A 72,089-nucleotide genomic window follows, 5' to 3' on the forward strand; every position below is an offset into this window, starting at 1 on the left:
ATATTAGTCAGTTATTTCTTTTATTTCTGAAGTTTTAATCAAGACTGTCTTTGAAGAATTTGTTTATCATAGAATTCCAGAATGTAGCATTTTGCATATAGTCTCACAGGAGATGTTCTTGGTGCATTATTAATTACCATTAGTAACCCTTTCCCTTTTATTCAAGTCATAATGAATGAACTATGACCTTTCATTCCTGAATCATGTTTCTTAATCAAGCTCCTTGTTTTAGAAGGATTGTCCTTTGAATTCCTCAAGAACTACTATAAGTTAACTGATATGAAACGAAGACCCTTATTTGATATTTTCATTGTAACTGTAGACAATTTTTTTTAAAGTTTCAATGGCAGGCATTTCAGAAACCGGCTAGATCTCACCATAAATAAACAACTTATTTATTTCCTAGCTATTAACTTTGCTACTACTTGAAAGCAAAAGCTGTCCTTTCTCTCCTGTGGTGTTGTAATCCACAGATGTGCTTACAGTACAGCAGCAATAACCATATACTGGCCTCAGAGTTCTGCTAAACATGATATGTTATCACTGGAAAAAAATGCTCAGTTCACATATTATATACAAAAATCAGGATTGGAGGAATTTGTTAATTTATTAGCGACATGTAGTTAATTAGCAATCAATGAGCTATTATATTCAGGATTCAGAAATACAAGTAAAACAGATGCATACAAAATGCTAATAACCCAAATATGCATATCATGCATACAAAATGTTTATTATAAACATGTACAAAACCAACCTCCTAAAGCAACCCCCTCCAAAAGCTCTCATCACAGACACATGAATGCAGTTACATGCACACATCTGTCTAAGTTTGAAATACAGATGTCTGCCAAGGGAGGTAGGAACCTCTTTTGAAATAGAGGATATAACCCCCTTCCTTCTGAATTATTATAACTTTGAAACTAAGGGGGTTTCAGGCAAAGATATGGGAAAAGGAATAGCAGTTATTTACTAGCATGTATATGGATAATAAGGCAAACAAACAATAAAAATGGCAGCAACAACAAGCAAAACCAGAAACCCAGTAACAGCCTTCTCTCCACTGCAGGCACTTTCTCCTTTGGTGTAGTTACTATTGCAGCCGGCAGGGGCGCTGGTGGCTCCTGGCAAGCAGGAGGGTGCAATTATTCCCCTGCAGCTGCAGGGGGCACTCTGGTGTGACTTCGGTCATCTCTCTGCACATGGAGGATGGTGGGCACAGCAGGTGGAAGGCATGGAAAAGGAGCTTCCATTACAAACCCCCAGGGGCAGTGGCTTGTGGATGCCAGCCAGTCAGGGAGAGGGAAACGGCAATCGTTTCTCACAGTGGCTTGTGAAAATTTTTAAGGAGTTGTAGGAATGTGATAAACTTGTTAGCATAAATAATCTACATGTGGTGTTTTTCCACCTTGTTTTCCTGTTCTTCTCAAGGACGGTGTGTGAGAAAGATGTTTTTTATTAACTAGCCAATCAAGTTGAATGTATCTTATCAGTCTATAAAAACCGAAGTATCTTTTGTAATAAGCCCTTCTTTTTTCCTCTTGCATTTGGGTCGTTCATCTGTTCTTGTGTCGTTCTTGACTCAAGCATGACAGTGGGTCTCAGTGCCCCTCTGAATAGCAAAAGCAGCTGTAGCAGGGATCTTGGAAGCAGCAAGCTGGAACAGCAGGGATGACCAAAATCTCGGAGTGGTAGACAAGGTGTATCCAAAAACTCCACAGCTGTAGCTGGAACTGCAGGACGTTCTGGTAGGCAGGGGGTGCAGAGCTACAGTGAAGCTAAAACCCAGAGCAGTGGCAAAGAAACAGTGGGGGCTGGGCAGCAGCAGCCCAGCTCCTGAACACGGCAGGGAGAGTCTCCCTGGGAGGAGGAAAGGGCTCAGGATCCCGGGGTTTTCCCTGAGGCACACAAGCAGATGGTGAAAGTCCTTTTTTGGTGGTGACACGCAGAATAGAGACTCCACAACCAGTGGGTTTGCGAAGTAGGTATGTTTATTCAGCACTGGGCGCACGGGGGATCGCTACACCACAAACATGAGCACCAAACAGAGCAGACGCTCTGTTTATATACACTTAAGATCATACATATTTACAAAAGTTTCAACATTGCCTATACATATTCATGACCTATCCCCGCCTACTCTTGCTTCATATGTTAATCAGTCTTTCATTATTCTGGGCTTGTTCACTATCTTCTGGTAGTCTTGGGCAGGGATCGATGGATGAAATAAGTAGTCATCCTCACCATGTCCTCTGGATGAACCTGGTCCTTGCACAGGCTCTCTTGGTGTTTGGTTGTCCTTCAAGGCTTTTGGCCACAGTGCAAACTAAAGATCTAGTTTTTACCGGTTTTTAAAGTACTAGTTCCTGCTTTATCAGTCTTAATTAATAGGTGAAATCCTATTGTTGTATAGCAAAGGATTATCTGTTCTTAACACACTTGATTACACAGCAAATTATAGTTCCATAAGTTTAGTTATAGGTTCCCTATATCACTGTGTTTCATCTTCTGGTAGCAGTCCTTGATGCATCTTCACTGTGGTACCAGATCAGAGCGGGCAGTGATCTCCAGTCTACTGAAGAGGATGCAACTCCCCCATCACTCTGAGGATCCCTTCTCTTCTGAGCTGGGCCTTTTCCCCAGCTCGCTGGTAGGAGGTTGTAGGGTATCTCTTAATCTCTGAAGCAGACACTGGTTTTCAGGGTGCCTGCAGTGTTGCATAGCTCAGGAGGTCAGGGTTTACAGGTAGGTGGGTAATACTAGTCTCAGCATACCAGACAAAGCAGGTGCTGCTTATGTTTCTCCAGGCTGAGATGGTGTCATGAAAGGGCATAAATTACTTCAGCTGCCTCATCATATGCTTGTTAATTATTAAATGACTGGATTTGAAAGTGTATTCCTGTCTGAAAACTGTGGAAATTATGTTTACAACTCACTGAGAATGAAAAACCTAGCATGAGGAGCAGGTATAGTCAGGTGGTACTTTTGAGCAAGAAGCACAACATGGTAACTGGGCAGGAGGGAATAGAGGTTTTTTTCAACTTATAGGCCTGGTCTGTAAAGTTCTTCTCACAGATTCAGGCCTATAGTCTGCACATGTTGGAATATTGTACTAATTCAGAACATAATTTCTATGTTTCTGTCACTAGCTGGGATATACTGGCTTGAATCCTCAGTGAGGATCATGAACATAAGAGCTAAACCATGAGTGTATGGGAAAAAGGGAAAGACTCACTAGTGCATGAAGAGTTTTAGGCTTATTTTTCCTGGATTTGTCCAAACTTACTTCTCACTCCTATGGTAAATGTCTGGCAGTCATGGTGCTGTCAGTGAGGGAGTCCCTAATTACAGGCACCAACACTCAAATGTAGCTTGCCAATTTGGGGGGGGGGGGGGGGGGGTGAGAGGCTGAAAAGCTTAAGCATGTTGGGCTGAATCCATGTGCCTCCTTAGCAGGAGAAGGGAGCTTTTGACACTACAGTATTGATTTGTGAAAGGAATGAGGGACTTGTCTTAACAAACAAACTGTGGATCTGCTGGTAAATAAAGCTAGATACTGAGAGATAAAAGAAACAATGGGAAGGAGTCCACTGATTGATAAATGGAATGAGAGATTTGTCTTTACAAACAAACTGTAGGTCTGCTGATAAATAAAATTGAATAATGAGAGACAAAAGAAACAATGGGAAGAACCATAAATTACATAAGGAATTCCATTAATTGACACAAGGAAAAGACAAGGGGGGGTTATACATTAGAAGGGGGTCTTAGGTATTAGGCATTTCGGGGAGTCTGTACCTCTCAAGTACCTCAGCCAATGGGGGAAGAGAGAGGGACATGTGGTCGGGAAATTAGGATAAAAAGGAGGCTGTGTCATCCAAAAATTTGAGAGACCCCAGGGGAATTGCCCCATGGCCTCTCCCTTTATTCAAATAAAGTAACAGGACTCCTTGGTCTTGTTTTTGGACATAAACCTCTGGTGTTTGTGGATTAATTTCCCCGACAATTTGGAAACTGTGAGGGCTTGCTTCTGCTGTTCAGATAGTGAAATAAAATTTTAGAATAAATGAGATTGCATAAAGAGACACCCAACTACTCTCACCACAATCTTCTTAAGAAAATTGGTTTGCAAGGCTCTGACATTTGACTTCTTACCTCAAAAGGTAAAGCTGGTGATAAGAGTTGATTGCAATTCTCTAGGAGGTAATCCCTGTTGATTTGGGATGGCAGGAAAACAGGTGCTTGAAAGATCAAGAAATAAGCTAAAAGGCTTTGCAGAGGTTTACACTGTATATACATGTACTCAGTATACTAAAACCATTTTTATTACTCCAGTATTGCATGGCTAATAATTAGTTACATCAAAACAAGATAAGACTAGATGGGGTCAGTATTGCCATCCGCTCTAATCACAGAGGAGCAAAGTGAGCTCTCTTTGGTTTATGAATCCTGAGGTTCAAAATATTCCCCAAAATGTGCTTTAAAGTGTTATAGATGAGTAATGTGATGATTGACTCTCAAAATTAAAGGGTTAATATTATGTATATGTTAAGAGAAGTTTTGTAGATGTATAGTTATGTTTCCACTCCCCCTTGCATTGTTACCACGGGATGGCCTTAGTAGTTGGGGCATTTGGGAGGGTCGGCCTGTTACTATGGCAGCACCTGACCTCCAATCAAGACGTAAGAAAGTGATCTTCACCACTGGATGGCAAAAAATGAGTCGACTGACAAGACTTTGGGAGGGCTAGAGGTATAAAAGGTGGCGCATCCATTTTGTAGATGAGCACATGGCGGTTGAGTCCTTTGCTCTCAGCACTGTAATTTTTCTTTATTCAGTCTTCTGTTGTATTTTTTATAAAGTTTTAATAGACCTTTAAAATTTTAAAAGAGAATTGTTTCTCACAAAAGGCAAACAAGGTTAAATGTTGATATAAAAAAATTGATATATTTTACTTAACAGTAAAAGAGGCAAAGAGAAAAAAAGGGGGGAAAAAAAGAGAGAAAAAGGGGGGAGGTGTGTGATGGACAGACAGGGAGAGTGTCAGAGACAGATTAAGTAGAAAGATATTACTCCTTCATGGGTCCCAAAGACATCTCATTGCTCCCCTCCATCTGGTCTTCTTGGTGGTGAGGTGACAGCAATTGATTGAAAAGACGGGGCATCTCTTGGGTTGTATGCAAGAAGCAGCCATTTATTCTTTGTGTAGCGGGGTTTATATAGTTTTACAGCATCAGCTAAAATTTTCCACTACTAAACAATAACTACATCACTCATGTCTCTTAACTATGTTGCTTAACCACAGTTCTGCAGTTGCAGTTCTACCTGGCTACTCTAAAACAAAGTATAACATTCCTTTTTGCTTCCCCCCTCACATTCCTATTTATTGTTGCTATGGTTTCCATCCCACCAAGATTAGCACATCTATGTCATTTTCAGCCTTGCTCTCTAGCTGAAACCCCACATATATCTATACCAAAAAGTATAGAATCCAATGGATTAATATATGTTTAGGCCAGGTGGGAATGCGCAGGTGCCTCCCCTGAGGGGGGCTAGTTTTCCACTGTCTCTTTCAAGACTGGATCTGTTGCATCATTTTGCATCACATGCACTGCTGTGGTACAGGGTCTGGGGAACTGTTCAGGGGGCTTTTGATGGGCCATGACATCCCTTCAGCTGTCCCTCATGTAAATGTCTCATAGATGTGACTTGCCTGGGGTGAGGGGGTCCCTCCACAGCTGAGCTAGTCTGTGCAGCAGATAGGCATTCACTGCCTTTGACAAGAGGCTTTTTTGCTATACACCCAAAACCTCTCATCCTCCCCTCCTGGGCTGGGGGGGATTGTGTGCAAACGTGGCAACATATAAGCCTGGGGCTATATGTCTTATATGTTGCTATATGTCTTATCCATTACTTCATAGATACTTTGAACAATAGTGGCACTTTCCTTATCTACATCCCTTAGGTGGTTTAACTCACAGTTCAGGGTTTCAGTCAGGCAGCCCATTCAGGGTGGGCTTCAGTCAAGCAGCTTCATTATACAGTTTTGCTATTATAGGCAAAAGTCCTTCATAAAAATGTTTAATCCATAAACCATAACATTTCAGTCTCTGACAGTTAGTCATTATGGCCGGGTCATTACCCTCAGGGCAGGAGCCCAGCAGGGAATGCCGGCCGGCCAGGATAGTTCAGCGGGGGGCTCAGGCAACCTAGGCAAGCTAGAGTGATTTGCAGCTCTTAGTGATAATCAGCTCTTCGTGATTTCAGCTCGTAGCTTGCTAGGTGCCGCAGCAGCAGATGCAGAGGAGAGAGATATGAGAAGCGCTGTATGGGTTCCGCAGGATTCTTTTATTCGGGTCTCCGCAAAGGGTCCAGTGACAGCTCTTCTGCCGAACCAGGCAGAATTAGGGGTTTTTATACCCTACAGGGGTTTTGAAAACTGTCCAATAGTAAGGGTCAGGGGAAAGTGACCTATGGATTTTCAGGGAGATAAGCAGGGTCCGAAAGGAGGAAGAGAGGGGCTTCTAAAGCTCAGTCATGCTGACTCGGCATTTCCTAGCTCTTAGGCCTCTGATCGCCAAGGAGGCCATACAGGCCTTGTGCCTGCTACAAGTCATTATGATTTTTTTGTCTAACAACACTGATCTTTATGCTAAATAACTGGAAAAAGAGAAGTTTAGGTATTTTGGATAGGTATTTTGTTTTACACCTTGTATCAACCATCATTGAAGACACTGATTTTGCCTCTTAGTTCATGAAGAAAGGGAAGCAAAGCTCATTTAAATTACTTGGCAAATTACTGCTTTTGCTGTTTGATTTTATACCAGCTTGCACTCCTATCTATTTAAAAATAAATAAATAAATCCTTTCTTTCCCTGAAGTGCTACTGTGCCATCTATTGCAAAAGCAAAGCATGCTGGGCCTAGGAAACCACAGCATTAAATAATGCTGGCCTTTGACAGAAGTGATATGTAAGACCTTAGAAATAATACAGAGCTTTTTGAGGTCCAATATTAATGTTCATTTTCTTGAAGGAAAGGAAGAAAACAAAAGATAAAAAACATTTCAAATAGTGTAATTTAACCTGAAATGGATTGAAGAATTTGGGCAGGTTTCCTTACACAAAAGAGCGGGAATGTATTCCCTAAATGTTACCATGTAATTTGAACACTGGGTTGTACTGCTGTGAGAAACGATTGCTCTCTTTTAAAATTTTTAAACCTTAACAAAAAAAAAAAATACAACAAAAGGACTACATAAGGAAAAATTACAGTGCTGGGACCCCCTGTGACTATCAGCCAAATGCCCCCCTACAAAATGGATGCTCTGCCTTTTATACCCTTAGCCCCTTCCAAAGTTTTGTCACTCAACTCCTTCTCTGCTGTCCATTGGTGGAGATTACTTTCTTACATCTTGATTGGAGGTCAGGTGTTGTTACTCCGGTCCTCCTGGTAACAAGCTGTCCCTCCCCAAATGTCCTAACTACTAAGGCTATTAGAAGGGGGAGGGGAAAGAGGACTATAGGAGGACATATTACCATAACATTACTATACATTTTAACATCCACATAATATCTATCCCTTAATTGTGAGAGCCAATTATTACATTACTCATCTATAACATTGCTGTGTTACATTACTCTAAAGCTACATTTAAGTCCCATCTAAGATTTTGCTATACTAAAGCCATAATGTTTTAGTGTTTGAGGGAAATTACTACTTACTACTTTACAGGCATCTCTGCATATTACTTTTTTTCTCTTCTTGTTCATAGAATAATTTAGGTTGGAAAAGACCTTTAAGAGCATAGAGTCCAACCCAAACTAACACTGCCAAGTATACCAGTAAACCACATCCCCAAGTGCCACATCTAGACATCTTTTTAATACCTCTAGGGATGGTGACTTCACCACTTCCCTGGGCAGCCTGTTCCATTGCTTGACAACCCTTTCAGTGAAGAATTTTTTCCTAATATCCAATCTAAACCTCCCCTGGTGTAACTTCAGGCTGTTTCCTCTCATCCTATCATTTATTACTTGAAAAAGAGACCGACACCCACCTCATTACAACCTCCTTTCAGGTAGTTGTAGAGACTGATGTCTCCCCCGAGCCTCCTTTTCTCCAGGCTAAACAACTCTAGCTCCCTCAGCTGCTCCTCATAAGACTTGTGCTCCAGACCCTTCACCAGCTTTGTTGCCCTTCTCTGAATACACTCTAACACCTTGTCCCAGTTTGAGACAGATTTGGGAAGAAACTTCTCAAAAGGATGTCTCCTCTATAAAGGCAGATTCCAGCAGCCCCTCCCCCAACCAGTTTGGGAGAAAATCCCCTTGGAGAAAAGTGGAAAAAACTCTTTCTTTAACAAGCAGAGTGTTCATAAACATGAAAAAATGAATAATATTAAACAATAAAATCTCTTGTTGCTCCGAAGAGATTGTAGGTTCAGAGATCCAGAGTCCAAAAGTCCTTCCTGTAGGTATGGCGTCCTCCAGGCTAGGAGCTGGCAGGGTGGCATCCCAGGGGGGCTTCCCCACCAGCGTGGGCTCCCCCTGCTGGTATTCGGGACTTGAGCAGAGCTGAACAGTTCCAGAGGAAGAAGCCACAGTCCAGGAAAATTTTTGTCTTGGCTAATGAACTAGAAGCTAGCTTAAAAGCAAGGGGAAAAAAACCCCCAACTCTCTGCCTGTTGGCGCCGCAGACAACAGCCAAGATAAAGGAATCCCTGGGGAGGAAGCAAAGCTTCTGCACACACAAACTACACACTGAAAAAGCATACCACTTTTTCGCTCTTAAAGGCACAAGACATATATCTGGACAAAAAGACAGACAATGGGGATACCGGGCCATACGGTCACCCCAGGACACACCTCAATGTTCTTCTTGTAGTGATAAGCCCAAAACTGGACATTGTACTTGAGGTGTGGCCTCACCAGTGCCAACTGCAGGGAGATGATCACTGCCCTGGTCCTGCTGGGCTCACTATTGCTGATAAAAGCCAGGATGCCATTAGCCTTCTTGGCCATCTGGGCACAATGGCTCATGTTCAGCTGCAGTTGACCAGCACTCCCAGGTCCTTTTCCTCTGGGCAGTGTTCCAGCCACTCATCCCCCAACCTGTAGCACTGCAGGGGATTGTTGTGACACAATTGCAGGATCCGGCACTCGGCCTTGAACCTCAGCCCATCAATACAGCCTGCCCAGATCCCTCTGTAGAGCCTTCCTACCCTCCAGCAGATCAACACTCCTGCCCAACTTGGTGTTGTCTACAAATTTACTGAGGGTGCACTCAATCACCTTATCTAGATTGTTGTTTAGGCTGCCCCTTATGTGAGGACATGAGGCTTGACTCCATTTTCATCAGAAGGCTGATTTACTATGTTATATATTATATTAAAATGCTACATTAAAACTATACTAAAAAGAACAGAGAGAAGGAGATCAGAAGGCTACAAAGACAAGAATAGAATAGGAATCAATAACAAAAAACCTGTGACTGCTCACAGCCTTGGCACAGGTGGCTGTGATTGGTCACTGATTGAAAACAATCCACATGGACCAATGGAAGATGCACCTGTGGCCTTCCACAGCAGCAGATAGTTATTGTTTACATTTCTTTCCTGAGGCTCTCAGGTCCTCAGGACAGGAAAAATCCCAGCAGAGGAATTTTCACTAAAATATCATGGCTACATCTCACCCTTTAAAATTTATTAAATTAAAGAGAAAAAGAAATGTTTGCAATCTCTTCTACTGGGCCCTTGCAGAAGAGAGAACAAACACCACTTGAGGTTCATCTGTTGCTAATCAAAATCTCAATCAACTGCTGATGTGGAATGGTCAGGGAAATTCTTCACCTGTAAAACATTCAGGGAAATTCTTCACTTATCAAACATCAAATTCTATCATATCACTAAAACAATCTTAAAAATTATAAGAAAATGCAAAACTCATGCAAAGAAAGTTCATTGTTTCAAGTCCAAACAGCTGAGTTTCAGGACAGAGTCCATGGACTGAAGATGTTCCTCTTTGACATCTCTGGAAGTCCTTTTTGGTCCTGAAACAGGCTTGCAGAATTCTGAAACAAAGAACTGCTAAAGAAAACAAGAATTATCAAAAATCCATTGACAGTCATAAAACAATTCAAAGAGAAAATTCTGAAATGCCCTGGCCACAGCCCTTCATTGAACCACTTGGGCTGAGGCTAATTTTTGGCTTTTCAATGCTTTTGAGCTGCTAGCTCTTTCCACTTTTCTTTATTTTTTTTTTTTTTCCAAAAGAAGAGTAGCAGCAGCAGAGGGTCTCTAGAACCCTTGGGTGGCCCTGGTCCTGGTGGACGGACCAGAGAACCCAGACCTGGCCCACAGAACGGTGGCCCAGGTCCCTGTGGGGAAAGCAAAGTCCCCAAACCCAGCACTGGTCGGGGCGGTGGCCCTGGCCCAGGGAAATGAGCCAAACGGCCCAGAACCAGCCTGTGAGGCGGGCTCTGTGTGCTCAGAACCTGGCAGGACCATGCTGCCAGTGTCTGCAGAGCAGAAATGACCCAATGCTTCCTCCCCCCAGCAGCACCGGTGCACACCGGCAGCTGGGGAAGAGAAGCTTTCTCAGGAATTTTCATCCCACATTTGAGGGTTTCTTGTCCCCAGAGCAAGCGAGCAATGCTTACTTTGCTCTGTGTCTCTTGCTCCTGCAATGCAAATGCCACTTCTCCTGCATTCTGCCCCTCGGCACCACCATCCCCTCTGGGCTGGGGACCAGAGGCAGATGCCACAGGAGCCAACTCCCCCACGCCGCTGGGGCGCTCGGGGGAAGGCAGGCACCACAACCCCCAGGGAGAAGCTCCCGACCACACATGAAATGACCCAGAAACCACACTGATTTTGAACACAGCCAGCCGAACTGCTCCTGCGGTGAGCTGGCGGGCCATGCCACCTCCACGGAAGGACAGGCTCTTCGCAGGGTCTGATGCGAATGACGGAGCTTCGGAAACCGGCGGGACAACTGGGGTGGGTGGTGCGGGCAGCACGGGCGCTGGTGTCGGCTCTTGAGGCGGTCCCGTGGGCTCAGCACCGTTCTCGGCAAGCTCTTGCACTGCACTTGGGTCGGCAGGGAGCTGCGGGCTCGGCACGAGCGGCGGGGCCGCATCCCCCACCGGGCCGGGCGCAGCAGCCGAGTCTCCTTCGGGGTCCGGACACTGCAGCGCAGGCGCAGACATCGGAGCCAGCGGAGCTGGCCCAGGTGGCGGCGGGGCCGCGGGAGGAGCCACAGGGTCCGGTGCCTCCCGTGGGGCTGGCTGAGGCGGAGCCGCATCCCCCCAGGGTGGGGGGAGCGGAGAATTCTGCGGCGGAGCGGGCGGGGCCGGCCCGGAAAGCGGCGGGACCGGCTTCCCATCCCCCCCAAGAGAAGGAGCAGGGGGGGAAGGCAGCTCTGTCTGCTCATGCTCCAAGGGAGCGGAGAAAAACTTTTGCTCAGCCGTGGGCAATGCGGGGGGGCTGCGAACCCGTGGTTCATCTTCTTTGAGAGGCTCCTCTCGTGCCGAACCTGGTGGGAACGGAGCGCGACCGCGCCAGGCCACGACGTCCCCCGCAGCCTTCTTTTTTCTCAAAACACAGAAGACGAATCGGGACACTAGAAACATTCTTGGGAGTTGAACACCCTGGTGCACTGTCCACTGAAAAGCAGCCTCCAAGAACTCCCAAAGATCTAAATCGAGGGAGTATGCTACATTTGTAAAAAATCTTTGAAATTTTGCCCATCTGAAAAACTCAACACACAGTCTCTCCCACAGACCATTAACTCCGTCCTCGCGTCCCCATCTGTGCCAGAGTTTAATAACTTTCTCCTCTGACTCAGTAAACGGAACCTGAGCTTCCGAAGGTACATTTTTCCAACTTTCCTCCCACCTTCTACGAATGGCAGGATCTTCAGGAAGGGAAAAAATAACAGTACCTTTAGACAGTGTCCTTGTGGATCCAGCTGTGCAGCTGTGCTGCTCTGCGGTCTCTGGACACAATGTCCAGGAAAGTCCAACAGGTTCTCCTGTTTGCCTTGGCTGTTAACTCTGCCCATCTTCAGGGTCTCGTTTCTTCAGCTCCAGGCTGGACTCTGTGGTCACTCTTGGGGTGACCATCAGTTTCACATGTCCAGGGGTCACCAATTCTTGTTTTGGCTGAGACCCCTTGTGTGAGGACACGAGGCTTGACTCCATTTTCATCAGAAGGCTGATTTATTATGTTATATATTATATTAAAATACTACATTAAAACTATACTAAAAAGAACAGAGAGAAGGAGATCAGAAGGCTACAAAGACAAGAATAGAATAGGAATCAATAACAAAAAACCTGTGACTGCTCACAGCCTTGGCACAGGTGGCTGTGATTGGTCACTGATTGAAAACAATCCACATGGACCAATGGAAGATGCACCTGTGGCCTTCCACAGCAGCAGATAGTTATTGTTTACATTTCTTTCCTGAGGCTCTCAGGTCCTCAGGACAGGAAAAATCCCAGCAGAGGAATTTTCACTAAAATATCATGGCTACAAAAACTCTAGATTAAAAACTCTCCATCAGGACCCACTCCTTTCTTCACCTCGCCTTAAGGGTTTCTCCAGCTCAAGAAGGCCTGAGGAGTGACCCCCTCAACAACAAGTTCCAGGCCGCAAGCTCTGGAGTTCGGGGCATGCCTGGACTTGTCTCCACGTGCCCAGCTGTGACCACAGGTAACTGAATAGCGTCTCTGGGGAGAAAACTCCACAGGTGCTGCTATTTGGTCAGCAGCTGAGGCCAGACAGACCAAGGCAGTCCGGTCTGTAATATTGGTCAATCTCCAATAGACTTCTGTAAAGCTGTTGACACAGTCCCCCATAACATGCTTCTCTCAAAACTGGGGAGAGGTGTATTCAATGGTTGGATGGTCACATCCAGAGGGTAGTGGTCAACAGCTCAGTCCTGATGGAAATCTGTGACCATTGGTGTCCCTCAGGGGTCCGTATTGGGACCAGTCTTATATGTTCATTAATGACACAGATGAAGGGATCAAGGGCACTCTCAGAAAATTTGCAGATGACACCAAGCTCAGAGGTGCAGATGAAACACGGGAAGGATGGGGCCATTGAGAAGGACCTGGACAAGCTTGAAAAGTTCATCTATGGGAATCTCATGAATTGCAAAGTGCTACAGCTGGGTTGGGGCAACACCCAGTATCGATCCAGGCTGGGGGATGAACAGATTGAGAGCAGCCCTACCAAGAAGGATGTCAGGGTGCTGGTGGATGAGAGGCTGGACATGCAGAGAGACCTCAACAAATTAGAGAACTAGGCAATCACCAACCATATCGAGTTCAACGGGGCAAGTGCCAGATTCTGCACCTGGGACAGGGCAACCCTGGATGTATGGACAGACTGGGGAATGAGATGCTGGAAAGCAGTGCTGCGGAAAGGGACCTGTGGGTCCTGGTCAATGGCAAGTTGAATATGAGTCAGCAGTGCCCTGGCAGGCAAGACGACCAACCATGTATTGAGGTGCATCAGGCACAGCATTGCCAGTCAGTTAAAGGGAGGTGATTGTCTGTCTTGGGGTGACTTTATGATACTGTATCCCCTATCATCTGCTTTATGCCCAGACATGGGTCCTGTAGCTTTAAGCTAGGCCCAGGGAAAAGGGGAGGACCAGTGGAATTCTTTCAGCGAGGTTTTCGCACATCCTCCCCTGGGTTCTCTCTCGGCTGTGTTGTCTAGCACAGATAGACAGAGAACATCTTTGCTTTTTAGCTAGTTTCTTTTTTGTTAGCTGAGGCAAGAAGATTTTTCCTGTGACTGTGGCTTCTTCTTCTGGAACTATTCAGCTCTGTTCTGGTCTGAAACACCAGAACATCTCCGGGAGGCCCATGTTGCGGCCCAGAGGGGAGGCCCTGGGATGCCACACCCTGGCTCCAGATCTTGGAAGAGCAAGAGCAGGGGTCTAAAAAAATCCACCAGTTTTCCCCACAATGAGAAGGTTTAATATCTAATATTATTCATTTTCTTTTTCGTGCCTGTGTGTCAAATAAACAGGTTGGAGTTTTTTTCACTTTCCTCCAAGAAATTCCTTTTGAACCTGTGGAGGAGGGGCTGCTGAAACCGGCCTTCCATTGGAGGACACATTCATCTCAGGACATTCCCTCCTAATTTGTCTCAAACCAAGACATTGTCGCAATCTGCTCTGCACTGGGATGGCCTCACCTCGAGTCCTGGGGGTAGTTTTGGGCACCACAATATAAGAAAGATATAAAGCTAATAGAGAGTGTCCAAGGGAGGGCAACAAAGATGATGAAGGGCCTTGAGGGAAGCCGTATGAGGAGCAGCTGAGGTCACTTGGCTTGTTCAGCCTGGAGGAGACTGAGGTCAGACCTCATTGCAGTCTACAACTTTCTCATGAGGGGAGGCAGAGGGGCAGGTACTGATCTCCTCTCTGTGGAGACCTGGCCGGAAGTTGTGTCAGGGGAGGTTTAGGTTAGATATTAGGAAAAGGTTCTTCACCCAGAGGGTGGTTGGGCACTGGAAGTGGTCACAGGACCAAGCCTGACAGAGTTCAAGAAGCGTTTGGACAATACTCTTGGGCACATGGTGTGACTCTTGGGGATGATGCTGTGCAAGGCCAAGAGGTAGACTCGATAATCCTTATGGGTCCCATCCAACTCAGCATATTGTGTGATAAGTATTCCTATGAGCCAGCAATGTCCACTTGCAGCCCAGGAACCCCCTGCGTCCTAGGCTACATCCAAAGCAGCATGGGCAACAGGGAGAGGGAGGAGATTCTGCCTCTCTGCTCTGCTTTGGTGCGACCCCACCTACAGAGCTGCCTCCAGCTCTGGGTCCCCAGCACAGGAAGGACATAAATCTTGGAGCAAGTCCAGAGGAGGCCACCAAGATGATTAGAGGGATGGAGCATCTCTGCTATGAGGAAAGGCTGAGTTGGGATTGTTCACCCTGAAAAAGAGAAGGCTTTGGGGTGACCTATTTGTGGCTTTTCAGTACCCAAAGGGAGCTTACAAGAAAGATGAGGAGAGACTATTTACAAGGGCCTGGAGTGAGGACAAGGGGGAATGGCTTTAACCTGACAATAGTTTTAGATTAATGTGTTGGTTTAACAGAGTCTGATTTTTTTTTTTGGGGGGGGGGGGGGGGGTTGGGGGGGAAGCCACAGAGGTGGCTTCTGTGAGAAGCTGCCAGAAATTTCCACTGTGTCTGACAGAACCAATCTCTGATGGCTCTAAAGCACTGCCACTGGGACCATCCTGGTGCCAGGTGTGGCCATATGGCTGAAACGGCCATGTGGCCGCCACCATCTCGGCGTGGCCCGCAGTGAGCTTTGCCTGCCTGGCTGCCCGTAGCCATCTGTACCATGAGCAGAAGGGCAGGAGCGGTGGCAGTGTCTTCTCCTTCCTGGCACTCTACATGAAAAGAAGCATTGAATGGCACTGGTGGCGTGGCTGCTGGCACCACCTGTGCAGTCACAGCGGGGACCATGTGGCTAGCAGCAGAAACAGGGTAACCAATTCCCTGATGTGGAACCTGACAAAACCAACTTCTCAGCGCTGTAAGACCCTGCAAAAATCATTGAACTGACAAAATTTGTTGGAAGTGGTACTTCTGAGCACTAGTTTTTTCTTCCTAGTTGGAGAAAAGAGCAGGAAGTGAGGACGTGTAGAAAACCAACGTGGTGACGCCAAGGTCAATGAAAAGAAAGAGTGGGAAGAGGTGGTCCAAACATCAGAGCTGAGATTCTTTTGCAAGCCATGGTGAAGACCATAATAAATAGTCTACCTGTAATCCATGAAGTTCATGAGGGGATGCAGAGATCCATTCACAGCCCGTGGGAAAAGATGCTCATGCCAGAGCAGGTGGATGCTAAAAAAACTGTAATCCAGTGAGAGACCCAAACAGAGAGAGAGGGCCTTTGCTTCCAGAGATAGAGAAAAGGGGCCCTTGTTTCCAAACTAGAGCAGCTCATCCTTAAAAGGCTACACCCCATGGACTAAATGACCCACACCATGCAGTTTTGGGAAGACTGTTTTGCCCATGGGAGGGATTCACGTTACAGCAGGTTGGGTGGTACTGCTGCTCATGAAATTAAAACCATGCTAGAGGAATTCACAGAAAACTGTCCCGTGGGAAGGACCCCACAGCATAACAGAAAAAAGACTCCTTTTCCTAAGAAAACTGAAGAAAGATTTTGAGTGAACTGATCAAAACCCCCATGCCCTGTCTCCCTGCATTCTCAGTGGGAAGGAGGGAGGGGCTGGGGGGAAAAAAAGTGCTTAAGGGCTTATCTTACTTCCCATTATCCTCCTCTGACTCTGTTAATAATAAATTTACTTAATACCTTCAAGTTTGAGCCTGTTTTGACCTTAAAGTGTTTTCTCCTAATCCTTATCTCAAGTAATGAACCCTTTGTTATAATTTTCAGGAGTACCTGATATTTTAACCAATATCAAATCATGACAATTAGATATTAGGAAGAAATCCTTCCCTGTGAGGGTGCTGAGGCACTGGAACAGGTTGCCCAGAGAAGGTGTGGCTGCCCCATCCCTGGAAGTGTTCAAGGCCAGGTTGGACAGTGCGCTGAGCAATCTGGTCTAGTAGAAGGTGTCCCTGGCCCTGGCAGGGAGACTGGAACTAGATGATCTTTAAGGTCCCTTCCAACCCAGGCCATTATATGATTCTATGATAGCGCTGCCTGGGTGGAAAACCTGGTTGTGAAAGTACATCACACAGATGTTCATGTACTTAAGAGTCAGGCCACTGAAGAACATGGGAACAATCAGCAGGTGGATCAGGGTGCTGGGACTGAAGTGGCTCAGGTCAATTTGGATTGGCAACATAAGCGGAAGAGATGCAACTTTTAGTTGGAGGAGTCAACTTGCCCATGGACACTATTGTGGAGGATTTTGTGAACAGCTGGCTAGCTGACAAAAGTCACACTGACATAATACCGTTAGTTAGGGATGAAGGAGATGGGTATAGGAGCCAGCAGTCAGTGTCTGAATCAGGCAAGAGCACTGTGCCCTTGGTGCAACATCAGGATGGGGGAGAGGATCGTTAGTTAGAAACATGAAGAAAATATGTGGACAGCTGCAACATAGTAGCCTCAAGAATGCTAAGGTAGGCGTAGTTAGCTGATAAGTAACTAACCAATAATGAGCTCACCTTTTGCAATATGTATTAGCCTCATTAACACCAATATAAATGTATGTGCCTATCAATAAAGTTTTGAGATTTGCTGATCACTCATATTGACCCCGGACGCGAAATCGGTAACGGCAACCACGGTGGATCGGTGAACGAGTTCGGGTCCTACAGCAGCAAGGACGGCGAATAAGCACTGCTGAAAAAGCAAAAAGTGCCGCGCCCTGGGTGACCTTATAGAAGAGCCCGGCCGATACGTGCTGCCGAGACCTTGAAGGGCTGCAACAGCGCTGACGTTCTCAAAAATGGAAATGGAAAGGCAAGCAGCATATGATTTATTTGCTTGCTTTTTAAAAAAGCGTCAGGTTAAGGGCATAGATTTGCAGAAAGAGCTCCCACAGTTGTTAGCCTACGGGTACGCACAAGGAGTTTTTCAAAATCCCCATACAGTGCATGAATTAACAGAGTGTCGTAAGCTCGGGGACAAGCTGTGGGAGGCAGCTATAGATGAGGATAAAACTGCAAGGAAGTTAGGAAAGCTATGGCGAGTCGTGCACAATGAGTTATTACAACATCAGGTAGAAAAGAAAGCTGCGCAGCAAGCTAGCGTGGCATATGATAAGAATAAGAGTCATGGGGACTGCTACGACTGTCCGTTACCCCCTACCACATCTACAGTCATTTTGCCACCAACATCGGCTCCTCCTTCAAGCAGCAGCTCACCCCCCGCGGATGCTGTAACAGCACCATCCGCACCGCCTGTGCCATGGCCAGACCCTCCGTCTCCTCCTCCTTGTAATGAGCCGATCCCTAGGGCAAAAAGTGACCTAGCGGGGGCCATCGCAAGGGAGCGAAGGAAAGCATGGGCGGCGGTAGCAAAAGAGATCTTGGATTCAGGGGATAGTGGAGCTATAGCTGCAGCGATGGAGGTTGCTTGTCCGGTGGTATTTTCGCCTTTGGAGGGGAACAGATATGAAGCCACAATTACAGCGCTGGACTGGAAGCTGCTGTCACAATTACGGTCCACAGTTAGTCAGTTTGGGGTGACCGGTGAACCCACAAAACAGATACTTGATTACATCTGGGGGACTCAGGTATTACTGCCGGCTGATTGCAAAGGAGTAGCGAAGCTTATCTTCACTCAGCATCAGCAGCTCTTGTTTAATGCACACTGGCAGGCACTTTGCCAGGAATGTGTAGCGACACAACGGCAGCAAGGCGACCCGTTACACGGAATAACCCTGGATGAGCTAATGGGTTCAGGAGCTTTTCTTCGTACAGAGCAGCAGGCATTAATTGGTCCTGAAAAATGTCGGGAGGCTATGCGCTTAGTACGAATGGCCATAGACAGGGTAAAAGAGCCAGGCGGGGTCCCCTCTTATATGGGAATAAAGCAAGGAAGAGATGAATCATTTGAATCTTTTATAGATAAGGCAGCCGCTGCTATCGAACGGGCGGGAGTCCCTGATTTTATGACAGGTGCTTTACTGAAACAATGTGCACTCCAGAATAGTAACCAGGCTACGAAGAATGTATTAAATACCTTAGGAGCTAATTGGTCTATAGACGAAGCGTTAGAAAGATTGGCAAATATGCCCATAGGGAATCAAGTGATGTTAGTAGAAGCTATTAAGGAGTTAGGTGTAGGATTACAAAAACAAGCGGCAGCTTCGCAGAGTCAGGTATTAGCTGCTCTTGCACCCCTACAAGCGGCGGCTACAAATAAGCCACGGGCTCCATCTACTGGCCGATTTAAATGTTACCGGTGCGGAGGCATGGGACATACACCACGAGACTGTCAGACAGCTAGCGTCTGGTGCCAGAGTTGTCGCTCAGATACCCACAGCACCGGAGCTTGCCGACACCGCTCAGGAAACATGAAGACGAGCGCGTTCAACAGCCGCCGCGCCCAGACACAAGTAGCCGCTGCCCACACCTCAGCCCAGCTGCACTCCAGCCAGCCACTGCCGGGAGCCTCGGGCTGGACGTGGCAGCCTCAGTAGCAGTAACACTGATGACCACCCAACCGGAAAAGGTGCCGACTGGAATAAAGGGACCGATCATCACTGATGGAAAACCTATGGGAGCTTTGCTTCTGGGACGATCGTCGGCCACCATGATGGGATTATTTGTTTTAACTGGAGTAATAGATGCTGATTATACGGGGGAAATTTATGTCATGGTACATACTCCTTTTCCACCGATACGAATCGAGAAAGGGCAGAGGATAGCCCAATTGGTTCCATTGGAGCAGATTGCTAAAACATTGCCCCCTCGTCAATTACAGTCGAGGGGAGAACGAGGCTTTGGTTCCACTGGAGGACTTACTTTATTAACAATGAATTTGAATGATCGGCCTAAGCGCACTGTAATAATAGAGCATCTGGGGGGGAGACAAACCTTGGAAGGTTTATTAGATACTGGTGCGGACTCCAGCATTATTAGTCCAGATTACTGGCCTCACAACTGGCCATTACAGCCAACCACAATGACAGTTACCGGGGTTGGGGGCCTAACACTTGCAAGAAAGTCACCTATGTTGTCTGTAACTATTGATGGAAAAACTTTACAGAATGTTTTTTCAATTGTACCCTTACCCCCTACAGTGCAGTGCCTCATTGGTCGGGAAATTCTGGCTCAACTGGGAATAGTGCTGACAAATGAGCACCCTTTGGGCTAGTGGCCATTGCGTGGACTTTCCCGATCCCGCTGACCTGGACCACGGATGTCCCAGTGTGGGTTAAGCAATGGCCACTAAAAAGGGAAAGTCTGGAACAAGCACATATGCTAGTACAAGAACAATATAAGCAAGGTCATTTACAGTTGTCGACCAGCCCATGGAATACACCTATTTTTGTCATTAAAAAGAAATCAGGAAAGTATCGCTTGCTACATGATTTACGGGCTGTAAATGAACAAATGGAACCTATGGGAGCCTTACAACCAGGTTTACCTAACCCAGCAATGTTGCCAAAGGACTGGCCATTGTTAATTGTAGATCTTAATGACTGTTTCTTTACTATTGCTCTTCACCCTAGAGATACCCGAAGGTTTGCTTTTACTTTACCGGCATTAAATAGGGAAGAGCCAGATAAGAGGTTTGAATGGGTTAATCTTCCACAGGGTATGAGAAACAGCGCCACCTTATGTCAATTGTATGTTGACAATGCTTTACAACCCTTACGGCAAGCCTGGTCCGAAACCATCATTTATCATTATATGGACTGTGGTAATCGGCAGAAGAAATGCGGCACTCAATATGAGTGATCAGCAAATCTCAAAACTTTATTGATAGGCACATACATTTATATTGGTGTTAATGAGGCTAATACATATTGCAAAAAGCGAGCTCATTATTGGTTAGTTACTTATCAGCTAACTACGCCTACCTTATCATTCTTGAGGCTACTATGCTGCAGCTGTTTACATATTTTCTTCATGTTTCTAACTAACGATCCTCTCCCCCATCCTGATGTTGCACCAAGGGCACAGTGCCCTTGCCAGGTTTGGACACTGACTGCTGACTCCTATCCTCGTCTCCTTCATCCCTAACTAACGGTATTATGTCAGTGTGACCTTTGTTAGCTAGCCAGCTGTTCACAAAATCCTCCACACTTCCCCTGTTTTTCTGTTGCACAGGCATAGTCTGATTAGATGCAGCAAATATCATTCTTTGAACCATGTTCTGTAAGCACATGCAAAAACAAGGCGAAACTAACACTACTAACAAAGCTATAATGCCTACTATAATGATAATTCTAACAATAGAGCGCAACCATGATCCCAAGCCTAAAGATTTGAGCCACTTATCAATACCAGAGCCCGATTCTACCTGTAAATTTCCAGTTAACCTTCACAGCTCAGAGAGCTGGGAGTGAATGGACTGGGAATGATCAGAGAGGTTCATGCAATACATGCCCTCAAATTCTTCACAACCATGGCCTTCTGCCAGTAAAAGGAAGTCAATTGCAGCTCTATTCTGAAGCGTTGCATGGCGAATAGAATCAACATCAAGCAAAAGGCTAGAAAGTGCTAAAAAGGTGGCATTAGTTTGTTTAGCAAGCCAGCATCCTAGCTTGTTTAAAATGGCATGGGCACCTGCTGCTGATACCCCTGGAGCTAAAAAGGATGCTGCCACTATGGCCCCTGGGGACCAAAATTTTACATCATCTTTGCAGTCAGCAGCAAACGCATGGGCCATTCTTTTAATTCTGTGATAGCAACGGCTCATATTAAGGATCATTGACGTATTGGGTGTGAGTAGAGACAAGCGACCAATTGTACATGGCCCCCCGCTCAGCAGCGATGGGACACCGGGCCAAGCACGATCCCCACATATTAAAAAGTAACCTGCTGGTAATTGAATAGGGTCATTTGATGAGATCGACACCCTCTTTGTGGTATAATTGCACCAGGTTGTTGCATTACGGTAAATGGCCATGCTGGAGGTTACAATAGTAGAATAGTTTTTGGCTGGCAGCTGACTTTTATGCTTAAACCTAAGGCATGCATCCGCCATCACTGAGCCTAACAGTTCCAACTCTTGGGGTTCCTGTGGTGCTATAGGAAAATGAGAAATCCATTGGTCCCAGTTATCTACACTGACCCTGGCGTCATTGGTTTTGCAGGTGGGTATTTTCGATGGGCATGGCCAGGGATCTGCCGGTAGTCCAACCAAACAGGTTGTAAATGGATTACCGAGAGAAGATAACGACAAGCAAATAGCCTCCTGGTTAGTTAAATTTGCCATGGTGATCCAGATATTAGTCTTGGGCTGAGGTGGGGCCCATGCTTGGTGGGTTCCCACTCCTTTGGCAATGTCTGGGCTGTCTATTAAGAGAGCAAATACGAGTAAAACAGCAGCATAAGTCTGCCACATCACCCTGATTTTCCTGGGCGCTGTTTTGAACCATCCAGACATTTGGGGAATTAACAGGTTGCCCACAAGCCGTTAAGAATGTCTCTTCCTTCCTCTCCCCCTTTTCTTTCTTGAGCCGCCCAGACTTAATCTTTTTAGAGCTCTTAAACAATCGTCCCACACTTGGTTAGGATCTTGATCCCTCAGAATCGGACCTACTACATCTAGCTGGGAGAGGGGAATGTCCCGACCACACTTAGACTGTAAGACACACGACTGAGATTGCCCTAAAGCGCGTCTGGCAAAGTGCTGGGTTTCCCACCTAAACCATGCGAGAATTTTCTGTTCTGGGGACTCATACAACTGTAACCCTTGGCAGCCAGGTAACCCTGTAAAGGCCTGGAGTTCTGCTTGCCAGGAATCCCGCTGCCAATAAAATGCACAGCTTCTGCACCACAGCTCAGGTAACTGGGACTGATGCACCCACTTAGTTTGCTGACACCCCCCGCAAAAGAACAATATCCATGCAGCACACTGAGTATTTTGACACTTAATACAAGCTAATCTCTTAGGCCCTCCATAATAAAACGTATGAAGCGCTGGAATCAGGTTTAGTATACAGTCCAGAGATTGACACCGATCAATCGCTCGGTCAATGGCAAAGCTATACTGTCCTTTCAGCTTGAGAAGTATCAGTCGAATGGTGATCAGCAGCTTTGCCTCCACTCGCCAACGGTCCTCTTCGCTCAGTTGTCTGAGGTCTGGTTCCATCTAACACAGCTGCTCGGGTCCATTTAGCAGCTACCCACAAGGATCCTGTAGGGGTAGAAACACAAAGATACCCGCGGCCCCAGTATAATACCTTAGCAGGACCTTGCCATTGTCCTGTCTTGGGATCTCTATATTTTACCCATACGTTCTGCTTCACACTATCTTTCTCTGTTACATAATGACGAATTACAGCAGGAACTTTGCTTTCCCCAAAAACACACAGGTGATTTAAGACAAATAGACACTTTAGCAACCTCTCTTGCGGCTCTCTAATATCTTTGTATTTACCTAGATATTTTTTCAAGGTACCATTAGCTCTCTCTACAATCGCTTGTCCTGTCGGGGAATTAGGGATGCCTGTCACGTGTTCAATCCCCCACATTTGCATGAACTGTTTTATTCTTTTGCTGCAGTAGGCAGGCCCATTGTCTGTCTTAATATGTCGTGGCACTCCCATTACAGCAAAGCAGCTACTGAGATGCCTCTCCACGTGCCCTGCTTTCTCACCAGTTTGTGCTGTGGCCCATATAAAATGACTGTAGGTGTCTATAGTAACATGCACATACTTTATCCTTTCAAACTCAGCAACATGTGTGACATCCATTTGCCAGGTCTCATTTGTCTGCCTGGGAATTGGAGTCACATGTGTGATTGAGACTAGCTTATCTGCTCGTGCATTACCCTCTCCTAGGCCAATATCCCACTTATGACTTCTGATATGAATGACAGAAAAAGGATACTTCCTCAGTTTAATTGCCCTCTGTAACTGTATAAACAGCTCATGTAACCTCCTGTTCTGAACTTCTTTTATAGAGGCATCTTCTATTCGCTCGCATACTCCAGCGACATATAAAGAATCTGTCACTATATTGAGGGGCCCAGAAAAATGCATCATGGCCCAAACAACAGCCAGTAACTCCATCGTTTGTAAAGTATCCAACTCGGAGGCCTGGAGAATCTGATGGTGCCATTGTCCCTTTTCCTGCCAGGTCACTGCAGCAATTCTGGATTTTCTTCCTGCATCCGTGTAGGCTGTTACAGCATCCGACAGGGGTTTCTGTGACCTTTTTGGGCATTGAATCCAACCCCATTGCCCTATCCAATTCAACGGTATATTGGGGATATCATCAGTGGCAATCACACTTCCGGCTCTTAACAGTGCCTCTTGTAATTCCACACTGTTTAACAGGTACCAGGTCAATGTATCTTTCTTCATTGGTACCCGTATCTGATCAGGCTCCTTTCCCATGATCTGTAGTGTCCGTTCACGACCCTTCTTGAGCAACTCAGCCAAAATTTCAATTTTTTGAAGAAGGGTTTTATGCTGTTGAAGTGGAGGAGATATCCATTCCAAGGCCCACACCTCCCCCGTTCTTCTGTTTTGCTGAGTAAGTGCACCTAGTAAGTATTTAGTTCCACACCAAACTGTCAGCTGTATAGGGAGGTTAAGGTCTCGTCTCCGGACACTGCCCTGTGTCACACAGTCCAGTATCTGTCTGTCTTCTTTGCTTGTTGAATGGTCAACGTTTCTCTTGCTCTTGATAAAGTTTCACATTCTTCATTGAAATCCATCTGGACTTTGCACCTGTTAAAACACAAACAAATCCCACGTCCCCGCAGGAATGAAGAATTTTCTCAAAATCTTAGAGGTGAAGAATGGGTCCTGGTTTCATTTTGCAATGTTACATAGAGAAATGTTAAGATAAGAGTAATTAGGAATAAATTCAGATAATACACACAATCAACAACACATACAAAATCAGAAAATTACCAAACACTACAACACTGAACTCTTATCCCAGAGTCTGTGACAGCTGATAAACCTTAAAATGACAGAGAATTGGAGAAATCATGTCCGGATTCATGTTTCTCCAAATCACCTCTGAAAATGGCTCAGCCGTCATAGATGGTCAAATTGCCAAGTCAAAAGGACTTGAATACTATTTGATGCAGAAAACATCTGGGTTGATTGTGAATCACTCCATTCAAATAGAGCTAGAGCTTGGCCAGAGCCCGAACTCTAATTGGTGAGTGTCACTTAACATACTTTTTAAACAGGACTTTTAAAAACAATCCTTATAAACAAAAAACTTTAGGGTTACAAACCAATTAAATTATCAAACAATTGAATCCTTCTGAAGTTTCTGTCAAGACAGAGATTTTCCAAACACAGCAAACTTCTTGAATTCTCTGCTGGAGTATTCCTGTAATAATAATTAAAAGAACCACAAAACTGGCAATTTGGATAAAAACCCTCAGAAACATCTAAATAGTTAGGAAATAAAAAGACAGGATTCTGAAGAGACACATGTCTTGCAGGTGATCACACAAAAAAAATAGAAAAACACATGAAAGCCGGCTGCAAACACCACAACAACACACCAACAACAACTCTCATCACAAAAATCTGAAAACTCCCTAACAAGAAGTTCTTGAAGGGGTTAAGACAACCTTCCCAAAGTATTCATCTAGTATTAACAACAATCACTATCTATCAGCATTACTTACAAAAACTGAAAATAACAAAGGTTATAAACTTAATATAAATAATTCTTAAAACTTTGAATCATTGGGGAATCAACTGATGACCCCACAACAGGGTCTGATTGACCTTTCCCAAATGCTTTGTCTTCCAAGACACCTTGGGTAATTAAATCTTTACTAATACTTTCATCTTTACACGACATTTTGTTTCCCTGGGAATAATTTTTTACAATAGAAGCAGTTCCCTTTTTTTTTTTTTTTTTTTTTTTTGAATCCAGCTGGCATTTTGTTACACTGAGATTTCTTACTGATTGACAACAATCATTAACTGAAGGATAACAGGCTGGTAAGGCTGGACAGTTTGCATAGATATTTTAAAACAAAACTGAGAAAGATGACAGATAATTTCAAACACAAATCATTTCACTTAAAATAAGGACAGTACAAAAACAATTAGCACATTTACATCCATTTATCTAATGCCATCTCTTAATGAATAGAAGAGAGCAAAGACTATAAAGACCATAGTATACAGAAATATTACAGTTTAAATCTTCTCACATGTAGTCCAAAAAGAAACTAGGAAGTTTATTTAGATTTTGTTCCCTTAAAAGGTTGTTCCTGCCTCAGGTAAGGGAAAGGCAATGAAGTCATCAAACTGTAAGCAATCAAACCCAAATACTCTAACAGTTTTAAAAAAGCAAACACATTTACCAAAAAAAACCCAAAAAACTGGTAAACAAACTGTAAAGCCTGTGGAACAGTTGGGTAAAATGCCCCGTATAACATCTGGATGAAGCACTGTGTGAATTTTCAGAAGTTTTTCATCCTGATCTTGAAGAAAATTCCTGACCTGTTTTTTCTCAGACACTTGTTTGAATTGTTGCGATGGGCTGTCTGCTGTGGTTGCTAGGCAGCTGTGACAGGGCGGTGTTTTGAGGAAAGTCAGCCCGCGCCCATCTCCGCCTGCTCCAGCAGAGCCTCAGTCTGCGCTATCCCGGGGGTGCGGAAAGGAACGCCCTCGCCCGGACCCGCGCAGCCCCGATCTCCTTTGGGCTCCGTTCTGCCTGGGGCTCCGCTCGGGCTGGTTCCCTCTGGCTCTGCGCCAACACCCACAGCCAGCGGGAGCACGTCCCACACCGCTGGTGCTTTTGTGCGCTTGCAAAAAGTGAAAAAGCCCTCCCAGCTCCAGCTTTCGGGTTTCGCGTTACTGTTGCGCGTCCGCCGCCGCTACCACTGGCACTGCGCTTGTCGCTGCCGCATATTCGGTCCCCGCGTCTCGCCTTGTCTGGCCCGGCCCTGGCTGGCACTTCCCTCGCGATCTGTGCGCTTTCCCCACGGACAGCTGCCGTGCGAGTTTTTGTCACCGTGCGTGTCACTGGACCCGCGGTGCGCGTGCCCGCCGCCGGCACCGAGCATGCCACCACTGCCACACGCGTTCTTGCCGCCGCGTCTGCCCCGGGCTCTCCCGCGGCCCCTGTTGCCCTCCTGGTCCCGAACTTACGCCACGCTGTTAATTCATGTACTGTATAAGGATTTTGAGAAACTCCTTGTGCATACCCGTAAGCTAACAACTGTGGGAGCTCTTTCTGCAAGTCTATGTCCTTAACCTGACGCTTTTTTAAAAAGCAAGTAAATAAATCATATGCTGCTTGCCTTTCCATTTCCATTTCCATTTTTGAGAACGTCGACGTTTTTGCAGCCCTTCAAGGTCTCGGCAGCACGTATCGGCCGGGCTCTTCTATAAGGTCACCCAGGGCGCGGCACTTTTCGCTTTTTCAGCAGTGCTTATTCGCCGTCCTTGCTGCTGTAGGACCCGAACTCGTTCACCGATGTGGAAGGGGCTAACAGCGGGCCTGTTAGCTAAAGGAGCAAGAAGAAGCTGAGAAGAAAGAAGAAGCTGATAAGGACCTCTCTCCAAGGCTGTAACCAAGGAGACCAAGAGAATTGAGGGACTGAAGAAAGATAAGAACTTCACAGCTGCATGAAGTATATTTAGAAAGTTAGTTAAGTCACTGTAACTTTTCACCAATGGTGTTATGTTGATTTATTGTATCCAATAGTTAGGGTAGAAGAAGCATAAACAATTAAAAAGTGTATAAAAGGTCAGCCATGTTCGATAATAAACTGTTGCCATCTGAAACTGCTTGTGGTCCCTGCTTTGTGTCGTGACCGCCTCGACAACGACATTTGGTGATCCCTGACGTGGTACAAGACCCTTAACAAGATACTCGGGATCCTAGCAATTGGCAACCGTGACCCACTGGGACGTAGTGGGGGAGGCGGCGTTGGTGTAGCTGAGAGTGGCCGGTGAAAGCCACAGGGAGGTCCGGACCTGATTTTCTCCTATCAAGACACCTGGAATTAGGTGAGCCACCAACTAGCAATAATGGGAAATAATTTATCTAAAGAGGAAGAAAGTGTTTTGGCTACATGGAAAGTTTTGTTAAGAAATAAGGGAATCTTTACTTCAGACTATGCCCTTCAAAGTTTATTGCTGTGGGCTAAATCACAGGGTTTTGGCACGGACCCTGGTACAGCATTTAGTGTTAAGGCATGGAAAAAAGTCGGGGACAGACTGTGGGAAGTTATCCGAGCGGGAGATAAAAGTGTTGTCGATTTAGCTGTTACCTGGGGATCGCTCTTTGAGGCGTTGAAACAATGGAAAACAGAGCAGAAACAAGCAGAGCGGGATGTGGACGAAGAATCGGGGTCGATAATAGAAACTGACGGGGGGGATGAGGCAGACGGGGCCTCTGATGGGGAACTTGCTGAAACTGTCCTTGAAGAAGGTGCAGGTGCTGTGGAAGTTGCCAGGCAGGCTACCAAGGCTTCCGGGAAAGCTGCCAGAGTTTCTAGGCCGGCTGCCAAAGCTTCCGGGAAAGCTGCCAGAGCTTCTGGGCTGGATGCCAAAGCTTCTGGGAAAGCTGCCAAAACTTCTGGGAAAGCTGCCAAAGCTTCTGGGAGAACTGCCAAAACTTCTGGGCAAACCGCTGTGGCATCTCCTTATCAGACTCCTAAACCTCTGTATCTCACACCTGCGCAGCAGCTCGCGATGGTGCCTGTATATGATACACCGCTATGCCAGCTAGCTGAACTGTCTTTAGCAGAGAGAGAAACCCAGCCATCTGCCCCCCCGCTTCCCTCTGCTCTAGTCCAGCCATCTGCCCCCCCGCTTCGCTTTCAACTGCATGAACAATCTGCAAGGTCGTATCCTCCGTTACCTAGCAGTGACAGCGAATCAAGTGACGAGTCACCCGCAGTAACACCTGAGTTGGGGCAAGGAACTGTTGTCAGTTTACCTTTTAATAGCTCTAGCCCTACTGCCCCATGGACTTTGCCTCCATGTCAAGTAACTGTGCTTCCTCGACATCCTCAGGAGTTTTGGGAATTTGTTAGAAAAAAAGCAGTTGAAGAAAATAATTGGGACATAATAAAAAGATTAGGTCCTCCAAAAGTACCTCAGGAGAAGAGTGCTGATGCAATTGCTGCCTGTACTAACCCTATGGCTTTTCCAGTTTTTAAAGCAGCTCCTGGAGCAAGGCAGGATGACAGTCATCATGTCTTTGCCTAGAGTTGTACAAGATCTCCAGTCGAAGGTAGCTCAATATAGTATTAATTCCTCTGAGGTAATGTAATTAATACGTGTAATCAATAGATACCTCTGTTGGTGTCCAATTGTTTATTTTGAGAGACCATGAAATACCATGTGGAATACTGTGTCAATGGAGTGATAATTGGGAAGATCAACTGCATATTTTGGAATGGATATTTTTGTCTTTCAGATCTCGGAAAACAGCTCCAGGACTTTATGAGCTTTTTGCAGATATTATCATCAAGGGCCGCAGGCGTTGTCATGAAATTTTGGGACACGACCCTGTGACCATTGTGATACCTGTGCAACAGTGGTATTTTGAATGGTGCTTTCAAAATAATCATGAATTACAGTCTGCCTTATCTTGTTTTACAGGCCAAATAAAATATCATTTACCTTCTCATCCAATTTTAAAACTGACCAAGGAGATTCCTTTTGAAGGAAAACAAATTTGTTCTCCTGTTCCAGTGGAAGGTGTAACGGTTTTTACAGATGGGTCCGGGAAAACCGGAAAAGCAGCTGTAGCTTGGAAAAAGGATGACCACTGGGAATATGAGACAATGATTCAGCAGGGATCTCCTCAATTGGTTGAACTCTGTGCTGTTCTTTTGGCTTTCACTTTATTTCCTGATTCTCTAAATATAGTCACTGATTCTATCTATGTTGCCAATTTGGTTAAGCAGTTAGATCAAGCAGTGTTGTATAATATCCAAGAGAAACCATTGTTTACCATGTTAATGAAGTTATGGACAGTCATTGGTGCTCGAAAACATCCTTATTTTATCATGCATGTTCGCAGCCACACATCGTTACCAGGATTTTTTGTTGAAGGCAATGCCTATGTAGATTCTCTAGTAGCTGCTGCTGCAATCAAAACCATACCTAATGTGTTGCAGCAGGCAATTTTGTCTCATCAATTTTTTCATCAAAGTGCTCGAGCTTTACAGCAGCAATTTAAATTGTCTCCTGGTGAAGCGAGATCAATTCTTTCTTCCTGTCCTGACTGTCACATGACTCATGTCACTCAGTATTATGGTACCAACCCTAGGGGTCTTTCCGCTTTAGAGGAATGGCAGACGGATGTTACGAAAATGCCAGAATTTGGTCGCTTTAAGTATGTCCATGTTACGGTTGATACCTTTTCTCATGCAATGATTGCTTCAGCATTCACAGGAGAAAAAACTCGTGATGCTATTCGTCATTTTTATCACGCCTTTTCTTTTCTAGGTGTTCCGTGTCACATAAAAACAGATAATGGCCCAGCATATGTTTCGCAAAAAATGCAAGCATTCTTTCGTGCTTGGGGCATTGAACATTCAACAGGTATTCCACATGTCCCCACAGGCCAAGCAATTATTGAAAGAGCTCACGGTCTTCTTAAACGTCAGGTTCAAAAACAAAAAGGGGGAATGCAACAGGAGTCACCTCAAGTGAGATTAGATAAAGCTGTTTATGTGTTAAACTTCTTGCGTCCCCTACCTGACTCACAGTTATCTCCAATTTTTTACCATTTTTCTTCTTTGAATGCTAGGCAACCAGATCTCCGTAGAAATGTTAAGGTATGGGTCAAGGATTTAATTACTGGCATGTGGTCTGGCCCAGTGGAATTAGTAACCTGGGGAAGAGGTTATGCTTGTGTTTTGACAGATAATGGTCCTCGATGGGTTCCTGCTCGCTGTGTCAAACCTTATCTGGAGCGAGCAGGCAGGGACAAGACGGATGGCTCCGCAGCTGAAGCAGAACGTGCGGATGACACCGGCTAAGGCTATATCTAGATATATAAATCAGGATATGTATTTCATTGCTCTTCATGTGCTTTCATAGTAATTAAAGGGTGTAGTTTTGGTTTAGGCTGACCGAGACAATGCAGGTTTTTGGAACCTTTGTTCTAGTATTCCTGCAGCTCCTTTTGAACACTTTGGGGTGGTTATAGTTCACGGCTTTATGGGATAAAGTAGTTAGGAAATTTTAAAGCACCTATAGATGGATGAAAGACAGGAATGATTGTATTAAGAATGGGAATGTTGATTTTGTTGATGGTTGTGATTGTTGTTTTGTGTTTCCCCTCTCTGCTTGGATTTTTGCAAAGGGCCCTGCAAAAATCCATAGCAGCTGTGTTTAAAAACAAAAAGGGGGAATTGTGGAAGGGGCTAACAGCGGGCCTGTTAGCTAAAGGAGCAAGAAGAAGCTGAGAAGAAAGAAGAAGCTGATAAGGACCTCTCTCCAAAGCTGTAACCAAGGAGACCAAGAGAATTGAGGGACTGAAGAAAGATAAGAACTTCACAGCTGCATGAAGTATATTTAGAAAGTTAGTTAAGTCACTGTAACTTTTCACCAATGGTGTTATGTTGATTTATTGTATCCAATAGTTAGGGTAGAAGAAGCATAAACAATTAAAAAGTGTATAAAAGGTCAGCCATGTTCGATAATAAACTGTTGCCATCTGAAACTGCTTGTGGTCCCTGCTTTGTGTCGTGACCGCCTCGACAACGACACACCGATCCACCGTGGTTGCCGTTACCGATTTAACGTCCGGGGTCACCATTTGTGGTAATCGGCGGAAGAAATGCGGCACTCAATATGAGTGATCAGCAAATCTCAAAACTTTATTGATAGGCACATACATTTATATTGGTGTTAATGAGGCTAATACATATTGCAAAAAGTGAGCTCATTATTGGTTAGTTACTTATCAGCTAACTACGCCTACCTTATCATTCTTGAGGCTACTATGCTGCAGCTGTTTACATATTTTCTTCATGTTTCTAACTAACGATCCTCTCCCCCATCCTGATGTTGCACCAAGGGCACAGTGCCCTTGCCAGGTTTGGACACTGACTGCTGACTCCTATCCTCGTCTCCTTCATCCCTAACTAACGGTATTATGTCAGTGTGACCTTTGTTAGCTAGCCAGCTGTTCACAAAATCCTCCACAATGGACGATATTCTATTTGCTCAGCAGCAACCTTTTACAGGTCAACAAATTCAAAAAATACATGATGCTCTGAAATTACATGGGTTGGTTGTAGCTCCTGAAAAAATTCAACTATCTGCACCCTGGAAGTATCTAGGATGGACACTTACTGGTCAGGTTGTTACCCCCCAGAAACTGCAATTAAACATTGAAATACATACATTGCATGATGCCCAAAGGTTACTTGGTGATCTACAATGGCTGCGTCCTATTGTGGGCATCCCGAATGAGCTATTAGATAAACTTCGACCCTTACTAAAAGGAACTGATCCGGCACAGCCTGTTCATATAACCTCTGAGCAGGTTAGGACACTACAACAGCTATTGGACTGTGTGACACAGGGCAGTGTCCGGAGACGAGACCTTAACCTCCCTATACAGCTGACAGTTTGGTGTGGAACTAAATACTTACTAGGTGCACTTACTCAGCAAAACAGAAAAACGGGGGAGGTGTGGGCCTTGGAATGGATATCTCCTCCACTTCAACAGCATAAAACCCTTCTTCAAAAAATTGAAATTTTGGCTGAGTTGCTCAAGAAGGGTCGTGAACGGACACTACAGATCATGGGAAAGGAGCCTGATCAGATACGGGTACCAATGAAGCAAGATACATTGACCTGGTACCTGTTAAACAGTATGGAATTACAAGAGGCACTGTTGGGAGCCGGAAGTGTGATTGCCACTGATGATATCCCCAATATACCGTTGAATTGGATAGGGCAATGGGGCAGGATTCAATGCCCAAAAAAGGTCACAGAAACCCCTGTCGGATGCTATAACAGCCTACACGGATGCGGGAAGAAAATCCAGAATTGCTGCAGTAACCTGGCAGGAAAAGGGACAATGGCACCATCAGATTCTCCAGGCCTCCGAGTTGGATACTTTACAAACGATGGAGTTATTGGCTGTTGTTTGGGCCTTGATGCATTTTTCTGGGCCCCTCAATATAGTGACAGATTCTTTGTATGTTGCTGGAGTATGCGAGCGAATAGAAGATGCCTCTATAAAAGAGGTTCAAAACAGGAGGTTACATGAGCTGTTTATACAGTTACAGAGGGCAATTAAACTGAGGAAGTATCCTTTCTCTGTCATTCATATCAGAAGTCATAAGTGGGATATTGGTCTGGGAGAGGGTAATGCACGAGCAGATAAGCTAGTCTCAATCACACATGTGACTCCAATTCCCAGGCAGACTATGGCCAGAGAGGCACACTCCATGTTTCACCAAAATGCAAAAGGCCTCCATAGAGAATTTCAGATATCTCTGGAAGAGGCACAGGCAATAGTCAAAGCCTGTCCCATATGTAGTCATCATAATGGGGGCTGCGGGTTAGGTCTAGGAGTTAACCCCAGAGGGCTGAATACAAATGAGACCTGGCAAATGGATGTCACACATGTTGCTGAGTTTGGAAGGATAAAGTATGTGCATGTTACTATAGACACCTATAGTTATTTTATATGGGCCACAGCACAGACTGGTGAGAAAGCAGGGCATGTGGAGAGGCATCTTAGTAGCTGCTTTGCAGTAATGGGAGTGCCACGACATATTAAGACAGACAATGGGCCTGCCTACTGCAGCAAAAGAATAAAACAGTTCATGCAAATGTGGGGGATTGAACACGTGACAGGCATCCCTAATTCCCCGAAAGGACAAGCGATCGTAGAAAGAGCTAATGGTACCTTGAAAAAATATCTAGGTAAATACAAAGATATTAGAGAGCCGCAAGAGAGGTTGCTAAAGTGTCTATTTGTCTTAAATCACCTGTGTGTTTTTGGGGAAAGCAAAGTTCCTGCTGTAATTCGTCATTATGTAACAGAGAAAGATAGTGTGAAGCAGGACGTATGGGTAAAATATAGAGATCCCAAGACAGGACAATGGCGAGGTCCTGCTAAGGTATTATACTGGGGCTGCGGATATCTTTGTGTTTCTACCCCTACAGGATCCTTGTGGGTACCTGCTAAATGGACCCGAGCAGCTGTGTTAGATGGAACCAGACCCCAGACAACTGAGCGAGGAGGACCGTCGGCGAGTGGAGGCGAAGCTGTTGATCACCATTCGACCGATACTTCTCAAGCTGAAAGGACAGTGTAGCTTTGCCATTGACCGAGCAATTGATCGGTGTCAATCTCTGGACAGTATACTAAGCCTGATTCCGGCACTTCATACGTTTTATCATAGAGGGCCTAAGAGATTAGCTTGTATTAAGTGTCAAAATACTCAGTGTGCTGCATGGATGATGTAAAATTTTGGTCCCCAGGGGCCATAGTGGCAGCATCCTTTTTAGCTCCAGGGGTATCAGCAGCAGGTGCCCATGCCATTTTAAACAAGCTAGGATGCTGGCTTGCTAAACAAACTAATGCCACCTCTTTAGCACTTTCTAGCCTTTTGCTTGATGTTGATTCTATTCGTCATGCAACGCTCCAGAATAGAGCTGCAATTGACTTCCTTTTACTGGCAGAAGGCCATGGTTGTGAAGAATTTGAGGGCATGTGTTGCATGAACCTCTCTGATCATTCCCAGTCCATTCACTCCCAGCTCTCTGAGCTGCGAAGGTTAACTGGAAACTTACAGGTAGAATCGGGCTCTGGTATTGATGAGTGGCTCAAATCTTTAGGCTTGGGATCATGGTTGCGCTCTATTGTTAGAGTCATCATTATAGTAGGCATTATAGCTTTGTTAGTAGTGTTAGTTTTGCCTTGTTTTTGCATGTGCTTACAGAACATGGTTCAAAGAATGATATTTGCTGCATCTAATCAGACTATGCCTGTGCAACAGAAAAACAGGGGAAGTGTGGAGGATTTTGTGAACAGCTGGCTAGCTGACAAAAGTCACACTGACATAATACCGTTAGTTAGGGATGAAGGAGATGGGTATAGGAGCCAGCAGTCAGTGTCTGAATCAGGCAAGGGCACTGTGCCCTTGGTGCAACACCAGGATGGGGGAGAGGATCGTTAGTTAGAAACATGAAGAAAATATGTGGACAGCTGCAACATAGTAGCCTCAAGAATGCTAAGGTAGGCGTAGTTAGCTGATAAGTAACTAACCAATAATGAGCTCACCTTTTGTAATATGTATTAACCTCATTAACACCAATATAAATGTATGTGCCTATCAATAAAGTTTTGAGATTTGCTGATCACTCACATTGAGTGCCGCATTTCTTCTGCCGATTACCACACACTATCACACAGGTTATCCATGAATGTGAAACATGCACTGCAAGCAAGCAGGGCCAAGTGGTTAAAGCTTCTGTGATATAGAGGACAATGGCTGAAATATAAGTATAGAGATGTGGGAAAGACATTTTGTGCTGTTCTTGTGAGCCAGCAAAAGCTTCCCGGAGATAAAGAAAGCCCCGTATCTCTCTCAAGGAACACACCAAGGCTATCACTATGGCAACGTGATGGAAGAGGGAAAATTAAAAGATACTGACGTTAGCTGGCTCACAGAATGAAGTGGCTCCCTGGTTACCTACTGGGAACTTTGTTTCTTTTTTATTACCAATGGGCAATGTATGTTTCTGTTAGGTAAATGTAAATATCTTGAAAAACTATAAAAGCAACATGTTGCTGTGTTGCCATGATATTTTAGTGAAAAAGCCTCTGCTAGGATTTTTCCTGTCCTGAGGAGCTGAGAGCCTCAGGAAAGAAATGTAAACAATAACTATCTGCTGCTGTGGAATGCCACAGGTGCATCTTCCATTGGTCCATGTGGATTGTTTTAAATCAGTGACCAATCACAGCCACCTGTGCCAAGGCTGTGAGCAGTCACAGGATTTTTGTTATTCATTCCTATGCTATTCTTGTCTTTGTAGCCTTCTGATCTCTTCTCTCTGTTCTTTTAGTATAGTTGTAATGTAGTATTTTAGTATAATATATAACATAATAAATCAGCCTTCTGATGAAAATGGAGTCAAGCCTCATGTCCTCACACAAGGGGTTCTTGCCGAAACAAGATTGCTGTAATAAATCTCTCTCATACACCCTTCTGATGGAGTCTGGGTGCTCTGTGCTGTGTCGCACTCTATAGCGAGATAGAGAGGCCTGGCAGATTTACTATATCACACTCCCCCAAAGCCATGACAGCAAGTGCCGTGTGTTTACAATGCTGGAAGTAACCACAGGATGGCTGGAAATATACCTTGTGCCCCATGGCACTGCCCAGAATACTGTCCTGGGCCTTGAAAAGCAAGTCATATGGCAAAATGCCACACCAGAAAGAACCAAGTCAGATAACATGACTAATTTCTGAAAAAAACCTCATAGACATTTGGGCCAAAGAATATAGCACTGAGCGGGTGTATCACATTCCCTATCATGCACCAGCCTCTAAAAACATTGAAAAATATAATGGACTGTTAAAGATCACACTAAGAGCAATGGTTGGTGGGACCTTCAAACATTGGAATACACATTTAACAAAAGGCATCTGGTTAGTCAACACCAGAGGATCTGCCAAGCAGGTTGGCCTTGCCCAATCAAAACTTTTATATACTGTAGAAGGGGATAGTTCCTGTAGTGCACATTAAAAACATGCTGGGGAAAACAGTCTGGGTTATTCCTGCATGTACGTAGTTGTCAGCTGGGGTTAAACCACACCACACCACACCACCTCCTACACTGTTTCCTCTCCCCTGCATTGTATTTTCAGCAGACATCTGGTAAGTTGAAGTCCTCTGCAAGAGCAAAGGGTAATTAATGTATGTGAGACTTCTCCCAACTGCTTATAGAGTGGGTAGTGTGCACTTCAAGAGGACCCAGAGTATCTTAAAATGTGTTCAGAGGTATTGCTGTGTATTTCTGAAAATAAAGTAGCTAACCAAGCTCTTCATATATCTGCATCACAAATAAAGAAAAGTTCCCAGACATTTATTTCTGGAATTGTACACCAGGTATTAAAGTACAACAAATAGAAAATAATGTTAAAAAAAATAAAAATCAGTGTTTATGTACAAATATTAAAACCAATGCAACAATAGCAACTTCCTCTTGAACATCTGATATTAAATTAATGTCCCGATTGTCACAAAATTTGTTGTTATGCACAAGGTACTTCGAATAACTGGAATCTGTTTTATTAAGAGGACTATAACCATACCTTCTGTATTTTACAATTGATAGCATTTTCCTTCTTCCAATGAAAAATAGGAATAAAAAAATAGTAACCTTGTCATTATTTTATAAATTACTGTATTTAGTTTCCCCATCTGTAGACAATGTGCTTGTAGTGCTGGGCAAATAGTGTCCCTGTTGGTCAGTTCATACATTAGTTTACATTCAAAGTTGAAATACTTACCTAAAGACTTTGGTTAAATTAAGTACTATCATTATATTCTACTTGATCTGAAGTTTTCATACATTTTTGATGCTCAGTTTTAAAAGTTAAAACCAGGAAACAATTACACAATTCATTGACCTAATAGTACACAATTTAGTACTTTGACCATGGCAAGAGGAAAACTAAACCTTTAAAAACCTAACATGAGAAGATGACATATGAGTAACCAAAGTAAAAGTATTGCTATAATCACAGCACCAAGTTACACTTCTAAATGAATCAGCTATCCCCTTCAGATTCCCTGTACATTAAAAGGATACATTTACCAACACTGCAATTTCCCGTTATGGATTTTTGGTTTGTTTGCATGAAAAACAAGTATAGCAGAGGACAAAGAATTCATCACAGTTTGTTATAAGAATTGTGCTTCACCATCAAAGAACCAAGGTAATATAATTTCTTCATATGGTTGCAATTCAGTTGTTTTCATGCTGACTTTCAAAAGACAATTCTTTTAATAAACAGTAACAAGTTCTCCATTTTAAATGTTTCAACTGAGAGAAAAATAATTAAGTCCAGCTTCTAAATGAAAAATTCAATAAATAGCTATTTTACATGGATAAAGTTATCGTGGTACAAATTTATGAATGTCACATCAAGCATGCACAAAAATGTTACTATACACACAAGTAGTCAGAAAATATTGAAATAGATATCTAAAAAGATATGAATAAATATTTACAAAATCTTGCAAATTATTGCCTCATTTTAACAAGGAATTAAAAGTAAACAATAACAGCTAGCTAGCCAACAAGCTAAATAAGATCAGCATTTAAAAATTTATTAGACTAGCTGAAATTAATTTTTCTCCCATAATTTTCTGAATTTTGGTCAAAAGTCTTTATTAAATAACTAAAGTGTCCATTCAACTTGCTGACAACCCAAGCCTTAGACAAGTATCTGTCTACATTAAGAGCCCAGCAATGCATAGATAAATTCAATATATTACTGCATCAGCTAATGAGAATGGGCATGTTCATTTAAATGCAACTGTTATAAGCATTCAGTCATCTTTGTATAATGATTTTTATACAGACCAGCCACTCAATGTAAACCCATAGACCTGAATGTATAACAATGAAGGATTATGACCAGTATTTTACAAAATTACATAAAATATGTTGATTCATAAAGAAAAGAAACAAGGTACACAGTTTATCACAAAACACAGCAGCAAGAAGCTGACAACTTGGCTAAAAATGTCAGAATACAACACAGGGCCAAGGCTATCCATTATTTATTGTGTACTTACTAGAATTCCATATTTCAGATGCATAAGTTAAGAACTGATTACGAAATTATCTTTACTTTTGTCCACTGTGATAAACTAATTTGTTTTAATATGATAAATGTGCTATTGCATAAATGCTTTACTCTTCATTGCAGTGCTGTAAAGAAAACTCCATACACTGCATCCATAACTCAGGATGTAAATGCAATTCACAGTAAGCATAATAAATACCCTCTTCCCTTTCAAATATTAAGGTCGCTACTTTCTAATTACTCAGCATAACCTTGAAGCAACTAGTACAAATATCAACAATGCAAGCCTAATCACTTTAATAATCAAAACAAGTTTGTAGCAATTAAATTTGTAATATGAACAATGCAAAGAAAAAGTATGGAGGGAAAGGGGTAATCCTACTGATGTTCTCCCACAAGAATTACAGCTAACATTTTAAAGAAAACTTAATGAATGGCTAAATTGCATTAAATGGTCAAAATAAAAATGTATTGAGTTTAAATAGTTGCTTTTATGGGAGACATTTTTACTCATCCTTTTCTATTTGACTAAAAGTAGTGAAGTGCTATTTTTGAGCTAATGACTTGCTAAACAAATAAATGCAATCCACACTGAAGAAAAACTTTCAAATACATACTTCAAGGTTCTACTACTTCTATATAAACTAGATAGCCCCTCAAAACTGTAACACATTGAACTGCAGTGCTCCAAACAATTTGACTTCCAAAATGCAGACAGTTTAGTGGTAAATCCTAAGGTGTGCAGACTGTAGCTTTATACATCAGCTGCCTTAGGAAAGTTGTTACACAGTTGCATTAATCTTCAAAGTTGTGGACAAAACTCATCTGAATACAATAGCCTAAAATATATCTGTTTAAGCCAGTAAGTTTAAAGTAGACAGATACCTCTGTCAGCATAATTACTTCTGTGTAAGGTAGCCACAGCCTATAATTTTGCAACAGCCTCCAAGTGTAGGTCATCATAATTTATTCATGTTATGTCCCTTGTGCTAGCTTCCACCAAGATGAAATTGCTGGTTTTTGTTAAACTGAAGTGCTCTAGTTTAGTATCACATGAGAGAAGGTTCCATTTAAAAAACATCCTTGTATGTTTGTGCAGCTTAAGTTAAAGAAATCCATCCCTGCCTGTATAAGAAAAAAAAAATTAAAATGCTACATTGAGCAGGGATCAGGAACGGTACCTGTAAACACTGTTATTACACTGCATCCATTATGGCAAAAGTAACTTTGACTAAAAAGCCACTCCAATCAGTTCAGAACTTCCGTGCTGGTTTTGAAATGGTGGCCTCTCTACAGACTTTAAAATAAATTTGAAGCAGAGCCTAAAGCTGCACCAGAGTTCTCTTAGTTCCAAACTCTGCCAAACATTTCCACATTTATGGACTGAAAAAAGAAATTACTCTTGGTAAATCAAGATATAGTTCTATACATAAAAAGACATCACTGATGTCAAAGTTCAAACTTCCAGTGAAAGATTAAGCAAACCTGATAGTTCCCATCAAGTTTACTACTACTGCATAAAGTACCCACTCTTTAGTTTTCCACAGTCATTCTGAGTGAAGGGCAGTATGTTGGTGAAGAGTATGGGTATTTATAAAACCATTTGTCTCATTTGCAGATAGACTGCTGAAGTCAGCCACTGAAACAGCCATTTTGGCACTGGCAATATGATGTGTGTGGTTCTCAAAGTCCACACCAAGGTTATTTACAGAGACATCATTCATGAAAGATTCTGGGACAGCAATCCCCATTTTCAGTCTCTTTGCAGGTCTTTCTGTCTCCTCACTGCACATGTTCCCTGGGTTTAACTCTGAGTGATAAAAGCCGGTCTCAAATAAATTAAAACAATCACTTTCACCATTGCTAGGCAAGTTAAGCAATTCTTCTGTTCCAACAGGCACATGATTAACTACTGGTGTTCGGGGTAAGCTGTCCATAGGAGGGAAGGCATCATCCAGGCAGTTCACAGCCGAAGTGTGACAGACTGTAGCTACAGTGTTTGTCAGTGCTGGAAAACAGATGAACATAAAACGTAAATGAAATAGTTGTTTATATAGTTGCAACAAAAAGTTTGTGGGTTTTCTTTGGTTTTTTTCCTGTGATTTACCTGTCAACTCATTGGCAGTGATAGAGTTCAGAATGCTTAGCTGTTGATCAGGAATGCTTTCTGTTCGAGTATTAGATGTTAAGGCTGAAGAATGTACTGCTCCACCAAGAGCTTCTGCTTCATCTACCAAACGATCCATGTAGTCCCTTTAAGAATATGGCATTCATAATAGGCTATTTAACAGGAAAACAAGGCCTAAAAATGATGATGGATTTATTCTCAGTTGCCATAGCCACTGCAGCTTTACACTGCAATGATGGGAAGAAAAACTTATCTTTTACAATTTGCAACAGAAAACATATTCCAGGGACATTTTACTTACGTAACTCCAGGATGATGGTTATACCTCTTCTTTCCAAATCTTGTTTGCTGAGCAAAGTAATCATAACGTTCTGACTTTTTCCACATGTAATAGAAAGCCACACAGTCAGCAACTGTTCTGGTTCTTACCTAAAAGAAGACAAGAAGAATTGACAAGATAAATTCAAAGCATTATGTTTTGTCATCTCCCCAGTCCCCATATTCCTTTTACTGTTCTAGTATCTGTAACAATCAAATTAAATCGGAAGACCTGAAAAAGAGATCTAGAGTTTTAAATTTCTTTACCGAGAGGGTGATCAAACACTGGAATGGGCTTCCCAGAGAGGTGGTCGATGCCTCAGCATGTCATTGTTTAAGAGGCATTTGGACAATGCCCTTAGAAACACGCTGGAACTTTTGGCAAGCCATGAAGTGGTCAAGCAGTTGGACTAGATGATCGTTGTAGGTCCCATCCAACTGAAAAAGTATATTCTATTCTAAATAATTACTACATCTGTTCTATTGTATGCATTATTGTTGCTTAGGTTTGGTTTTTTAAACTAGACTGAAACTGTATCTACATCTGAAGCATTTAAATTCATAACTTACATAGCAATTTTTTAAACTATGGGACAGACTCTGTTAACAAGTAAAACACTGAGCAACTGAATGACCCAAGAGAAGTGAAGCAGAAAAGACATTGGGTACTTGGAAAATTCTGGTCCATAGTGACAGACCAACTCATATGCTTTGTTGCACTTTGGGAAAAAAAATTAAAATTATTTATTTGTATCGCTGGTGAATTACTGTTTATGGGTAAGGTCCATTTAAAAATTGAACCACCAAGATATTTAGCATTGGACAGGTTAAGTCAAGTGTAGAACAGGATTAACTAACTGTGGTTGAACAATAACTACAACCCTATAATGTTTACCTGAAATACAACAAAAGCACCAGTCTCCTAAAGAAAAGACTTGTTGTGGTTTAACCCCCACCAGCAACTAAGCACCGCAGAGCTGCTTGCTCACTTCCCCCATCCAGTGGGATTGGGGGGAAGAATTAGAAGGACAAAAGTGAGAAAACTCATGGGTTGAGATAAAGACAGTTCAGTTCACTAATTAAAAAAAAAATGCTAAAAAAGAGGAAAATAAAACCCAAGAAAAACAAGCAATGCATAAAAACCCAATGGCTCACCATCAACCAATTGATGCCCAGCCAGTTCTCAATCCACAGCAGCCCCCACCCACCAACCTTCACCCCCCAGTTTTATTACTGAGCAGGATGTCATATGGTCTGGAACACCCTGCTCTTAGTTGGGGTCAGCTGTCCCAGCTGTGTCCCCTCCCAAGTCCTTGTGCACCCCCAGCCTCCTCACTGGCAGGATAGTCTGAGGAGAAATGGCTTAGACTTTACATAAGCTCTGTTCAGCAATAACTAAAACATTAGTGTCTTATCAACAGTTTCCAGCACAAGTCCAAAGCATAGCCCATACTAACTACTATAAAGAAAATTAACTCTATCCCACTCACAACCAGTATGAAACCTCAAGGCGGTATCAAAACATACAGGACACATACAGAAAATTTGGAAATACACACATATTGGTAACTGTACCAAATGATACATTTACTTAATAAAAAAAAGCCCAATTTCTAATCTTCAGGCACAGAGGAGTTAATCAGAAGCAATTCAGATCAAGATTAGAACTCCTTTGTTGGTCAGAAACCAGAGTACTGATGGATGACTACACTTTCTAAAAACACAAAGAGCTAAGCCTGTTTGTGTAGAATTACACCTTCTGAGTGACAAAAATAATTAAAGATGTATTTTCCCCTCCCACAGACATGGTATGAAAATCACACACCTCTAGGAGAGGCAGACATTTAATCTAAATTTTAACATAAATGCATATATGGAAGCAATATCAATATAAGTTGATTTCAAAGATAATATATTGGCTCATGTTGCAACACCTAGCTTTTCCAATGGCATTAGAGGCAAAATTAGCATGGAAACACCAAGCTGGTTTTAATATGTTGGCTCTTATTTCACTCTTTTGCATAGCTTCTGAAAAAGCATTGCTTTTACAAACATTCAGCATCATATAATCTACCAATTCTTCCATTTAACTGTAAAATACTAACCTTGTTTTTCTGTATGAGATGAAAGTCTTTCCCATAAATCAAAAGTGCATGTTCAAAGCTTCTGCATTCCTCTTCTGTCCATGCTGTCATCTCTTCTAGACAATTGCAAAAGTAGCATGATAAACTTATTTTCACTCACTAATCTTTGTGTTGCTAATGCCTGAACATCCAAACACACTCTAAAAAAAACGCAACAGTTCAGTTATTTTGACCCATATTCTTTCCTCTAATGTAAAGATATCCTACCTGAAATCTAGTATTCCTGCTTATAAAGACTCATAAAAGAGTCTGGTTACTGAAGTATTTCACCCTAGAGGGCAAAAGACATTCAAAAGACTTTATTTATTATTTCTTAAGAATTTTGTCATAAAAAACCCCCAAGATTTGTTAACATTATTATTTTTCTGAATATTCCTTCTTGCATCAGATACAAACAGTGACTGTTGGAACAAAAGAGTGAAGGAACAACCTCTGACTTTTTAAAGACAGAAGTGAATTTTAGTTTTACAAATTAAACAAAACAAAAAACACTACAAAGGAATAAAAGCTTTAAAACAAAGTAGCTCAAACTATTTGAGTAGGTCAGTTTTGTCTCAAGTATTGTTGCTTCCCTATCTTGATTATGGCTTTGTGTCTATATATCATAAAGGAGGGATATTTCAGGCATCTTACATTCATAGTAGTGATCTGTTCAGTTGTCATTTAAAGCCAATGAGGGTGGAGAACAAAAACCAACCAACAATCACATTCCAAAGCATTTCTGGAAGCAGACACTGGAACAAGACCTTGCTGCTTTCAGATGAAAGTGATAATCATTCCACTACAAGTCCATTAATTTTGTACTCCTTACTACAGAATTCTCAAGCTTCAAAGAGGAGATCTACATGTAAAGTCTCACAGTTATGAAATTATCTTGGGAGATGTCGATTTTCAATGCATATTGAGAATAGCAGTGAACTTCAGTGGGTATAGATCATTGCACAATGATTATTCTAAGAGACAGGCATCAACAGTATTATCATCCTCTACCATTTTTAATGAAGATAGAAACCGCATCTGACTTGAGGCTTGGGAAAGGATGAGCACTAGTCCTTAGGACAGAATTTGGGTCTCTAACACACAATCTCTCATAAAAGAGCTTTCTGAAACACTGCTCTGATATTCCTTATTGTTCCCTTCACTTTTATCTTAGATACTTAAGCTTTCAATTTCCCCTTGGATCCAGGTCTGAGTAAGGAATATCTGCCAGAATACAAACTTATACTAGGGCTCATAGACCATTTCTTCTTTATGGAACATGTGTCAAACTACAGGACAAAGAACTCTTTGCTAAATTATACACTGATTTTTATTTAGGGGAATGATAAAGTTAGGGACAAACAAAATTGTTTTCCACTGTAAACTCAAGCAAAACTCTCCACACTCTACCATAGACCTAGAGAATTATACAGTAGAACCAAGTTTAGGGTTGACATAGAACAATGTTAGCACAGTGATGAAGAGTGGGGCTCACTCATATTATCAGCTATGTTCTGATTCTCGTATAAATGTCATTAGTTTATAATTGATCATTATCTCAAAAAGGTACTGTAATGTGAGGGAGAACTGCCTTATGGGAGCAAAATTACAACTCCCCCCCTTCTCCTCAGTCTGTATCATTCTTAAAATAGAAAAAAAATGGAAAAAAGAAGGAAAGAAAATATGTAAAATTTGATCCTGCAACCTTTATACAAATTACAAACTTCTCTAGCAGAAATCTCCATCTGGCCAACAGTCAGATTATACCTAATCTGAATTATACACCTAATGGGAATTATTGAAAAATATCTGAAGGACAACGCAGTCATCGATCACAGCCATCATGGCCAGCACAGCTTCATGAGAGGAAAGTCCTGCTTATCAAACCTGATTTCCTTTTATGACAAGGTTACCCACCTAGTTGATCAAAGGAAGCCAATTGATATAATCTTTTTTGATTCCATAAAGCTTCTGATACTCTCTCCCAAGATCCTTCTGAACAAAATGTCCAGCCCACAGCTGGATAAACACATCATATGATGGGTGAGCAACTGGCTCATGGGTTGGGCTCAAAGGGTTATAGTGAATGGGGTGAAATCAGACTGGCCACATGCCATTAGTGGTGTTCCACAGGGCTCCATCTTAGGCCCTGTGCTCTTCAACACCTTCATTAATGACTTGGACACAGGACTGGAAGGGATGCTAAGTAAGTTTGCAGATGATACAAAACTGTGAGGAGCTGTTGACTTCCTTGAGGGCAGAGAGGCCCTGCAGAGAGGCCTTGACCAATTAGAGGACTGGGCAATCACCAACCGTATTGAGTTCAGTGGGGCAAGTGCCAGATTCTGCATCTGGGACAGGGCAACCCTGGATGTACGGACAGACTGGGAAACCAGATGCTGGAAAGCAGTGCTGCAGAAAGGGATCTGAGGGTCCTGGTCAATGGCAAGTTGAATATGAGTCAGCAGTACCCTGGCAGCCAGGAGGACCAACTGTGTCCTGGAGTGCATCAGGCACAGCAATGCCAGCCAGTCAAAGGGAGGTGATTGTCCCAATCTGCTCTGCACTGGGGTGGCGGGTGGCCTCACCTCGAGTCTTGGGGGCAGTTTTGGGCACCACAATATAAAAAAGATATAAAGCTAATAGAGAGTGTCCAAAGGCAGGCAACAAAGATGGTGAAGGGCCTTGAGGGAAGCCGTATGAGGAGCAGCTGAGGTCACTTGGCTTGTTCAGCCTGGAGAAGAGGAGACTGAGGTCAGACCTCATTGCAGTCTACAACTTCTTTGTGAGGGGAAGAGAAGGGGGAGGTACTCATCTCTTTTCTGGTGACCACTGACAGAACCCAAGGGAATGGTCTGAAGTTGTATCAGGGGAGGTTTGGGCTGGATATTAGGAAAAGGTTCTTCACCCAGAGGGTGGTCGGGCCCTGGAAAAGGCTCCCGAGGGAATGCTCATGGCCCCAAGGCTGCCAGAACTCAAGGAGCATTTGGTTGGATTTTTAGGGTGTCCTGTGCAGGGCCAGGAGTTGGACTTTGATGATCCTTGTGGGTCTCTTCCAATTCAGCATATTCTATGATTCTATGAGTAATCTGTGCTAAAGACATCATGGAAAGGGATGTGCTTATTAATCTGAATTTTACTAATGTGTTTTCTACCCCCTCCAAAGACATATTTCTTAAAAAGCAGATACTCTCTCTTACCCTGAGATGCCTTTCCATTTGAGCAGTATCTCTCAGTTGCTTCTTTAACATTATGGCTACTTTTGAGAAGTTCATATAGTGCCTATAAAATAGAAGTAGTCTTTAGAAAGTTATAGTTTCCAAATATCCTATATAAATTTCTGAAACAAGCCTTTCAGAGAACATATCTAATGTAAAAAGAAGTTATATCTTTATACAGGATGAAAATGTTAAAATAATCAAAGGCAAAACCATCCAAATATTAAGGCAAGGTTTAATTAAGCAAATGTAAAACATTATATGCAATAATTAGAAAAGCTGGATTTGTCAACATCATGCCAATTTGAAACATCATAGATCACACTGCCAACATTCAAATACTCAATTTTAAGCACGTGTTTAAAATTACAAATAAGATCCTGACCTCAGTAACATCCAATTAAAAAAATATTGCTGCCTTTATAATACAAGGCAGAGAAAGAGAACACATTAATTACAAAGCAGTGTGCCACAAATGGAACAGGATATAAAATATACTTGTTCATTGTCACGTGTATGTAGTCCTTCAGGAATTCTGCCAATCATATTTTCATTTCCTGCTCTTAAGGAGGTTTCAAAAAGGTATTCTTTAACTTTACTTTCTGAGATCACATCAGGTTTCCAAAGTAAATGGTCTTCATTTTCATAGGCTGTTAAAACAGAATTAATTTATGGCAAGTGTGAAACTTTTAAGGCTAGAACATAAAAAGCTATTTCACAAAGAACAGGAATACAGAAGTAATAAAATCAAGCACTGTCACGCCACGTTCAAATTGCAGCTCATTTTTCCCCAAAAAGCCTTAGTTTAGAGAGAGACTGCAGTGTGGTATGGTGAAGAGATTTAGGTTCCATGAGGATGAGATAAGGGACTGGCTCTTGAGACACAATCTCTACAGAGGAGCAGGTTGTTGACAGGTAGATGGTTCAAGTCAAATTATGCATATGTATTAATATAAAAAAACCTAGCAAAACCACTCTGTTTTATTCAGATGTTTACAAGAAATAGTGTACTTTAATATTTCAAATACTGCATATAAAATAAAAAAAAAAGAGGTGGCAGCTAACTGGTCATTTTCAACTAAAATTTGCTAAAACTTACTTAGCAGAATGGAAATCTAGGTCTAAATGGGGTAATTTCTTTTAGCATTCACTAACAACTGAATGTTATCAACTATTTTACAAGCAATCAGGATGTATAGTCCTCCTTCATAGTATACTGAAATCATGTACGCACCTCTTAAGTAGCTTATTTGAAATATATTGGAAATATTCAAGAGTTGGCCTGAACCCTTGTCTATGCACACATTTAAACTAGATTAAACTAAATCCTTTACTCTGATCAATAGATGTGTTTACACATAATGCTTTATGTACTCTCTTGGCAATATAAATTAGAGTTATTAAATTTGAACACACTCAAGTATAATGGCAGTTCCACTAGAAGAGATGGAGAAGATTCTCAAATCTCTCATATAACTGCAGGAAAGAATATTAAGCTAAGATGAAGAATAAAATTGCATCTCCTCCTAAAGTTCTGTTATGACTTAAGAACACTGAAAGTTTTCAAACAGACATGTTACAAGTGTAAGGTTTATAGAAGAGCAGAACTGCTTTCTAGCACAATTTCAGTACCTGGGACTTCACAGCAGAAATATAAGCCCCTCTTTGCTATCACAAGCTCTTCAGGAAGTACAAAAGAGGCTTCTACAAAATCTTCCACCCTCTCCAAGCATTGCAGAGCTCAGCTTCAATCTCCATTATCAACCAAAACAACCCAACACTTTTTGCTGGAATCCATACCTGATGTTTTCAAGAGGAACTCCTCGGGCTCTCCCATCTGGGAGACCCTGGGAGACCTCTTTGCTCCTGACTATGCCAGTGAACAATACTCTCTCTGGTTCTCTCTTGCACCAGCTTGTTCCAGTGAAAGTTGTCAGATTAATGCCTTCCTGATCATCCTCTGGTTATTGGCCCTTCTCTAGTTCTTAACCAAGGAGAAGTCAAGATGTGTAAATAGTAAAAGGACTATTCAGATAAAACTGGTTTTCACTCTTCTGTTTCTTACAACCAGTAAGCATCATGCTCAAATAATAGAAAATAGAAAACTTCCATAGATCTCTTAAGCAACACAAGAGATGTTAATTTGCTAATGCTTCCAGCCAGTGAAGGTTTCTAAAGGTACCATATAAAACTCTATTTAATAAAGTTATTTCTTCTACTCTGGCATAATTTCAGTTTTTAACCTAAATTTACACAGCAATAACATCATACTTAAAACATCTTTTTTTTTTTTTAAAGACAAGGTATATTGAGACCTACATCTTCTACTCATGCTATGGAAAATTCAAATAGTTCATTGCTTTGTTTTTCATAACCATTTTGTAACCCACACTGTTGTGCTTGCTAAAAAAGAAGCAAAGAAAAATACTGACATTCTTCAATGCAAACTTACATGTTCATAGCCCAGTTATATCTTGATGAAAATACTTACTTCTTGACCCAGTTTGTTGCCTCCTAATATTGCTAGATACTTCAGAACTAACACTGTAACCCACCCTCCTATGTCTTCTCGAAAATATCTTCTCAAAGTTGTAGAATCACACTTTTAAGATATAATTATGTGGTTGTATTACTTCAGTTGCCTAGGGGTTTTTTGGTTGGTTTGGTTTTTTTAACTAAGTCACTGAATTTATCTTATAAATTTAAATAACATTTTTCTATCAGCTGCTATGTATAAATATAAGAACCAAAACAGAATAACTTACCCTTTTCATTATTACTGTATCTGCCAAGGTAAGGTGGAATTTCAGCCTGATACTGTGAACCAACCTTTATTTCCTGAAGATGTAACAAAAATCATAAAGGTATTAATATTCTGTGCATGGAAGCATAACAAAGTCCATTAACAGGGGATTTTGCAGATAATTTCAGAATTAAAGTACCATTTTAGATATGTACTATAAATGTTAATGCATTTTTAAAATAGTAAAAGTTTTCTTAACTTTTTCTTTTTCTTAAGATATAGTTATTACCTTTCTCAAATCTTCAGATGAATTACCATTGTCTGCCTCTATGTCTTCACCATCTGATTCCTTATCTCCATCACACGTAGTGTTTGCTTCAGACACAAATAAGTTGGATTTAGCTAGGAAGAATTTTCAGTTCAAACACAGAACTACAAGATATTCTTTACTTTTGAAAGGAGCCCTACTTTTATTCTGGATGACACTCATCACCAGTCTGTCGATCTACATGTCTATCAAACTAGAATGAAGTCAGAGAGCATTGGTGCTTGCATATTGCAGAACTGAAACATTTACCATTATTGCAACTAAGACAATATTTCTAACAGTCAAAAGGAAATTAGATATTTTTTTCTTCATTGATTTTCTTCAATAAATGCTTACACCTTATAGAAAAGGTATGAGAAAAACAGAAAACTTCCAGGGCTATGACTTAGCCATGGGTTAATCACAAAGAAAGTTGAATGTAAGTCTTTATTACCTACTAAAGCCTTTCATCTGAAGTTTTAATTGACATTCAAAACATTCCTTTAAACAAGGCTACCTCAGCAAGGACTAAAGATATAGCAGATAAACAGAAAACAGAATAAGCAAAGATTACAAAAGACTGCTTACTCCTCTTATATATTTTTTTTCCTTAGGAAGAAATACAGCAGAGCACTCCAAGTAATTCAAATACAGTACTCCACAGAATAACTCATATTTTAGAATTTAGAACTCTGTGATTCTGGGTTCTGAAGTAATTCTATTTTTTTATTTTATCCCCAGCAGAATGGAATCTATAGTTCTGATAAGAGCTATTTCATATTCTCAACTTTCAGTAATAACACGTTCATAAATAGGGTTTCAATTTTAGCTTCATCACAACTAAATAGAATCGTCAACATCAACGACAATATCCAAGACGATGGATAGACTGAGGCTCCTCTTCTGTAGTCATTACTAGAATCACCAGTCTATCTCTTTTTGCTGTTAGAAAGAGGCAAGAAGCTAACATGAATGTGTGAAACAGCAATATGCCTGGATAATAATATGCAATTACTTTTTCCAGTGAATCCAAATTTAACAAAATGGCCTGTGTTTATCTTAAAATTGAATGTTATTTTAAGAGAAATGGACAGGGATGAGAAAAAAAAGATGGAACTGTCAACAGCACAGAAAACTAACATATCCCTCCCTGACATGGTGGATATTTGATGTTAAAATGACTAATCAAAAGTTCTAATAGAGAAAGAGCAACATTCTGATAGAAAAACCCCAATAGCTGAAAGCAAAGATGACTGTTTCTTAATCCTGAGTAAGATGAAGGGTTTAATAATTCTTTCCATAAAGTTGTCACACTTTCAGTGTCATATTCATTAACAGTTCACAAGCAATGTTTAAGTGCCAGCAAGACTGGGGTTTGCTTAAAAAATTATAATGCCCTTTTAAAAAGATTTTTGTATCTCTCTCAAAAATGCCTTACATTACACAATCGGCAGCATGCAAAGGGCTACAATTGCTGATGATTGAGACAGCACGTGCCCTTTATCATCCCCTTTCTCTAGAGGGATGAAGTCCCCCAGGAAAAGGTCAAAATACTTGCCAAATTAAAATTGTGATAAAAATCCTCCACATTGTCTATTGCAGTTCACTTGTTCATTGGTGTACTAGAGTTGGAGCAATGAGGAATATCTTGTCAAGGTTGGATAACTGAACCAATGGTTCTTGGATCTTTCCCATAATAGTTCCATGGGTAGTGAAATTTTGGTGGTCATGGGTTCATAGGCCCCATCCCATATAAAAACACTGGCTCATGAACTCCTATAGAAAACCATTGAATATGTGAAGGGAAATAATCACAAATAAACCAAATTCCAGTTCACATCCATAGGCTGAATAGAGGAGTCACTGGCTTAAAAGTAGCAGCAAAAATTTTAGTAGAGAAACACTAATTTAAAAGAACAGGTTACATATTCATGCCACTCACCAATGCAGAGAAAATTACCAAGAGTGTTCCTTGATACACATTAACTATTAATTATGAAAAGCTACTGTATTTTTAGAAAAACTGTGCTTGTGCTTTGAGCACCATATTAAATATAGGTATTTTAGGTAATCAATAATACCAACCAAAGACAATATTCATGTACAACATCCTGCAAAGCACTGTTTCTCAATCCCACTCTGCAATTCTGATATTTTAAACTAGAAAGCTATATAGTTTATAATATATGGTAAGACTTTATGAGTACTATTATAAAATTAGGTTTCCTACATCTTAATGGCCGAGGAAAGAAGTCAGTAGCCTCATGTGAAGTAACTGATGGTGTCAAGTCATCAGCAGAGGACTGCGTTTCTTCATCATCACCTGACAAGAGGTCTTTAGCTATTTCCTCCTGTATCATTAAAATACAAAAACCCAAAACTTCAGACAGACTATTAAATATAAACTGGTGAGCATTTGGATTCAGCAAATTGTCTCATTTATTAAAATGAATTATTTTATCATAACCAATTTTAGCAGACTGTTCACTATTAAAAAGCTAATCCACTCCTAATTCTCAAAACAAATATAACCATTCATTTCAGAGTTGAACACGGATGTTTAGTTCTCCCTTGTCTTCTATTAAAATAAATGCACAAGTAGTAACCTCTGCAAACATCAAATCTCAGATGTTTTTATCCAAGTGCTTTAAAATAAAAAAAGTGAGTGGTAACATTTTAAATTCTGTCATTCTTTACATCACAGATACCCCTTAAATTTGGGGGGGGGAGGTGTAATGGGTGAACAAACAAAAACCCAAACCAAAAGCCAGGCACACTGATTTTTCCTGAGAAGAATTACAGATAACTGACAAAAGATAATAAAGTGGGGGGGGGGATGTGGGACCGGGGACAGGGGGCAAGAACACACTTCCTCCACTACCAGACATGCTTGAACCCCTCTATAGTGATTAGGGACGCAAAGAACTGCAGTAGACAAGAAGCCAAGTACATTTCTGTAGCCTCAACACAATGGTGACTCCTAATGAGAATCAGATGTGCAGAGCCATCATTACACTATACTTTCTGTGGAGTTTATAATTTTATAATTTCATCATACTTATGGAAAGAAAAAAAAAAGACATGTACTTACTATCTACAGATTTTATAATACAAACTACTAGCTGCATGCCTTATAGCCAACAATCAGATTCATCTCAGAATTCAAAGTTAACCTGTGAATCATAAAAACTGTAGTTTCGTGTTTCTATATTCAACAATGTGATACATAGTAATTACACAGAAAACAATCTCTCTCACCCCCCAAAGATGAGATTTTTATAAATTACATGCATTTGAAAGAAACATTCCAAAGCACCCAGTAGTGCACTTTTCAAGTTATCCACAAAGGGTTGATACGTGACATGTATGTTTGAAGCCAGAATTATTATTTCCGGACATTGTACACATTAAAATAAAATACAGAACTTTTCAGAAAAAAAAATCCTACTTCTATAAAATAAATTTTAAAAAAAATCTATTTAAAGTTCTCTGAATGTTTTAGAAGAACCACTACCTTATTAATTTCTCAATTGTAATAATATAATGCCACTAAAGTTGTTATGCATTTGTGGGATAATTATAATTAAATCCAGATCGTAAATATCTTTGAAAAATAATTAAAAGTACAATCACAGAATCATTTAGATTGGAAAATACCTTTAAGGTCATTGAGTCCAACCATAAACCTAACACTGCCAAGTCCACCACTAGTACAGTAACTCTTACTTGTATGTTGAAATTGACATAGATATCTATTTTGTAACATCAAGAGACAGTGAAATCTAAGTTAAGGTCACACGGATTTCTACTTTTAAACCATAATACAGGGGAAAACAGTTCTGACTTACTTTATCTAGAGTCATATCTGGAAGCTCATCTGCAAGTTCACTTGGAGAGCTATCCACACTGGAACCAGCCATAACTGGAATTGTGGATTCATAGCCATAAAATGCCAGCAAATCTTCCAATGGCATGTTTCCTTCCTAATACAAGAAGATTTACAAACATTTCAACATATTGCCAAATACTTGTAAACAGTTCAGGCCTAAAAGGATAAGACATATTTTGAAAAACAAAAGTAAAAAACGAACAAGAAAAATTTAATTGAAAGCAGGAATCTTGATTAAAGATCTAAAATATTTTCAGGCATGAGACTGAAATAATTCATAACTGTGTCTCTTGGCATATAATGAAGTCACATTAAACTATTGAAGAAAAACATTTAGTAGATGAAACTAAAGAGTAATTATTAAAAAATTTGCTCCTTATCTGATTCACACTATAGAATATGATTTGCTTATATTTCTTCAAGACAGAATATAGACTAGGAACATTAACAATCCCCTTACAAGAAATGCAGAAAAACCTGAAAACTTTAGTCCTATACTGTTACAGCTGCAAGTGTGCAAAACACCACAGAAATAAACCAATGTAGCAATCTTTTATCCCTCCTTTCCATCTTCTGCACAATACATTTTATAATTACTGTAGAGAAGGTGGTGTAGTTTAACCCCAAGCAGCAACTAAGTACCACAAAGCTGCTCACTCACTCCTCCCCAGTGGGATGGAGATGAGAAATGAAATGGTAAAAGTGAGAAACAAACTCATGAGTTGAGATAAGGACAGTCTAATCATTAAAAATAAACTTTTTTTTTTAATGCAAGGAAAATAGGAGAAAAAATAACTACAACAAAACAAAGAAATAGGTATATAAAACCCAAGAAAGACAAATAATCCAAATGAAAACAATTGCTTACCACCAACCATTGTTGCCCAGCTAGTCCCTGAGCCGTGGCTTCCTACCACCATTCAGCCACTTGGCTTGTTTGATCATGGCATACATTTAACATTCATGGATAACCTGTGCAGTGGCATCAAGTCAAGTTGACCTCTCAATCATAAGCCCATTTGTATGCTGTATCCCTTCCTATATATATCCTGATGTGCCATGGGCCCATCAAGCTATAAATAGGTCACCCTTCTGTTCCCAGTCCAGATCCACCTGAGCCACTTCAATCCCAGCAGCCTGATTCTTATTGTTTCAATGTTCTTCAGTGGTCTGACTCTTGAGTACATGAGCATCTACGTGACATACCTTCACAACCAGGTTCTCTGCCCAAGCAGCAATATCTTGCCACAATGCAACAGCCCAGATGGGTTTATATCTGCACTGCCAGTTATCCTGCTTCCATCATTGCAACCACCCCCACAGGGCATTTGCCACCACCCCTGAGTCAGTGCAGAGATAAAAGTATTGGCCATTTTTCTTGTTCAGCAATATTTGTAGCCAACTGGATGGCTTTCACCTCTGCAAACTGACTCGATTCACGTTTGCCTTCAGCAGTTTCCACAACTTGTCATATAGGACTCCACATGGCAGCTTTCCAACTTTGATGTTTTCCTACAATATGACCATATCCATCTGTAAACAGGGCATATTGCTTTTCATTTTCTGGTAGTTTATTATATAGTGGGGACTCTTGAGCCCGAGTCACCTCCTTTGCCAACACTGAAGTTCTGACCAGTTCACAATCACTTTCAGAATTCCTGGGCGGTTGGGGTTTCTTATTCGAACCCATTGTATGATCAGTGCAACCCACTTACTCCACATAGCATCAGTTGCATGATGTGTAGAGGGGACACTGCCTTTGAACATCCAGCCCAACACAGGAAATCAAGGTGACAAAAGGAGCTGTGCTTCAGTACCAACTACTTCTGAAGTTGCTTTAACTCCTTCATATACTGCTAATATTTCTTTTTGAGGCTACCTCTTCTGATTTGCTCTCCTGCTCCCTGTTAGGAGAAGCTTCTTCTTCTCTTACTAAACAAGTTGACTTCTGCTTCCATTGTTTCTGCCTCTTTGGAATAGCCAGGGCATCTTTTTCTTTCCCCCCATATATTCTATCACTTCATCAGGATTCTGCACTTGTTCAGAAGTGAAGTTCCAGACCACTGGAGGTGTAAACCTTTCTAGACACCTGTCCATATTCTCTCACATACATGTCTTGCCACCCATAACCACACTGCTGCAGGGACTGGGTCATATTCCTAAATAGCTTGTTAACCTCATGAAAAGCTGAAGTAATATTCCTAAGAAATACAAATAGAAGCATTTAGACTACCAAGGATGTTCAAGATACTGAAGAGTTATTGTAACAAGGGAGAAAACATGACAAAAGGTGGTGGTGAAGGTGCTATTCTGTATTACCTTGACAAAAAAAATCTCTCAGAGGAAGAAGTATAATTGTTAATTGTCTCCATGAGATGGTACCTGAAGTACATTAATCTTCAGTACAGAGCCCAAATACCAGATTAAGCTCAAGGCCAGTGTTTTAATAATAAATCTCGCAGGCAAAACATCACTAAGCACTACAGAGCATTAGCAAACTGCAAAATCCAACACCAATCTTGAACACGTACAGCAAAAAAAGAGAGCATGGCATAGATCAGATAAGCTAATGTCAAGAACAGATAAATCAATATCATGACCAGCAAATGTTAACAGATGTAAATTCTTCCTAATGTTATGGTCAAATCTGTTAACTCAAACCATTTGTGCCCTGTTGTGTCTTAACCCTGGATGGCAACTAAACACCACAGAGCCGCTCCCTCCCTTCCCCCCCCATGGGATGGGGGGAAGAGAATTGGATGAGTGAAAAAGAAACTTGTGTGTTAAAATAAAGACAGTTTAATGTTTAAAAAGACATAATAATTTTTTTAAAATTGTAAGGAAAAGAAAAAATAAAAAGAGGGGGAAATTAAAACCCAAGAAACACAAGTTATCCAAACGAAAACAATTGCTCACCATGAACTGACCAATGCCCAGCCAGTCCCTGAGCAGCAGGGCAGTGTGAGAAGCAGAAAAGGCCTTGGCTCTGTATAAGCTTTGTTCCGCAATAACTACATCAGTGTTATCAACACTGTTTAAGCACAAATCCAAAGCATAGCCCCATGCTAAGTACTAGGAAGAAAATTAACTCTCCCAGACAAGACCAGTACAGAAAGTAATAGGAGAAAAACAGCTAATGATACAGAAACAAAAATCAAGAGAAAAGCTTAGTTTATAACTTTTTTCCAACAGCTTTTGATCAAACTATTTTACTAAATATCATCATACTTATATCCTAACACATCTAATAAAACAAACTGTACAAATTTTCTTTAGTTACCTGATTCAAGTTATCAAATAATTAGAAATATTTTCCAATAATTTATACCTTTAAAAGTTATATTACCTTAAAAAATTTCTTGTTGAACTTATACACTGATTAAGCTACTTGTTTTCTTTAATCAACTAAGGTTTTAGTCCTGCAAAGACTTTTCACCATGGGTAAATGCAAATTCATGTCCAAGTCTTTCCAGGATTGGGACATAAAGTACTAAAGTATTTAAGATGAGTGGCTCTCAGTTTTTTTTTCCTTCTTTTCTAGAAGCAATAAGATCATTTTGCAGAGTACCAACTCCATTTTAACCACCAGACTTGGCAAGCAGCTTTGCTATTATAATTGCAAGTTCATAATTAGCAAAAATATAACTGTAAAAGTTAGCAAGGCAAAACCAAAACAAACAAAAACCCCAGAAGAAGAAAATTTGTTTTTAAATGGACTACAAAAGCACAGCCTCCTATTTAATGCTAAAAATTACACTTCCCTGGAAGTCTGTTGACCAAAATCTGCAGTTATGCTGAGTGGTGCAAGTGGGTCACTGAATGGTAATGCAAGCAGCATCAGTTTATGGCTATTTAGCATTCAGCAGGTATATAAAATGGGTGATGCACTGACACAGATGAACAAGATGTAGAAACAGAAAAAACATGTAATTAAAGAATGTAAAAAGGAATAGGAAAAGCCAAGGAGCACACTATTTAGTACATCCAGCAAATGCCAAACTGATGAAACTGAGATACAGAACTACAATTTATGTAGCAAATGAATGTGAAAAATGTGTAAAACAGGACTGCGCTTCCAGATTGGAAAACCAAAATCTGACCAACAGAATGGAACACAGCTAGCTGTCACTTAATGTACAATTGAAACTTATTTCCAACTTATAAAACTTAGAAGTAACAAGTGATATTAGATAATAAGACTTTAAAATCTGCTTCAGTAATTTCTTTTCCAAAGTGAAAAAGTTATTAAATGAAAAAGACCAATCTGAACTTAACACTAATAACTTTGAGAAGCTAAAGTCAGCCTTTTTGAGAGGAAGCACTGCTATGTCCTAACCAAACCCGATACTTTTTTCTTTAAAAAAAAAACAACAACTCCAAAGGTATTTTGCAGAAAATTGCATTATGCTATACAAACTAAAGAACAGGCTGAGTGTTGTCTTCACTAAAAAGCTACAACATATATGGACATTTAGGAGAGAGCAAGTCACTCTTACCTTTTCTAAATCTTCAATTTCAGAGCTGAAATTTTTGTTTTCTTCCATCATTTCCTCCTCTTCATCAAGAGTTCGTTCATCATCATAATCATGTACCAGCATTTCAGCAGAAGGGTCAAAGTCATGATCCTCAGAGGATAAAGAGCCAACTATCAAAAAACCCTAATTTGAGTAATTTTTTTTCTATACCAGCATATGAAATCACAACACAGAAAAAAATAAGGTTGCATGAGTCTTTACATACATAGTTAGAACTCTCAATAGAATAAATTGAACAAATTCTTAACCACCTGACAAATTCAACTATTTTAGCTGGCCTTCCCTTTTTGTATTGCAATAGGTGCAATTTTCTCTCTTGCAGTATAGTACTTGGGAAAAGTATCTAAACTACTGAAACAAAGTTTCAGAAAGTACAATAACAAATTAATATTTTACTGAATAAAAGATTGTTTTAAAGATCCTGGAAATAATCATTAAAGTATAACATCCACGTCACAAGATTTCAGATGCTGCAAGACACTGATTTATAGACTCAGATTCTATTTATATTATTTTTATGGTAACGAGCATACCTTCTCACTGATTAACAGCTAACTTAGGTTGCAAACCAGTTTCCTAACAACAGCAAAATAAGCAGCAAGACTCACTTCAGATTAGTCTCACAGATTAGATCTTTTATTAAAACTAATTTAATTCTTAGTAATTGATCTAAAAAAGAAGAACAAACATAGCAGTTTCAAGAGATATAGAGGGAAATATACCAGAAATAACAAAACATTTCTAATGGATCACAGTAATTAACAAGTCATTATGACAGCTCTGTGGTCCAACAGACACTTTTTCATTACCCAAGAGGATACTCATAAGTCATGAAAAAGTACTGTTGTTATTTTGAGTGCATTTGTTAGAAATAATGATATTCAACAAGTTTTAAAGATGCAAATATTCTGTACAGCAATGTCAGTGTTCTACAATGAAAATTACTGAAATGCAGGGTTGTTTTGTTTTTCAGTGTTCACTTTCTTAAGACTTTCATGATGGAGGAAAAAAACCAGACTAGAATATTTCTCTTTTACCTCTGGTTTCCCCTTCTAGTTCTTACATACTAGAGCTCAGCCAGTGCCAAGAGCAGGCACACAGAAGCAAATGCGTTCCTCAAATATTTTTCAGGAGTAGCCCTGCTGATGTTAAATAGGCTTTCTTGTGTAAATATTCCAAAGAACCTTAACAGTAGTTAAAACCTTAACAATTATATATCATTATGATTTAAATGTTTTCTGATATTATCAATAAATCAAAAATTTACACAACCCTGCAGTTAGCAGCAGCAGAAGTGATTTCTCACCAGACTATATGGCTTTACTGAGATGCTGTCTTGAAAATACTACAAAACTTTATTTTCATTTTGGGTTCTGAGCAGCCAATTTCTAACTGTGACCAGAGGTAAGGGAAAAACTCCCCAGAGCACACTTTCTCTTAAAAACCAGGCAGGCAGTTACATGAACATGAAGTATTAGGAGAGCTACGAGGCAACAGAAGGTAAGTTCGGGAAGGAGAGAGCAGAATGAAGGCAGCAGGCTAGGTACTAGGGCAGAAGGTGGGCAAAGACGAACCTGGGCTCGAACTCCCAAAGGAAGCCTGCAGGGAGAGAAAAGAGTGAGGTGAGACACGGGCTCCATCCAACCCAGCAGCAGGTAGGGAGTCTCCATTTCATGCTCCCTCCCATCCCCTCCTCCCCGGACCTGCTCACTTCCCCCGCCAGCCCCCGCCCTACTCGCCCCTCCATCGTATTCACCCTCTCCTATCCCGCCTTCTTCTCGCTCGTTCCCTGCCTATCGTTCTCCTTTTTTCCTCCTCCCCTGGCAAAAGCCCCCCAAGGAGCCCTGCCTGACATGACAGTGGCAGGCAGAGAGAGCCGGACCAGCAGCCTCTTCCCCGCTGCCAGGCCAGGGCTCGCTTCTCCTCCCTCCTGCCGAGGGTTTCTCCACCGTCCGCGCTGCGGCGGCGCCGCCACTGGCCCGTTCCGCGCCCTCCATGGCTCGGTGCGGCGACCGCGTTCCTGGCCACGGCTTGTCGGCCGCCCGCGGGCGGCGAAATCGGGACCCGCGCTGCGCGGCACCCGCCGTGCGGCCTAGTCACGCAGGCTCCCAGTGCCCAGGCGTTGCAGGTCGCCTCGCTGGCCACCCCGCGTCACCGAGCCGTCCCAGAAGCACCTTAAGGGGATGGTGAGGCGGGTGAAGAAGCCCCGCCAGCAGCGGGACCCCGCAGGGAACCAGCCAAATTCCGACACCCCAACCCACTTCCCCCAGCTCACCTCCGCCATATTGGGACGATCGAGCTGAGCAATAGCGTTGCGCCAAGTGCCCGGATGAGGCCGCTAAGCCAATGGCAGCCGCCGAGTTCTAGCCGGAGATAGCCAGAAAGCGAAGAAACAGAGAGATCGGCAGGACTTAACTGGGGCGGAGGAGGTAGTGTCGGGACCCCGCCTCCAGCGGCGCCGCGGCCTCCCTCCCTGGCTAGCGAAGGCGCTCTGCCTGCCCGGTCTGGAGAGGGCGCTGGACGCCCGCCGCGGAGCTTAGGTTTGAGGGGCGCGGCCCCGGCTGCTGTCCTCGCCTTGCTTCGCCGCCCGCCCGGGGAAGCCTCGGCCAGCAGAAGCTGCCCGTCACGGGGCGAGGTGAGCGGGAGTCGCTGGGGCCCTGAGGCCGGCTGGAGCCAAGGTACCTCGGACGTCCCCTGGTTTGGGCGCCATGCCGCGCCTGTCTGAATCAGCTTGTCTGTGACTGCTGCGACTTGCAGTCCTGTTTCGGGGCCGGTAATACTGTGCGGAAACATTACTCTGCGGCAAATTAATACCCGGGTTTGTGACTTGCTCTTCACTCTGTATTGAGCCCTTTCCTAAGTGCTGGTGTGGAGTAGTTATGCTAACACCTTGCATCCTAAGTGTCTGAAGCAGAAAACAAAATGTCAAAGCCTACAAACCTTGCTGTTGTTGATTGCCTGCTGTGGATTAAATAGAGAAAGTGAAATTTACTTTGCAGTGGATTGTGTATCTAAAAGTTGAGGTGTTTTACATACAATGTAATATCTATTCCATTTTTAGTGTTTATTTTTTGTCCCAGTACACAGAAGTGGGAATTTGGCCGTTTTCAACTTGATCCCAGGCTATAAAGATTCATGCTTTTAACTTTAGAATCACATGTTTCTGCCTTTGGCCAAAATAGTATCTGCCATACTTGCTATATAGAATATTGATCTACTGGAGGAATGGTGTGCATCACAGTGACACTCAGTTGCAATAGTGCCCCAGACTGTGTCCCATCCTGAGAATTTGGGAGGCTAAAGGCTGTATCCTGAAGTGACCAGTTTCTAAACTGGGTTTGCAGACAGTGCAGAAATTCCAAGCCAGTTTAGGTACTTAATTAATGAAGCTCCATACGATTTAATTTATTCTCTCGTTGCTCTGAGAAACAGAGTAAATTAACTAGTGTCACGTGCTGCACTGCTGAGTCTAGTCTACTTCCAACTGTCCAAACAACACAGCAGCCTAAGATGTAGACATACCTGCTCTTGATATACCTAGGGGTAAGATGTTTGCAACATAGAAATCCAAAGACTTTGCAGAAACATATTTTTTTGGGAAAGTTCTCACAATCACAAGCAGCTCCAGCAGTACCTTGTTCTCTAATCTCTGATCTGTCTGCCTTTTTCCCAAGTTGTATACACAGATGAGAGTTATCAGGTAAAAATGATCAGCAACAGATGGGCTATGTCAGAGCGCACTGCATGTGCTCGAAAATTAAGAAAGATTTAATTCTTTCCACCTTTGATCTGGAATACCATTACAACCCACTAATGTTCCTCAGCACTTTTCAGTTTTGTTCCCTCCAGATAGAGTAAACCCAGTTCCTATCGCTGTTCCCTTGAAGCCTCAGCTCTGGCAAGGCAAAATAGCTTTCTATGAACACAGAATGTGTAACACATACACAGACCTGTTCATGTAATTGACATAATAGCACATAAAGTCAAGCAGGAAGAATCTCCAATTCAGGGAAGTACCTATTTGCTACTATATGCATTTTCTCAATAGGAATTCTCCCTGATTTGGATGCAATTAGCTATTTCCTAACTTATGGAGTAGTTTACTTCACAGTCTTTCAGTTCTGTGCAATTTTACAGAGAAATCTTTTGCTGGTAATTTGACACTTAAAAATTTCTATCAGATTTAGATCAAAGGAAAGTTTTTTGTTTATAATTCAGACCACTTTGGCAAATTAATGTGAACTCATAGCTCTACCACAGCAGGTCATTAGGTGTGTTATAGGGCAGTTGTATAAGCTGCATAAAGAATTCTGAAAAAAACTACAGCGCTCAGAGTTGTAATTGTCAGGAAAATTAATCCACAAACACCAGAAGTTTATGTCCAAAAAGGAGACGGAGGAGTCCTGTAACCTTATTCTAATAAAAGGTGAGGTGATGGGGCAATTCCCATGGGGTCTCTCAAATTGTTAGAGAACGCAGCCTCCTTTTTATCTTAACTTCCCAGTTGCATTTCCCTCTCTCTTTCCCCATTGCTGAGGTACTTGAGAGGTACAGACTACCCTAATCTCCTAATTTGAACCCCTTTTTCTAATGTGCATCCCTTCCCCCCCCCTTTTCTTTTTCGTAGTGTCTGGTTTTCTTCTCTAAATCTAGGGATTTAGCACAGCCTTAGGTAAGTAACAGTCTGTGTCAATTAGTAGAATTCCTCTGGAATTTATTGTTCCTCTCCTTGCTTCTTTCACCTATCAATATCTGGCTTTATCTATGTCCTGGTTCAGGACAAATTTGGGAGATAACCCCCAAAGGGGCTCCTCTACAAAAGCAGATTCAATTGGCCCCTCCCCCCAGCTGGTTTGGGAGAAAATATCTCCTTGGAGAAAAAGTGGAAAGAAACCTGTTTATTAAACAATAGAACCCAAACAATATTAAACAATAAAACCTCTTGCTGCTCTAAAAAGAGATGACAAACTCAGAACAGTCCCCTCCCCGGGCTGCAGCTCGGCTCAATCTCTGATCAGTCCCTCCGGGCTGGAAATGCCACGGCCCAGGCCCGGCCAGGGGGACCACAGGTGGAGCTGACGGTGCTCTTCTGGGTGTTCAGTCCAGAGCAGGTTTGAACGGGTCCAATAAAAAGAAAAACCACAGTCCAGGGAACTTCTTTGCCTCAGCTAGCTAAAACTAACTAAAAGCAAAAAAAGAGCTCTGTCCTGCTGTCTGTCCATCCACAGACAACACAGTCCAGGAACCAGAATGTGGAGGAGTGAGTGCAGTCTGAAAACAAACTGCGCACTTCTTCCCTCCCCTCTTCACTCTCTGGAAGAGAGTCTTAAAGGTGTAAAACTTATTATTCAGTATAAACAGAACAAGACGATTGGGGATAAAAGCATCATATAGTCAACCCAGGACAATCTACCAGCAGACCCACAGTTTGTTTGTAAAGACACCTCCTTCTCATTTCTTTCAATCCCTCCTCTTCTTATTTTCTCAATAATTGTCTTTAAAAACTTTAGTTATCAGTGACTTGATTTTCTGGTTTTGGGTCTTTTCTGAGTTTGCAATTATTTGCAGCGACATAATTTTCTGTCCTTTATTAAGTTTTGTTTCGTCGGGCCAGGGTTTTATGAGCCTTTAAAAGAGAACTTAATACACAAAGGATAGCCCAGCTATTACCTTTGGAGGCAAATAATGAGCAGGATGGCTTCTGCAGCAGTGTTGGAAACAAAACTGTTTAATAAAAGGAAAAACAATAAACAGAAAATCCGATCCAGGTACAGAGGTCTGCTCCTGGTAAAACACCTTCACAAAAGCCTCGCAGTTCTTTTGTCTTCTCTTTTTCTACCTGATGGCCCAGGCGGGATCTTTTGGCTCTCATCCAATTAGGTGACCCCAAGGTTTTAGTGAAGTCTCTGGGGTCCTATAAGGTGGCTTTTCACCTGATCGTTGGGAGAAACTTCTGGGCCTTCTTCCTTTTTTGGGGGACAAAGGCTAGTTTGTCCCTCTCTCATTGGGGGCATCCCCCTACACTCCTTCATCTCACCCTTTACTATACATTTAGAAAGAAAGAGGAGAAAGGAGTATAGATTAGAATGCCAATAATTTTTGCTGCCAATTCTCTATCTTAACTTTGGTGAAGTGTTTTTCCAGGTAGGCTTCAAATTTCTGGCTATATGTGTGACTTTTACATAGAGGTAGGTTTAACAACTTTTTTATCACAACAATAACTACAAAACTTTTTCAGTGCAAAACTTTCTTGTAAACAATTTTAACTAATGCAAACTTAGAAAACAGTCTTTGCTTCTATCCGTGGCTCAGTTGTTTGTGCATTCTTCTTCTGGTGCCGTCTGCTGCTCTCGGATCGGCTGCACTTGTGGCTTGACATTCTTTGCAGGGATCCATCGAAGACCTGTGTTTGTAGAAATGCATGCAAACCCCCGGCCCCATGTTACAAGAGGATGGGGTCCTGAAATCTGTCCTGTCTCTGGATCCTTGATGAAGACTGGTGGTCTTTCCTTGAGCTTTGCCTGACTGGTATTGCTGAAATGCCTGAAAATTGGTGGTACCTGCTCCATAAAGGAATTGTTTAAGAAGTTAAAAACATATACAGCTTTATTCAGCCTCTCTATTGTAGAAAGCACTTCTGTCCCCCCTTTCTGTCTTTCTAGTATCATTTTCAATGACCTGTGTGCTCTTTCTACAATAGACTGGCCTGTGGAAGAATGTGGAATAGCTGTGGTATGTTTGATACCCCAAGTTTTGAAAAACTCTTGCAATTTATTAGAAATGTAGGCTGGTCCGTTGTCAGTTTTGACTTCTTGAGGAATACCTAGGGATGCAAATGCTTGTAAGAAATGTTTAATCACATCTCTACTTTTTTCTCCTTGATGTGCAGAAGCAAAAATTGCTCTTGAGAAGGTATCTATTGATACATGTATATGTTTGAACCTTGCAAATGACTGATATTGAGTGATGTCTGTTTGCCATATCTGCAGGCTATTTAAGCCTCGAGGGTTAACTCCTGTTGCTATTGCTGGTATAGCTAATTTCTGGCAATCTGGACATGACTGAACAATTGCTTTTGCCTGATTCTGAGAGATGTTAAACATTCTTACTAAAGCAGGTGCATTTTGGTGATAGAAAGCATGGCTCATTCTTGCTTGTTCAATAACATTAGGAAGTGTGTGCTGGATTGGCATGGCTAACAAATCAGCCATGGCATTTCCCTCTGCTAAGAAACCTGGAAGAGAAGAATGTGAGCGAATGTGCATTACAAAGTAAGGTTCTTGTCGAATGGAAAGAAGTAAGATTAACTGTTTGAGCAAACTATATAACTGATCATTAGCAACTTCTTTTAGCAGAGATCCTTCTGCTCTTTCCACCACACCTGCAACGTAAATTGAGTCTGTTACTAAATTAAAAGGAAATGTGAATTTTGAAAAGACCCGTACAACTGCTGCCAACTCTGTAATCTGTGCAGAACCATCTACTTCCTCAATATCTGATTCCCATTTTTTTGTCTCTGAATTTTGCCAAGCAATCACAGATTTTTTAGACTTCCCAGAACCGTCTGTAAAAAATGTGATTGCCTCAAGGGGTACATTACTTCTTAAAGGCTTATGAATTAATTTTAAAGATGAACTTAATAGCTCATGTTTGGGACAATTGACTGAAATTTTTCCTGCAAAATTTTCCAAAGCAAATTGCATAACTTCTGAATTTTGAATTAACCATTCTAAGTAGATGGTTGTGACAGGCAGAAAGATTTCTGCAAAATCTCTTCCTGCAAGGGAAAGCATTCGAGATCTAGCCTTGATAATCAATTGTGAAATAATTTCAGGGCAAGTTGTTATAGTTTTACCCAATTGACGCGATAGGAAAACCCACTCTAAGATTATCAGATGGTCCTTCTTCTCTAGATTCCACTGGAATATCAAACCATGAAGTTGTGGACTCTCCCCTAAAACTGCAAACAAAAAAGACAGGTTAGGATTATACCGATGAGCCTGACGTGACTGGATGGCTCTCATCACTTTCTCTAAAGCATTTTGAGCTTCTTTGTTAAATTCTCGCAGTGAGTTTAAGGCTGTGTCTCCTCTTAACAAATCTGCCAGAGGAGCCAAGTCCTGATTTGAAATGCCTAGTAGTGGACGAAGCCAGTTCAGAGTGCCTACAAGCTGCTGCACTTCATTCAAGGTCTTTGGATTTGTCCTTAGCTGGAGTGGCTGCGGAGTTACCGTTTGTTCTGTGATCCTGTATCCTAAATATTTCCAGGGAGGAAGTGTCTGTATTTTTTCTTTTGCTACAGTGAGTCCTGCTTTCTCTACTGCTGAGATGACCTGATCTGTTGTCTCCTGCATTGATGCTTGGTCCTTTGCTGCTACTAAGATATCTTGTTAAAATCCAGTTTCTAACCTGAGATGCCATTGTGATAAAATGTCTCGTCCCCAAAGAACTATATCAGCTCCTACAATGAATGGTCTTGTGGTGGCAACACGACCTTCAGGCCCCTCAAATGTGACTGCGTGCGAGCTTCGAAAGCTCTCACAGTGACCACCAATACCTGCCAGCTGATCCAGCGTAGGCACGATGGTCCAGTCCTGTGGCCATTTCGATTTCGATATCAGAGTGACGTCTGCTCCGGTATCTATCAGGCCAGTGAGGGTGATGGCTTGCCCGAGGTGCTTCAGGACACAGGTGAGCTGAGGCCGCCCGCGGCTGATGTGCCTGGTGCAAGCGATGACAGCTGTGTTGTTCTGTGACTCTGGTAGGAGGAAAGCTAGCGCTATGGTTAGTCCTTTGGGTAAAAAACATGGAGGGTGTGGACACAAAGCTAAGACTGTAATTTCCTGTGAACAGGTGACAGATAGCACAGTTGGAATGACATAAAACCCTTTGCATGGGATTTGCTCACTCCCACTATTAAGAACTGACGTGGTTGTGGTTCAGGTCCCAGCTGTCCCGTAGACACTGTGTGAGCAATGGCATTGGTTAGCATCACTGGCTGGGCTGTAGACAGCTCCAGTCTGGTACCTGGGGACATTGTGGTCGGAAGTCCTGCAAGGATGTGTTGCAGTTCTGAACTTGGTGGTCTGTGGTGGTCTCTGGCCTCTGGTGCAGTGGTTTTTGTATCATGGCACGCCACTGCCCCGTGCTGGACTGCGCGTTTCCCGGCAGATGGCACGAAAAACCCTGTGCTGGGTAAAAGCTGTTAGTATTGTGACAGAAACCTCTGCATCCACTGTTTCTTGGCAATGGCCTTCTGCGGGTCCTAGGACATCCCCTTTTAAAATGACCTCTCTGACCACACGAATAGCACGAGTCCCTTGGAATTTGTTGGTTCTCAATTGCACCTTTGAATGCTATTAAAGCTTCTGCTAGGGTTTGTGTTTGCCTTTCTACTGCTTTTTCCTGCTGCTTTAGGGTGTTTTCTTGAGCTGTTGTGATGGCACTGGCCAATACTTCTGCCTGCATGGCTGCTGCATGCTCAGGGGTGCCTAGGCGGTTGCAAGCATCCACTAGCTGTGTCAGGGTGGGCTCAGGATCCTGTGGTAATGTACGTAATGCCTTTTTACAGGTTGGGTTTGCATTAGAAATTGCAAGCCGTTTTAATAACTCTTGTCTGGCTCGGTCTATTGGAATCTGCTTTTCTAATGCCATTTTTAAACGGTCCAAAAACTTAATATAAGGCTCATCTATGCCCTGTTTTATTTCTGTGAAATCTAGTTCTGGCTTGTTGCCATCAGGGACCTGTAACAAAGCTGTTTTTGCTGCTTCTTTGACATCCTGCAATACTTGTCTACTAAGAGTTCGGGCTTGTATTTAAGGATCTGTATGAGCTCCTTCACCTGAGAGCTGATCTATAGTCAAATTTGCAGTAGCTGGAGTTCCTGCATAACCTCTTAAAAGGTCGTTTAACAAACGTTTCCATGCTAGTTCCCACAAAGAAAATTCTGTTGGAGATAGCAGGGATGTGCAAAGCTGTTTTAGATCATGTGGAGTGAATATGTTTGCTGTGAAGGTGGCCTGTAATAGGCTTCTGAAATAGGCAGAATCTCTACCATACAGACGAGAGGCTTTGCAAATCTCTTTTAACTCAGCAAAGTTGATTTGTTGCCATGTACCCCTGGGTGCAGGACCTGCAGTGTATTTCACAGGAAAAACCTTCAATTTCGATGCAATTTCCCACTCTCCTTCCTGAACTGCATCCTTTCTTATCTTCTGCCAGGTATCTGTGACTCCCTGTGTGTTAAACTCTTCCTTAGATTGTTTGAAATTACATTGTGGAGCATAGGAATAGTTTGTTTTTTGTTCCGGTAAGTTATCGGACATGGGCGCCGCCATTTTGGACAGGGTCAGTTCCGGCGCATCACTTCCGGTTCCCACGCTCGGCAGAGAGGGGGTGTGCTGTCCCGGGCTGTGGGCGGGGAGCATGGGCAGGGACACCGACCGGGCACCGCCTAAAAAAGGGGCGCGTCCCTGCTCCGATGGACAGGAGCTCAGAGACGAGCCACCCAGGGACTCCTGGGAGTCCGACGAGGATGGCGAGCCACGCCCACGAAGGGCAGAGCTGGGCTCGGGGCCATAATGGCGATCGCCACGTGCTCTATTGTTCTCAGACTGGATTCTATCGGCTCGGCTTTTTTCAGTTTTACTGTCAAAATTCACCGATTTTGAACGCCAAAGCAAGGTTTTGAGAGGAGATATAGAGGACTTTGCTCTGGTAGGGTTTTTGGAAGACGGGTTTTGCAGACAAGCCTGGCCAGGGCTGGTCTGCTCCCCCCTGTCTCGGGATGGGGGCGGTGAGGCAGGCGGGGGGGCAGCTGGCCTGGCTGCCTCCCGGCCTCTCCACCGGGGTTTCTCGGCTGGGATAAAGGAAGGTTTTTGGGTCCCCTCAGAACTTCGCTTTCTCCTGTCTTCTCTGTCCTGCCTGCATTCTGCCCTCTCCCTGGTCTTTGCTTGCTTTTCATTTTCCATTATTACAAATTTCAATACCGTCCTGAATATTGGACGCAGCTTTAAGTTGGACTTCTTGTTCTTTTCTGTGTTATATAATTTCAGTCCAACTGAATCCCAGAAGTCTGGATCGAGTTTCTGAGACATGTCTGAGTTTGGGAACTCCTTTAAGACCCATTTTACAAGCTTTTTAAGCTGTTTTTTGTCAAACTGAATATCTTGGATTTCCAACTTATAATTAAAATACGAAAAAAATTCCTGCTCAGCTACTGACAACCGATTCCCCATGGTGAAACTCACCGAGTCTTCTGGTCGTCCTTCTTGGTATAGACTTTTTCCCGGGTCCTGGGTGCAACAGTTTCAGCTTAGCCGATTCACAGTATCCTCTGAGGGTGTGTGCCGTTTGCTCCCGTCCCGTCTGAATTATAGCCTCTTCTTCACCGGTATGAGGCTTCGATTTGGGATTCCCTCTAAAACTCAAATCTCTTCTTCTGAGTTTTCTTTTTTAACGCGACAAAAAACTCAGGTGCAGGCCTGCTTCCCCAAAAACGCAAATACCAAGGAAAATTGTCCTATTTTGATTGAGGTAATCAAAAATTCCTACACCATCTTCCTCAATATGAGAAATTCTGTCCAGGCGCCACGTATTAAGTTTTGTTTCGTCGGGCCAGGGTTTTATGAGCCTTTAAAAGAGAACTTAATACACAAAGGATAGCCCAGCTATTACCTTTGGAGGCAAATAATGAGCAGGATGGCTTCTGCAGCAGTGTTGGAAACAAAACTGTTTAATAAAAGGAAAAACAATAAACAGAAAATCCGATCCAGGTACAGAGGTCTGCTCCTGGTAAAACACCTTCACAAAAGCCTCGCAGTTCTTTTGTCTTCTCTTTTTCTACCTGATGGCCCAGGCGGGATCTTTTGGCTCTCATCCAATTAGGTGACCCCAAGGTTTTAGTGAAGTCTCTGGGGTCCTATAAGGTGGCTTTTCACCTGATCGTTGGGAGAAACTTCTGGGCCTTCTTCCTTTTTTGGGGGACAAAGGCTAGTTTGTCCCTCTCTCATTGGGGGCATCCCCCTACACTCCTTCAGTCCTTTAGTAGCCATTTCTGGATCATTAGGCACAGCTACTACCTGCATCCCCTTGATCACATGCTGAATAAGTTGTACTAAGCAAGGGATCATGCATGGTAAAAATATGAGAGTTGCTATAGCACATAAGAGGAAAAAAAAAGCATTCATTTAACCCACAGTCCCACCAGATAACCAGAAAAATGTCCCATTCCCATCCTTTCCACGTTTGGACTGGTACATGAGCTAACTTTCTTATTCCCTTCATTATTTTTTTTCACCACTTTTCCATTGTCATCTATTTGCAAACAGCAGTTTGAGTCATTTAATTTGCCATACATTCCTCCTTCTTCTACTAATATTCTAATACCATCCGAAATTGAAATATTGCATTTCTCCTCTGAGTAGATTGGTCAGCAAGAAGGTCAAGAGCTGCACATGTCTGGTTCATTATCATTTCAAAGACAGCTTGTAACCTAATTATCTGATTTAAATTATAAATGGGTTCTCTGGCACCTGATATTAATTCATTTGGATTCCAAGTGGCTGGTCCATAGTGTTGTATGATTTGCTCAGGTGGCCATTCATCTTTTCCCCACTTTTGGGTGCTCCCTCCAGCCAGGGCTGCATCAGTTGACTGCTTTTCTCTAATTAGATCATCATATACCATGATTCCTAACTGATTTCCCTGAACTTGTGGTAGCAAAAAGAACAACAGTCTAATATACCCTACATAACGTATCCCTGACCAGTTTGGAGGTAACCTGCAATAAGCATGTTGGTCACAAATCCAATAATGCCCTTTCAAAGCCCAGGTCTTGTTGGCAAAGGGGCCTTCTCAATTTTCATCATCAGTTGGTAGGTCAAAATACAGCTTTCTTCCTGAGCTTAACAGTCCTCCAACAATAGTTGCCCCACCATAAGAATCACAATATTTGCATTTCCAAGCTCCCACATGAGGTTTCCACTTGCACTTACATCCCAGATCTGTTTTGTTAGATCTGGACCAGAACTTATTAAAAAGGGTTCAAGTTCCATTCTGGTGTTGCCACTTCCACTGATAGTCACGGACAATGTGTCCTACTTGTGGAATTATCTCGGGAACAGCTTAAAAATAAGTGGTCCAAAAAACTGTCCTTCCCCACTGCTTTACAGCCTTCAGAATCCCTTCAGTAATTATGGTAGGAACACCTTACCCAGCTACCGTTAGTGAGCTTAACATGTGTTTGATTCCATCTCCCTCAATATTTGGAACAATTGTAAGGAGGGCAGCTGGGGGTCCAGCAATCTAAACCCAAAGATAAAGTGCAGTTACAAACACTTTTTCCCGTGTATGCACCTCCTGTTCTATTTAGGCAATAAATGCCTCTTTCAGAAGAATAAAGTCGCCATGGACTTGCTTCCTCATCCCAAAATCCCATTCTATTATGGACCTCATTCAGGGTGCTGACCCACTGTCCTAGGGTGATGTTATGATGCTTGTATCCCCAATCGTGTCTTCTGTTTATGCTGGGTATTATATTCTGTGCCTTCAAGACTGGCTGAGGCTGAAGGCGGGGAGAAGAAGAAGCACGGAGTTTGGTTATCAGCTGCACTCTCCCCCACAGTCTGCTGGAACACAGAACTCCACTGTTGTTGTCTGGGCACGGACGGGGCAGAACACCGTGCTCCTTTTGCTTTTGAGTTAGTTAGTTTAGCTAGCTGAGGCAGTCCGAGCTTTCCCTGGACTGCTTTTCTTTCCCTTTTCTTGGAACCATTCAAACCTACTCCAGACCAGGACCTTGGGAAACACCGAGGAAACATCGTACTTTGCAGCCTGCCACGGCCTACTCTGCAGCCTTTCCCAGCACCGGAGGGACTGATAACAGCGACCACCCACTGGAGACACTTTCTGAATTTGTCATCTCTTCAAAGCAGTGAATGAGTTTTGTCATCCGGTATTGTTCATTTTGTGTGCTGGGGCGTGCTTTGCTTGTTAAATAAACAGGTTCTTTCCACTTCTCTCTGAGGAATCCTTCCCGAACCAGTTAGGGGGAGGGGCCATGTGGGTTTGCTTTCTGAGGGGCCCCCTTTGGAGGTTTTCTCCCAAATTTGCCCTAAACCAGGACATCCACCATTTAGGTTCGACTTGGCTGGCCACCCATGGCCAATCTTCAGACCCTCCTGGCCCTCCACAGACCCAACAATTGCTAAGGTCAAAGGTTTTTGCTACTTCTTCTCCTAGGACTAGAAGATGATTCTCCTACCTCTGGCCCAAACCTAACTGAAAATATAAAGATAAGAATATTAAGGAAAACATTCTAGTGGTGTAATCTAATCATCTAATCTAATCTAATTCTCACGCTGTCTTCCACACCACCTTTGGCG

At 42.3% G+C, this 72,089-nt stretch overlaps 1 protein-coding gene across 10 annotated transcripts; it reads right to left on the reverse strand.

Annotated features, from left to right (window-relative positions):
• Positions 1 to 36,675: 36,675 nt before the first annotated feature.
• Positions 36,676 to 60,642, reverse strand: LOC135288991 (mesoderm induction early response protein 3-like). 10 transcript variants are annotated; one of them, XM_064402364.1, is made up of 13 exons: positions 59,980 to 60,618; positions 59,279 to 59,303; positions 57,666 to 57,794; positions 53,129 to 53,263; positions 51,511 to 51,631; positions 49,263 to 49,348; positions 48,996 to 49,068; positions 46,729 to 46,880; positions 46,213 to 46,294; positions 42,995 to 43,086; positions 40,873 to 41,000; positions 40,551 to 40,696; positions 36,676 to 40,451 (listed from the first exon to the last, which is right to left on the reverse strand). In XM_064402364.1, the coding sequence occupies exons 1-13, from the start codon at positions 60,495 to 60,497 to the stop codon at positions 39,991 to 39,993; spliced, it is 2,148 nt and encodes a 715-aa protein (XP_064258434.1). In that variant the 5' UTR covers positions 60,498 to 60,618; the 3' UTR covers positions 36,676 to 39,990. The 10 variants fall into 10 exon arrangements, 8 of the variants coding, with proteins under 8 accessions (XP_064258434.1, XP_064258433.1, XP_064258436.1 ...); XM_064402363.1 differs by having other exon boundaries at positions 42,995 to 43,089; positions 59,980 to 60,617; XM_064402366.1 differs by having other exon boundaries at positions 57,666 to 57,814; positions 59,980 to 60,115.
• Positions 60,643 to 72,089: the final 11,447 nt, after the last annotated feature.

This window comes from Passer domesticus, chromosome W (genome assembly GCF_036417665.1).
Source record: "Passer domesticus isolate bPasDom1 chromosome W, bPasDom1.hap1, whole genome shotgun sequence".
In the NCBI taxonomy this organism is placed as follows: Eukaryota; Metazoa; Chordata; class Aves; order Passeriformes; family Passeridae; genus Passer; species Passer domesticus.

What these genes read in the sequence shown, in the direction of transcription:
- LOC135288991 (XM_064402363.1), bottom strand. Translation starts at nt 60,497, where the DNA reads ATGTTTCCGCACAGTATTACCGGCCCCGAAACAGGACTGCAAGTCGCA. An exon ending in ATACAGTAATAATGAAAAGG is followed by an intron (nt 46,881 to 48,995) that starts GTAAGTTATTCT and finishes CTGTTTTAACAG; the next exon opens with CCTATGAAAATGAAGACCAT. An exon ending in AACCATCATCCTGGAGTTAC is followed by an intron (nt 40,697 to 40,872) that starts GTAAGTAAAATG and finishes ATATTCTTAAAG; the next exon opens with GGACTACATGGATCGTTTGG.